The sequence below is a fragment of the Haemaphysalis longicornis genome, unplaced genomic scaffold (assembly GCF_048455015.1).
Source record: "Haemaphysalis longicornis isolate Haplotype H1 unplaced genomic scaffold, Haemaphysalis longicornis Haplotype H1 scaffold_1, whole genome shotgun sequence".
NCBI classification, from domain to species: Eukaryota; Metazoa; Arthropoda; class Arachnida; order Ixodida; family Ixodidae; genus Haemaphysalis; species Haemaphysalis longicornis.
The window spans coordinates 346,602,382-346,653,957 of NW_027526203.1; the positions used below are offsets into that span (position 1 = coordinate 346,602,382).

At 45.2% G+C, this 51,576-nt stretch overlaps 1 protein-coding gene across 2 annotated transcripts; it reads left to right on the forward strand.

The window, feature by feature from the left end:
* Nucleotides 1-881: 881 nt before the first annotated feature.
* Nucleotides 882-28,273, forward strand: LOC144153603 (S-adenosylmethionine synthase-like; the record flags this gene model as incomplete). Of its 2 annotated transcripts, XM_077685251.1 has the most annotated exon segments (9): nt 882-1,143; nt 3,548-3,625; nt 7,016-7,138; nt 10,819-10,931; nt 12,715-12,858; nt 20,010-20,228; nt 22,439-22,621; nt 25,431-25,564; nt 27,961-28,273. In XM_077685251.1, coding segments are annotated over 9 exon segments (1,239 nt in total). In that variant the 3' UTR covers nt 28,064-28,273.
* Nucleotides 28,274-51,576: the final 23,303 nt, after the last annotated feature.

The window sequence follows — 51,576 nt, forward strand, 5'->3', positions numbered from 1 at the left end:
TTCAACTGCTAGGCGCTTTTGGTCTAAGCATTTCAGGCCTAAATTCTTTGTGTAGGCATTTTTGACGTAAATGCTAAAGAATTTCATATCCCCAGCCCCCCCCCCCCCCCCCCCCCTTCCGCATCTGAGGTGGAGCTTGTAAACAGTTTCACAATTAAATAAGTGAAGAGGGCTAACTGGTTGTTCGAATGGGTAATAAATGGCATAAAATTGGAACATTTTTATTTCTTCATTTTTCCTAGGACAATACTCACCACCTCGTCGACACCCCACGTACTGTTTGTATCCCCCGTCCAGGGGAAGATATGTGCGTACGCTAATGCATCTGGTGTAAAAGCGACTACATCAATTGCTGGCTCCGCTTTTTAATTTAAAAATAAGCGCCGGTCAATTAGGGCTGGGAAGCAATTGCGCTACAAGTGTGGTCCAAGGTATCACGACCGTGTATCTTTTATTTATAACTGACTGTGGCGAGAGAACCTTGAGAGGCGAAAAGCAGAACCTCTGAAATAGAACAAAGATTGGTGCAAGTTTAAGCGCTAAATATAAATTGCAACCGATACGTGGCTTATTAGCTGCTTGCTGAACTGAGTCTGACAGGGCTTCGTCGAGTTCTTCAAAAATTTCTCTTCTCTTCACAGTGCATGTGGCAGCATTACACAATTAACTAATCTTCGGCAAAGAATAAAAAAGAAACCGCTGTAGTGTCGTGCTAAATAAAACTATCGAGGGTTCAAAAACAGGTTCCACATTGGTAAACGTTCTAAAATATGTCTACCTTCTCGCAAACAGCCTTCTACTGCGTCGATCTCAACAATGAAAGACTACAGCCATGTAGCTTCCACCCGGCAGCTGTTGAAGATGGCGCCATTACCGTGTAGGCGGGGCTTGTTCACGTGACCTTCAGCGTCGGTATATATAAGCAGGCGCAGCCATCGCAGCCGCCTCTATTAGTGCCGCACGTCGGGGTTCGCTGGAGGGAATTAGACTTGGGTGTAACAATGGCATTGAACAATCACATTGGAAACCACGTAATTACAAATGGACAAGCGCTGCACGACGTACACGACAATGAAGAACTTGATGATGATTCGCTGGAAACGTTCCTCTTCAGTTCAGAATCTGTCGGCGAGGGGCATACCGGTGAGTGAGATTCACACATTGTTTACTTCGTTGCTCTCTAAAAAAAATAATAATAAACAGTTGCTGTCATTAAGTAAGGTACGGTTCTGTTCTAACCAAAATTCCCGCTCGCTCTCGCATTGCTGTTAAGCGATCTAATTTAGCGGTGGGACCGCAGTTCTCGGGTATTTGCGAGTAGAAAGCTCGTATTCGTGTGCATATAAGCGCATATTGGCGCGGAAGTAAACACTGGGGCTGTGGTTTTAGGTCCAGCTCTAGTGCGGCTTTCCCCCAACTTGCACACCATCCCACTTGTGCGCGACTAGTTGCACGTTTTGTTATGCTGTGAGGTGAACACGTTTGTGTTAGGGTTAGCCAGTCTTGCTGGAAATGCACATTTGCCGCGATTCTGGTCTCTTTTTCCGGTACCGAGTTAGCTAGCTGAAATTCGTGCGGAGACAAAAATTCCAACCTAGCATTAAATACACGCGAGCCAGGTATTCAGCGCCAAGCGCGCCACGCACAGTTACCAATCACGTGTTCTTGGACCATTATCCACTGCTCTTTCCGCGCGCACTTCGCCGGTGTCGTCATCTGCGCGGTTCTCCGCGATTGAGCGCGCGCTACGCGTCCCGTCGGTACTCTTTCCCCCTCGCATGCCGCCGGGATGCTACATCGAAGTGTAACCGCTGACTGAAGCGGTATGCGGTGCCGTTCTCTGTTAAGATGTAGATAAAGTCCCGCGACTACTCGAGGGCAAGGAAAGCCGGTCGCAATTTCTTGTCCGTATTTTTTTAGCGCATGAAGGTGTGCGATCGCGCACATCCTCTACCGAATTTACATTTATTGGAGAGAGGATGTCCGCGGTCGCGCATCTTTATGCGCTAAAAGAAGAAAAAAAACGAAGAATTATGACCGGCTCTGCCAATTCAAACAGTCCCAACGTGCCCTTTTTGTAATGGGTCCTTGGAATGTGAGGGGATACATACACACTTCCATGCGTTTTTGTTTTTTCAAAATTTGGCGATTATTGAAATTGCCTCAAATTTTATTTGAAACCACTGTTGCAAGAGAGGAGTGTACTGCATCTCCCTGAGATGCAGTACACTCCTCTCATCACTTTTTACACAGCTCGAAACTGGTACGGAAGACCGTTTGCTAAGTGATAGCAAGTGAACAAGCCTTTTACATCAAGAGTGAAGGGCAACAGTATTTTCACATTTGGTTTGGCTTGTCTTGCCTTCTTCCTGGTCTCCAAGTCATATCTGTAATGTCACAGTTTGGCTACTGCAGTAATTCTGGACAGCGTCTTGACCATTTGTGAACTCTCCCTCAGTTCACAGTGCATGTCCAAGCAGTTTTATATTAAACGCTACATTAAAAGTCAATTTTGCACTGATGCACTTTTATCTGAAGTTTAGTCAGGAACTAGTCACATGACCTCCGAGAAACTATCTTGAGGGGCAGCGCAGAAGACAAATACACCAGGAAGGAAGTAGACAAGACCCACACATGAATGCACGCGTTCCTCGTGTATTCTGTCCTGCCCCTCAAGATGTTCAACCAATACCAACTCACCCAAAATCAATTCTTTTGAGAAACTAGTCGCTGCTCCCAACTTGTCAATTTTTTGGTGAAGATTAAACATTGTTCTAACTGTTAAGGACTCTGGAAGCACATGCTGGACACTGCTGCTTTTCATCAGAGAAGCCGACGTTGAGGACTGCTTCTAGCTGTTTTTCTTTCCCTTTTCTCCCCACTCCTTACTTCCTGTCCCATTTCCGACTCTTGACCGAGGGCTCCGGTCATGTCAAGGGGACCTCTCTCCCTCTGCTTTTTTTTCTTTCAATAAATGTGTGTTCAATCAATCCTAATTGGCCGCTTGTCTTCAAGCAACTTGTCGCCACGTTTGAATGGGTGGGGAACGTGAATAGGCTTCTGGTGCTGCTGATGAGTGAACGAATAAAACTAAGCCACCTTTTTTGAAATCCTTTTCAAACATTGTAAAAGTTTCCACTGCTGTTTCCTACAAGTTGAAATTTGCACGCGTTCTTTAAATTTCACTGTCGTGAAATTCGTGAAAATGTTGATTTAGGCTCGAGGGAAACAGCGCAGTTACCTTACGAGCCTGTCCCCAACAGTACCATTTTGCTAACTGATACGGGATTCTGTGAAATACATGCGCCTAGCCAGATATGTTTACTCATGCCCCGCCCACCTGTGTAAAAAAAATTTTTTTTTTAAGTTGTGTTTTCAATGCTGCTGTAACAGAAGAAACAGTGTTTAAGCTTCTTGCAACCAGTTTCGTGAAATGATTGCACTTTAATTTTGGAAAGCTATTCAGTACAGCTGTGCTAATTTTACTGTGACATGTTTTCTAAACATAGTCCAAGGTGATGCTCTCACTTTCTTTTTTTCTCTCCAGATAAAATGTGTGACCAAATCAGTGATGCAATACTCGATGCCCATCTAAAACAAGACCCTAATGCCAAAGTAGCGTGTGGTAAGAATGTCTGAGCGTCTTGTTTCTTCTTTTTTGAGTCACTTGTTTTCTTTTCTTATTATGCTTGTCATGCAATTGCTGAAAATTTGCAGTTCAGATAACTGGATGCTCTGTCAAATGGCCTCGTGTACTAGTATTGTGCAGTGCTATATGATGCTAGTTCATTAGGCCATGGTAGGCGGCCTTCTGAGTAGTGGTTGCAAGCATCCTGTGCCTTGTAAGCAGAGAAATGAGGCTGGGAACTAATTGACTAGCACAGTATTGTGAGGGAAAGACTGTTCTGGCGAGGAGCATTTTTATGGTGTTTGGATGCGCAGTCTTTTAGTGCTCCCAAGTGTGCTGCTGCAAGATATTTTGAGATATTTGTTCCTATGGGGTGTAGCGAAAGACTACTAAAAAAAAAAACTTTGTAGGTCTACCTCCCCATAACACACCTGAATGAAATAATAGTGAGTCTCAGTGTCCGATACATCTCTGGAAATGGGGTTGGCACTGTGTAATGACATAATGCGAGCATGGTTTTCGCAGTGCACATCATATTTTTTCGTCAAATAGTTTGCCAAGCCTTGTTAGCCGTCAGATCTGCTACCTTGGACACACCTGTGGGCCATTCCTGTAAGGCATTGTGCCAAAGCAGGCCCACGGAATTTTTTTCTCGGGGCATGGTTGCCAACTGGTAGCTTGTGGTGTGGAGGACTACCAAAGTTGGAACACGAATTTGCATGCTTGCAGATTTAAAATTAGTAATTATACTTGTTAGCATGATTGCTTTGACTGCTTCACAGATGACAAGCACACAAGTATTGACGGTCGCAGTCTCTGATTCGTGCTCTTTGAACTAGCTGGGGTTAGCTTTTTCCTGTTGTCTTCAATGCATTCTTAAACACCCAGTTTAGGAGGATGTATGGTACGGAGAGTTGTAAGGTCACCCAAATTAACAGATTAAAAACAAGTACTGTATTTGCACGATTCTGACGCGGCCACTGATTGTAACGCGCAGGTAAGATTACTTTCTCATCAAAATTTGAAAAAATGACCTAATATAAACAATAATTTTGAATAAATATGTGCAACCGCTGGTTAAGGTATGCCCATCAAGTAAGGGGTACACCAGAATTTATGTTGACGGATTGTTTGGATTGGATTTTGGGAGGAGTTTCCGCTTATGGCGGTGCCACTCTGTGCTTTGAAGCCAATTTCGGTTTCGCACCCGATTGTAACACACACACACAAATTTGAAGGCTGCTTTTAGAGAAAAAAAGGTGCACATTAAAATCGTGCAAATACGGTAGTTTTGATAGCTGGGAAGACTGCGTGCCTGTCCCATAGCATGAACTCAACTGACTGCACCTCATAAGTTGTTCTGCAGTGAAAACAGTGGGCAGTCATGTTGACTACCATGTTGCCCACATTCAGCCACCTTCAAAAACGCTACATGTGTGTTTTCAGACCCCTGCAACGCTCCTTTTCTTTTTTTCTTTTTTTTTAAGTTGTTTTCCGGTCAGCGTGTCTGTCCTTTGTGTCATGCAAAAATAGATGCAGAAAAGGAGGGATATAAATGGATTTAGAAATTTAAGGTTATTTGATTTTTAACTTCAAAAATACGAGTCAATGAAGTGCTGCTCTACCTGAAAATTGAATATCCACTTCTCACTTTGGTGCATGATACGGTAGGACCAGTGGAAACTGCTCAAAAGGTGCTGTTTTGGAAGTGCACAGTGGCCTGGCTTGGGAAGCCCCTTACCGCTCTTTGTGATGGCATCATTGCCATGGTTATGCTACGACGACTCATGAGCATGTAAAGAACATATCAAGTACATCTGGTGACGGACGAATACGTGTGCAAAAAGGAATGTTTACAGCAGTGCATTGTAATATGCCGTGTGGAAAGAATAAGCAGGCAGCACACACTAGCACTCGAAATGGGGCTGTAGTGTCTGCCTATATTATTATTTCTATTTTATTTTGTTTTTAACTTTATAGTAAAGTTCTTATGCTTGCTTAAAAAAAATCAATAAAGCATTACTTCGGCTTGTTTGGTCTACGCAGTAGCACATACCAAATATTGCAAGCCCAGCCAGTTGCGCGACACCATGCTATGTTATATCTTGAGGTCTCGCCTGGGACGTAACCGGTGCTGCATTGCTTGTATATTTCGATTATAAACTGAATAGCTTTTCTATTTCAGCACCGACCTTGATCATTATTTTCGTGTCTATCTCTGCATGACAAGAAAAGCAGATGTGGTGCCTGAAAAGGAGAAAAGCGTTGCGGGGGTCCTTTAGCACTGAAAAGGAGAGGAGGGGGGGGGGGTAAATTTATTTTAAATTATTTTCATACAGCCATTTCTTTCAGCAATGCCTAGATGCTTGAGGGTGTTGTACACAAATGAGTGGTTGTTTTACCAGAGCAAACACTTCTGGCTGTCTTTACATCTGGCAGATATACACAAGAGAACCTATTCCAGTTTGCTGTGATTACCAAGAGCTGTTTGCTGCCACGAATAGTGATAAGTAGAAGTGTGAAAACAAATTGTGCCACTACAGTGCTACAGATTAGTTCACTTAGTGCACCCTTTTGATGCCTTGTTTCAAGTATTGTATTGTTATGATAATTACTCGCTGGTTGTTATTTGTCACCATCAGTTTCCTCTGCACTAGGCCTGGGGTTTTCAATAATGTTTGCCCAAAATGACCCTAGATGTGACCCTAAATGTGTACATCGCTGTCAAAGAAACCCCCTTCCCACCTGATTGTGTGCGATTGTTGACCAGGCTAATGCGTAATAAACTGATGGCACTAGAACTTACTTTGCTTGGAAAAAGGTCTATTGCACAGTTACTAAACGGGATGGGTGAACTTTTTTTGCAGCTCTAAGTTAATGCATGGCACTGCCTGGCTTAGGGCCAGTCTCAGATCTACTGCTGGGTGTATGTGTATACTTCGCTGAGTTTTCTGTATTAGGTATGTGGCACTCTTCTGTAACTACATAAAGACCCTGCTTAAAAAAAGTGAAACGGAAGAGATGGATGCATTGACAGAGGCATTTGGAAAACCTCGAAATGGCATGAAGAGCCCACTTCAAGAACCCCTGTGCTAGGCTAATAAACAATTTGGAGAACTTGCTTCCATTTTTGCCTGCTCAGGAAGTCAGTCCCAATTCCTGGCAGTACTGACTGCTTGTTTTTTGGTTTTTTGGTGTTGGTGTTTGTGCGACATGCGCATTAGTGTTTTTGTAGTCATGCATGTTTGTATCGGGTTTCTATCAACTTTTGACTGTTATTCCCTTTTCCGGAGTGCTGTTCTGATGCCTTCAACATGTTTTCTTGCATAAACCTGTGCAGCATTTTCTCACATATTCAGTTCTTTTTTTTTTTTTTTTTCTTTGTAGAGACCGCCACTAAAACAGGAATGATCATGGTTTTTGGGGAAATCACATCGGATGCCGTCGTAGACTACCAACATATTGTGAGAGAAACTGTGAAGAAAATAGGCTACGACTGCAGTACGAAAGGTAATTTCGCTGAGCAGTTATGAAAGCACTGTTGCTGAATGTTAGTGTTTGTTTGCAGTTTTGAAATGCCGAGCCCACTGCCTGAACTGTCGGTGCTTTTTATTGGGCTGGTTGATAACTCATCTGCATGTGAACACTGCAGACAAGAATGAAGAGAAGTCATGCAGATATTCTCTTGTGTTTGTCTTGGTTTGTCCATGCTTTTTGGTTCAAAATCATACTGCACGCTACATTGTGCAAAAGGAAAGTTGCCGAAGTGCTGCTTGATTTTGAAACACATTAAAGGGGTCCCGATGCAACCTAAGCCTATAGAGTATATAATGCTTTGGAGTATATAGGGTCCTTGCGACACCCAAAGAATGTGCGCACATCCGCCATGGCAGCACCACCATCGGGCGTGCTGTTGCCTTGTTGCAGGGGAGGTGCGCCGCAACTGCCTACCAGACAGGCATTTGGTATGGTGAACAGTGGTACGAGATTTTGGCTCATGTTAAAGATCCCCAGGTGGTCAAAATTAATCCGGAGCCCTCCACTACGGCACACGTCTCATCGCCTGCATTACGTCGGCGCGTTAAACCTTACAAATCCAGTGAGCTGCATTTTGCGCTATTCACAGTTTTGGATTTTTCATTGGTGCTAATGGGGAAAGGACACGAAAATTTTCAAGAGCAGGCATGTTTTAGACGTGTCTGAGGAATGTGGCGATGCGCAGAACAGCAGTGCCAAAGGTCGCTGCATCTGTCAAGAAAATGTCAACAAGGAGTCTTACGTAGTTGCAGTTCAGGCTTTTAACCATTTTTATTTCACTTAAGGGTTGTCCGCTTATAAATGTTAGTGCCACTGCTTAAAGCAAGAGCCCGTCTGGCCGTAAAAACTGGCCAAATAGGAATCATTGACGCACATTGGTTCGTTCTTGTAGCTTCGTTCTTATGAACCAGCACAGCACAGATTTACTTCTGGAAGAATGTGCTTGTGTTTTGGTGAAACTGGCTGAACAAATTGAGAGTTCAGATGAACGAGATTCTCGCTGAGAAAGGTGTTACTATGCGCGGAAGTAAATTTGAAACAGGTAGCTGCTGTATTTTTTTGTGCTACTGTATCCGCCACGTGCACACAGCACTAAAAACAAAATCAGTGCTTCTTTATCACCGTTACTGTATTTGTTCAGGTGTGTCCTCAAGAGCCATGTTTGCTCTTTTGCTTCGTGCACTGCACAGTGGCAAAACAAAATACAATCAGTGAATGTCAGGACAGGGGACAGGTGCTGTGTTTGAACACGCTTTTCCTCTTTTACATAAGTCATTGGCAGCGGTGACCTCCTATAAGCTGTCAATATTGTTGATCAAGTAGTTTGCACCCAACTAATAAGTTCTGTAGCCACAGCAAGTGATAGAGAAAATCAGTGGGTTGAAAATATCTGCGGTGATGATCCAGTGCAGTTATAATTAGAGCACAAAAATAAAGGAAACAGTAGTTAGCAGTTTGCAATTGTTCACAAAATACACGCTCATCAACAGGTACAACAGGTGAGGGATAGAAAACTGCGGTGGCTCGAAAAAATAAAATCCCTGTGGTGCTGACCGAGCAGGAGAAAAGAAGGTAACATTGATGCTTGTAGTGGTCAACCAAATGCTCACTCATTACCCCTGCTCGGAAGGGTGCACAAGATCCCGAGGCGCAAAAGGGATTACCTGATAAACAGCAGGTACAGGAAACAGACTGGTAGCTTATAGTGGGACTCCCTGGCTGCAGTTATTGCAGGCATTTCACGGCAGGTTGGTGGCGAAATTGTAGGTCCATATAATGGAGATCTTGGATCTGTTGAAGGTTTACCACCAACGAAGTGAGCACTGCATATCCTTGTCCACTTCACCAGCTGCCATCTGATTCCATCAGCACTGTGTTAAAACCAAGGTACACTTGCCTTCTGCACGCTGGAGTATTTGAACAATTACTTACCCCCTGTGATGCATGCTGCATATCCATCCATTGAACTCGCTGTTCGTTAAAGGATGGCTGCGTGGAAAATTGAAAGAACTTCGAGAAAAACGAAAAAAAGAAATAATGCTAATGCTCGGAGCTAGCATTTTCTGTTTTATAGTGGACAGATTAAATACAATACATGTCAGCGTTCTGTTAGTATTGGATGAAGTATTCTACTTAAGTTTTTCACTTAGTGAGGATCACAGATTCTGCGATTAAACATTTGGGCCTATAGCTGTCTCCCCTTACTAATTTTCCCATTTTTGCTGTCCCTCTATGGTGAAATTGCCTTTTTAAATGCTGGGGGAAATGTCAAAGGGAACTAAAAAGAAAATCTTTAAAAAATTGTTTTGTAACAGAAAAAAACTGTGTTCAATTTATTCAGTTCATAAAACAAAACTGGATGCAAAATTTTAATCAAAGGGATCAGGTGTACTAAAAGGGACCTGAAGTACCCTCCTCCGACACTGTACTGGGGTACCCATCTCCCTCATATCATAGCCGTAGTGATCTCCTGCCGCAAGAATCCTTGGAATGAGATTAGTATTAGTGGAGTTGTCATATATCAAAAACACGCACTTCTATCCTTTCTCGTGTCATTGGTAATGCTGTGAGTTCTTTTTGCGCTTTTTTGGGGTAATGGCTAGCCTAGCAATCGTAGCCAGCACGCCTCAAAGTTGTTTTATGGCTACCCATTTATGCTTCCGTTTCACAGGATGGCAAAGACAAGTTGCATGCACAGTAAAGCTCTTCTCCTGAAATTACGGTGGCTGGTTGCTTGTGGTCGTGTATGTGTTGGTGTTTAAATATTTTGGCCTGTCACACGGGCACTTTCAATCGCGATTGAAGTGAATCGCGATCGAGTTTTCGAGCGCGCTCAACGTACTGCCGCTGCTACACGGCCCGTTTCAATCGCGATCAAGAAGTTGCACCGGTAACACTTGTTTACGCCAGATGGCGCTAACAATGTACTTGCGGCCGGCGTCTGGCAACTTCTCGCGGTCGTGCGTATACGCAACTATGGAAATGTTACCGCACACTTGTTTGGGTCAAGTTATTTGACACAATTTGTGGCATTAGTTGAAGTTTTCACCTTCTGTGTCATTACTGAGCGGGGACGAGAGTATCGCCGCTTTCGTTTGATCGCGCTTGGGAGTTTCAATCGCGCTTGAAAAACCAGGATTGAGTTCGAGCGGGATCGAGCTCGATCGCGATTGAAACTGCCGTGTAGAATGCGCACGATCCGGATTGACTCAATCGCGATTGAAAGTGCCCGTGTGACAGGGGGTTACCTGGAAAAAAAAAAGCAAAAATGTGCTCGGCTGAGCACTGGGGCTGAATTTAATCTGTCTTTAGCTTCATTCAGGGGTGTTTGCATGCCTGTAGCATTCAGTGCATCCTTCAGTAGAACAAATGTTTTGAATTTCTGTAATTCGTTGCATGTACGCTGAGGAAAAGTGGAGGCAGGTGCCAGTTCATGTTTTTTGCATCCATAATTAAGTTCTTTTGCACTCTTGGGGAATTAGGGAAAAGCCACACTTCAGTGCAGACACTTCTTGCTGAGATGTTTTCCCACAAGCAGCTGCAATCCGCTGGGTAGCTGCACAGTTTACAATTTCTTTCCACAGAGTCTGTGAAACAACCTTTCATTGTTATTATATTTTTTTCTTTCTAATTCCGGCTGCATTTTTTTGCAGGCTTTGACTACAGGACATGCAACGTGCTGGTGGCTATTGAACAGCAGAGCCCAGAGATAGCAGCTGGTGTCCACCAGCAGAGAAAAGATGAAGATATTGGGGCCGGTGATCAGGTGTGCGCTTTGTTCTATAGTTAAAGATAGGAGAGTGGCAGATGTTTAAGGGGAGAGTTCTGCGTTTGAATATCTTTTCATTTCCTTTTTTCCTTTGTCCCCCCCCCCCTCTTTTTCCAAGTTTTTTTTTTTTTTTTTTTTTTTTTTGTGCAAAGTTTGGCATGTTTTAGGTGCATGCCTACATGGGGCACCTTTAGCAAATCTTGGTGCCGGTGAGTGGTGACACTGCAAACCCTGAGCCCCCATACTTGAGCTGTGCAGCCGTGCAAGTTTTAAGCTGGAAGGATAGGAACAATGAAATAGAACGGACAAATGGGCTAGTTGGTAGCTGTTCATCTTGAAGGTTGAAGCACTCACAAAACGGACAAAAGTAGCGCCGTGTCGTCTTTGTTCTTTCTACTTTCGTCCCTGTTTTGTGAGCGCTTCAACCTTCAATAGGAACAATGAGCAGTGTTTGTCGGAGTTTTGGTGAACCTCCGGACTGTTTACCAGGCAGGGAGCTCCGGGACCTTACTGGTCGTGAAGGTGTTGCTGGGTGTCAGGACACAGCAGCATTTTGGGAAATTAAATGGATGACCAGAATGCCCACTCTCTGCTATGGTTTTGGCTTACCAGAGGTTCGTTCCCTACCAAGACGGGAAGTCGCGTGTTCGAAGGGAGCTTTGGAAATGCTGGCAGCAACAAGGATTTAGGACTTGCCTTTGGGGAAGTTGGTAAAACTAAAGTAAGGTAAAGCAAAAAGCCAGTAAACTGCGCATAGTACTGACACCACACAGAAAGCAAAACACAAGGACTGCACCTGTCTTTGTGTTTTGCTCTCTGTGTGGTGTCAGTAGTTCGATCATTTTACTGTTTTTTTGTTAGCAACAATAGATGCGCACAGATAACAAAGTGCATATTTGTTTCTTTATTTACGATACTGCTAGCCCTTGCGGGCTGAAGCAGGGGTGGGAGATAAAGAATACGCCGTGTCAGTACAAATAACATATCCAGCCGTCCTTAAAAGTCCTTTGAGGATTGGCGGTTTGTGAACCTCTCAAGAAGCAGTGCATTCCGATTGACAATGGATCATTCAAGAACTAAAAATTTAAATACTACCACTTACAGTGCATATGATTTAAACAACATTGGTGGTTAGTCCTAGCCGGCAGTCGTCCTGAGGGGGGAAGGGGGGCACAAGTGTAATCCAGGATCCTGTGTGTAGTTTTTACCACAATAAGTAAATACAGCACACAAAAAAAACGAACAGGTTTACTGAAATATCTATGTGCAGACTCAAGGTAGGTCACACACGCTATATTTATCTTTTAAATGGGATACCACCACCCATTTGTGAGAATTGCAGACAACTTTCAGTTCTCTGTGTTTTAATGAATATTTGGCTTGCGATGGTCCAAGGCAGCAGCACTTCTTCGAACTTTACACCTATGCAATACCTTTACATCCTTTCTTGTTTTTATCTGACAAACCCATGATCACACGTTGGTCGGTGACATCAGATTTTTAGCATTCATTTCGTACCACGTGCAACCTCAGAGCCCCCCTGGGCTAATGAGTGTGGTTCTTAGGTTCCCTCCTATGCACCGGGGGCTTCACTGCCTTCGCTAAAGTTCAGGGCAGGTTCGGGGCCTGGCACCTTTACGTCTAACCGTTGTCGCCGTGATCTGCCCTGATAACCATCTTTACGTTTTTGATTAAACACCCTCTACACCTTAATATCCACAGAACACACATGTGTGCATGCTAATGGGTTTGTGAAACTGCGGTTCCCTTGCTTTTGCAGGGCCTCATGTTCGGCTATGCCACCGATGAGACGGAGGAGTGCATGCCACTCACTGTGGTGTTGGCACACAAGCTGAACCAGCGGTTGGCGGAGCTTCGCCGGGACGGCACCTTCCCTTGGGCAGGACCCGACTCCAAGACTCAGGTACGCTTGCTTCCTGGTCTCGTTGCAGCTGTTGTCGAATGTCCCTGAGCTGGGCAACCCATCCAAACATGAGTGCCCATAATCTGTGACTTTACATTTTTGGTGCCCTTTATTGCCAACGACTTGTTTGCCCATTCTTCGACCTTTTGAATTGTAATACTGTTTGTTTGGAGCATAAATGTTAGAAATAGTAAGGCTCCAAATATGCCATCATCATCATAGCCAGCGTATATAATGCTTATGTGTCATTTGTGGCTAACTTTTCTTTCCGTTTGTGTTTTTCTGTTTCAAAATAAATTTGCAAAGGTGACCCTTGGCTGAATGTGTAGTATTAAATGTTTTGATGCCGGTGTTTCATTGCTTATCTTTAAAAACATGCCTGGTGTTATTTCCTAGATGCAGCAGTTTTAATTTTCCTTTTATTGTGATCTCAAAGAAGTGTGAGACACCTGCACACAGAAGAGAAATCGCTGCGGTTTTTAGTGCATCATTTTCTATATCCAGGTGTCGATGGCATATATGTACCTTAGTTGCTAGCTGCACTGTTGCTCAAAGTGCCGTTGTCAAGCTACTACTATGGATAGCACTCACAATTCCAAATACCATTTTTTTCTAGTGTGAAATATATATTCTCCTCTCTTTTCTTTTTGCCAGAATATTTTGTTGGTGTGTCTTATACAACGCTGTTATTTATATTTATAGGTAATTTATATGAGGATTTCAATTTTTTTTTTTCATGGGCAGACGTTGGCACGAGGTAATAATCACTGCCACATTTACGGCGATTGAAGGGGAAAGGTGATCATAACACCTTTATGGGGGGACACTGCATTTTACTGCATTCATTTCCCCATTTTTAATGTCAGCGGAAAATAGTGCCGCTAAATTAAGGCTCGGGCAAAACAGGGGCGTTTGCTATCTGCAAGAAAAAAAAGTGCTTTCAGTTGGTACAGAAAGCACTTTATCAGCACCGCGGCGCCCTTCACGCAGGCTACCGTAAAAACCCGCCGCGTATAGTTCGAACCTGCATATAGTCCGAGGTGTAATTCGGGGATAGCAAACGCGAGAAAAAACGTTTTCATGCTAATATAGTTCGAGGAAAACAGAAAAATGCATTTATTTACACACTTGATTATTCGTCGTCCTCCTCTGACGCACTCTTTTCCGAAGCTCCCTTGTCGAAAATGTCCTCCTACAGCACCTCATCCTTCGTGCCATCAAGCGCGTTTGAGATGGAGGCCACAAAAAGGCCTGAAAGGCCACAAGCAGCTCTTCGTAGCTTTTTGGCAGCTTCTGCGAGACCGACGTACGCCGACGTAGGGAGAACCCATTGCTGCGCGTGAAGCAAGACACCCAATGCTTGCTTGCCTTGAAGTCCGCCCGCTGAATGCCTTTGTCTCAAGCGATCTCCCTTGTCTTTGCTTGCAGCAGCTCGATGTTCACATCGAGATGTGCAGCTCGTTGCTCCCGAACAAAGTCCGTCAGTTCTCGTTCCACGTCGGGAAACGCTCCATTTTTAGATGCAAAGCATCTCTTGCTCGGGGCTATGTCCGTCGGCGTCCGTCCGTACCTCTCCCCCTCTCCCCACCAGCTGTGCGATAACGACACTCTCCTCCTCTCCCTCTCTCCACGCCAGCTGTGCGATAGCGTGCGCGCTGCTCCTCCTCTCCCCCTCTCCCCACCAGCTGTGCGATAGCGCGCGTGCTGCTCCTCCTCTCCGCGCGCCGCTCCCTCAGTTGCTGCTTGTCCGATGAACTGAATGGACGCCAACAATTCTGTCATTGAACTGGCTGGCACACCTTCAACTAGCGCCAGCAGCTCACTCCCAGAACCGCGAGCACCTCTGAAGACAAGGCTGCGCAGAGGAGAGCTCGAGATGCAGAACGCAAACGTCGACGCCCAGCAGCGGATCCAGATGGCGTTCGGCAACGCGACGCCGCTTCAAAACGCCAGCGTCGAGCAGCGGATCCCACACTGCGAGAAAGCGAAGCCGCTTCGGCACGCCAACGTCGCTAAGCGGATCTGGATGCCGCTCGTGGACGCATGCTTTGCATCACCACATAGTTCCCTTCGGGCAGATGGTGTAATTTTTTTGGTCCCCGGAAACTTTTTCTCTGGCCGCTGCATGCATAAAGGGCTTCCTTCTGCTTCCTTTAACCGTGAATGCGCCGCTCGTTCATGCCGAACTGCTGCTCCGCAGCACAGTTGCCAATGGTTTCGGCAGCAGAAGTAACTTTTCTTTTAAAGGCAGCCGAGTACTGCCTGCGCGGTCCTGACATGGCGTAAAATCACAGAAGTAAAATCGTGGCCGTCGTGATGTGCGCCAAGTGATTGCAATGGCCACTGTTGCACGCCTGTACCTGTAGGTCTCTAGGACTAACGCCACCAACGCTACTAATGCTACCTAACGCAGAAGCGCGTAGACACTTGATGATGATGATAGCACCACTCAATGCCGAAACCGAAACCAAAACTGTAAATTTGGGCCGAAAATTTTTGGGATCCGCATTAGTACAGGGCTGAAATTTCGCATCCTAAAATTTAGAAAGAAACTCCGGGCTATATGCGGGTTTTTACGGTGCATGTGAATTTTGCACCTTGCCGATAACCCGAAAGTTAATAACTCCCCTGTGCATATATTTTTTAGGTGCAGAGTACCTTAGGACCGCACAATGTCCGTCCGCGTCCGTACACATAGCATTTACAATTGCAAAAAAAATCACACAGGCACCGGCAGGATTTGAGCCTGTGTCAGGTAGACCAGACAGAGTTAGTGTCAGTCGTCTTACCCATTGGGCTACGACCGCGAGTTAATACCCGAGAGTCAAACGGCTTACTCCTTCGCCTGTAACAGTGCGGAGTACCTTAGGACCTCCCAATGTCCGTCCGCGTCCATCCGTGCGCACACAAACATCAAGCGAAAATCAAGCGAAATTCGATTTGAGCCGTGAGTTGCAGTTTCATTTAGGGAATAATCAAGGTGCAACTCGCGGCTCAAATCGAATGACGGTCGGGGTGCAACTTGGATGTCATTTCGAGTCCCCGTGCTCCGCACCCTCGCCATCATCTACTGCTTCTACTGGTTTCTGGGGATGTGGAACTTAATCCAGGCCCTCTTACAAAAGACGAATTGGCCTTACTGAAAAGCCTCCAGGATGGCCAAGCAGAAATAATTAACAAGTTGAAATCTATCGATGCGAGCTGTGCAAAGCATGAAGCAATGATAACGGAAATCAATGAAAAGCTAGGCAAAACTAAACAAGAGATTGAAGGGCTAAACAAATCAGCATCGGAGCAGGCGAATACGATCACTAGTTTGACACAGCGAGTTAAAGACTTGCAAAGTAGAAATAACAAATTAGAAAATCGCAGCCGACAGCAAAATCTTGTGTTTTACGGTGTCGATGACAACAATCGAGCCGAGACTTGGGACCAGTCGGAAAACTTGATCACAACTATTTGTAAAGAAGAACTTCAGATCGATTTGCACTCCATACAGAAGGCCCACCGCGTAGGCCGGTACACTGAAAGTGGGAAAAGACCTATTGTTGTCAATTTCTCCTCGTACAAAGAAAAACAAAGCGTACTAACTAATGCAAAAAAGTTTAAGGGCTCGCCTTACAGTGTCGATCAAGATTATTCTCCCGAGACCCGTGACATACGTAAGCGATTGTGGGAATACGCGAAAGCGAAACGGACCGATAAAGACGAAGTAAAGCTTAAGGGTGACCGGATTGTCATCAACGGCCAAGCATTCGTTTGGGATAAGGAAGAAGAAGTTGTGCAAGTGCGCAAACGATGACAAGTTCTTGTCAAAAGTGGTGCCCGTCGCGACCTTGTCGCAGTTGTAATCAATTGTAGAAGCCTGGTAAATAAAGTCGAAGAATTTGCCGGTTTAATTCATTCTTTCAAAGCTGACATCGTATTTGGCACAGAGTCTTGGTTGAACCCGTCTATTCGCGATAGTGAAGTCTTCCCAGATGATTTTATAGCTTATCGGAAGGACAGGCCTAGCTTAGGCGGGGGAGTCTTTGTACTCGTTCACTGCTCACTTCGTTCATCGGCGCTTGATATTGGGCATGAGAAATTGGAATCAGTTTGGTGCTCCATCAGATTAGAAGATAATTCTTCTTTTGCCGTCTGGGCGTTTTATCGACCACCTGCCTCCGACATTAGTTCATTACAACTTTTACATGAAACTATTTCCGAGATTTCTGGGGAAATCTTTCTTCTTGCTGGAGACTTTAACCTACCAGATATGCTTTGGGATGACGGTGCATGCACGTGCAAAACTGGTAGCCGTATTAACAGCGAGATGAAGAACATCGTTAATGCTTTTGGGCTCTACCAGTATGTGCATCAGCCAACCCGAAATGGCAACATTCTAGACTTGGATGTTTTGTAATGTCCCCACTATTGTAACTTCTGTGGATAACGTTCCGGGTATAAGTGATCACACCGCTGTCGTCGCGAGTATCAAGTTTGAAAAGAACAAGGCAAAGAAGAAACCTACAAGGAAGGTATTTCTTTTTGGTAAATGACTACTCAGCGATGTCACAGGCGCTTTCAAATCATCTGCCTGTTTTCGAATGCCTTGCCGAATATTCTACCACACAAGAATTGTGGTGTGCTTTTAAAAGTAAAGTAATGGAACTTGTAGATATTTACATACCAAGTGTGCATTCTCATGGGATGAAAAGCCGCAAGAAGCCTTGGGTTACCTCACAGTTATTAAAAATAATTAAAAACAGGCAGCGAGTATACCGTAGCTTCAAAAGAACGAAAACGAAAAAACACTTCGACAGGTTAAGCGCCCTAACGCGTGAATACAAAGTTATGGCAAAAAACGCGAAGGCGGGCTACTTAAATAGGCTAAACGAAGAAATGAAAACAAATCCCAAAATGTTTTGGCGGTACTTAAACGTTGCGGGTCGGATGCTACCGGTATTAACGAAATCCAATATAATAATCAAGTGTTCTCGGAAGATATAGACAAGGCGAACTGCCTTAATAAATATTTTCGTTCTGTATTTTCGCCAAAGACTGATGAATACTGTGATATCCCATGTGTATATCCCGTACCCTTAATGCAGCCTATTGGGCTTAGCGTGAACGGCATTCAAGCCTTTCTAAGTAATCTCGATGAAACAAAAGCGAATGGTCCTGACTGCGTGTTTACAAACATTGTGCTTCTCCTGTTTCCATGTATCTTTACTTAATTTACTCGAAGTCTTTATCTACTGGTGTCTTACCAGATGACTGGAAGATGGCACACGTATCGATCCACAAAGGTGGACCCAAAAAGGAAGCTGTCAACTATAGACCGATTTCATTAACATCAATTGCCTGCAAAGTACTTGAGCACATCTTGTACAAGGAAATAATGCGACATATAACACAACAAAAATTGTTAATAGAAAATCAGCACGGATTCCGTAAAGGGCTATCTTGTACCACGCAGCTCGTTGAATTTTATCACGATTTATCATCCAGTATTGACGAAAGTGGGCAGATTGACTGTATTTTTCTTGATTTCCAAAAAGCTTTTGATTCGGTTTCGCATGCTCTCCTTTTGCAAAAACTTAAGTCATTTAATTTAGACCTAAATGTGATAATTTGGATAGAAAATTATTTAAAGCATCGTCGCCAATGTGTTGTTTTGAATGGAAAAGCATCCAGTTATGTTGACGTGACATCAGGTGTGCCACAGGGCTCTGTTTTAGGTCCTTTGTTGTTTTTAATTTATATCAATGATATTTCGGTTGGTATCTCATCGTCTATCCGGCTTTTTGCTGACGATTGTATAGTCTACCGGAAAATTAAGAGTGAGCAGGATGCCTCCCAACTTCAAAACGATTTGGTGCATATTCATGACTGGTGTACAACGTGGAAAATGTCTTTGAATTTTAACAAGTGCGTTAATCTTTGTTTTTAAAAGAAGAAAAAGAAGATCGAATATAAATACTGTATAAATGGTGTGCCAGTTACCACGAAGACAACTTACAAATGCCTGGGTGTTTTCTTTTCTTCTGACTGTTCATGGAATGTACATGTGGATTATGTTGTCGCGAAAGCTGCGAGAGTGCTAAATTTTATTCAGCATAACTTAAGATGTTCGCATCAGCGACTTAAAGAATGTGCGTATTTGACGTGTGTACGAGCAGTCTTAGAGTACGCCTGCGCTGTCTGGGATCCGGCGCTGGTATCTCTCAGTGATAAGATAGAAAAAATACAGAACAGGGTGGCAAGGTTCGTCCTGGGACGGTATCAATGGCGGGAAAGCTGTACCGCTATGAAACAAGAATTGAATTGGGAGCTGCTTTCATCACGTAGAAGAAAATTGCGATTAAAACTTTTATATTTAATATTTAATAATAAAACTGGAATCAACAAGGATTTGTATTTACAGATGCCATATTATTTGTCAAATCGAATTGATCATTCCTTTAAACTGAGGGAATACCGTCCCAGGACTGGAATTTTTGCAAATTCATTTTTTGTCAAAACGATACATGAGTGGAATGGGCTCTCAAATGTACAAGTGTCTGCTGTGAATGAAAACTTGTTTTTTTCGAACCTGTAACCCCCTGCTATAACGCCTTCGGGCGCTGCAGGTATATGTTGAATAAAGAATAAAGAATCAACCACGGAGTGGAGATGCTGCCATTTTTGTTCCTGCTGTTGTTTTGTGTATATTGGTGTTGCTGTAATGTGAAATGCCAAGCAGTAGACGCCTTTGTTCTGCCGGGAAAGGTGAACTTCGTGCGCATTTTGTACTTTTGGCATTGTCGTGAGCTGGGCAGTCTGTGGCACTTTGTGGCGCAAACTTGCGACTGTGCTTTTTCTGCTGTGTCAGCAGTGATAAGAAATCACTAGTGTGGTTTTGACCGGGGCTCCATTCTAACGCACGTGCAATTTTTGGATGCATTTTTAAGGGAAAAGGTGTGTGTGTTGCAATTGAGTGGTTACGGTAGGTGCGACTTATGCAACCAGTTTTTTGTCCAGAGGGAGGACCACGGGGGTGTTGCATCTTATGCACAGAAAAATGTGGTACGGATCATGTCAGTTGTATGGAAGGGGGGCAGAAGAAGTGGGTACACACATGCTCTGCGTCACTAACTCCCATGATTGGACCCTAATTCACTTCACAGGTGACATGCGAGTACTATTTTGACCATGGCAGAGCTGTGCCCATCCGAGTGCATACCGTGGTGGTATCAACACAACATTCAGAAGAAATATCCCTCGACGAACTTCGGAAGGAAGTGATGGAGCATGTCATCAAGTTTGTGATTCCACCGAAGTACTTGGACCGACGTACCGTTTACCACATTAATCCTTGTGGGAAATTTGTACAGGCTGGCCCCATGGTAAGTACCATAAACGGAGAGCATGGCTGGAGGGACTGCTCTGCGAAGATGAGTGTGCATGCTTCAGCACAGTTTCTCGTGGTGGTTCCAAACAAATCGGTATGCGCAAGCTCACCTGCCTTATGGCTCAGATGCTCAGGCAGGCTGCCCAGTACAAGGCCGCGTTTTCGAAGTTTGGTTGCGGTGGCTGCGATTCTGAAGCAGATAGAAAGCAAGGTGATGCTTGTGCAAGGTGGTTTGCAACTGAAAATTTCAGGGAAGCTTTATTCGGCGCAGCTTAAATTTGATTTGCTGCAAACATTTACCACTCTTAAGTATTTGATATCTTTAGATATTAGAAAATTTCAATAAAGAAATAAAGTAAAAGTTGACTGTGAGCAGACATACGCATCCTTCTAACTTTGCTTAACAGCACATGCCCATGGGTTTGCTTTTCCACAGAACACTGAAGCTGCGCAGAAAAAGCCTTGGGTGCATGGTGGAATTGAGAATTATAGTTTTTGCTAAGATTCCACTTACATTTGATTGAAATTAACAATTAAACAGTGACCCTGATCTGGACCGTGCGAAACGTCATATAATCAATGTAACATAACCCAAGCTAGTTATACCTTTCAGTGATACACACACACACCTCATAAAATGGATTAGCTAAACATGTTTAGATATTGACTCGCATAACTTCTATTTTTGCATGTTTTTCAAACCAAGGGCTTAAGCTCTAAATTTTTAAAAGAAAAACTAAATATTTCTTATATTTTTTGCATGCCACGCTGTTGTGTGCCGGCCTGGCAGCCGTTTGTTAGCGTGAGAGGGATACGAATTTAAGAGGCTGACACAGCGAAGCAAAGTGAGATTGCCCAGGCTGCAAGATATTGTCACTGAATGGCATTCCTTTTCGCGACATTGTGAAACGGACTTGTTAGCAAGTTGCTCAGGGGCCGAAACACTTTTGAGTGTGCGGCATTTATTTTAATTTTTATCAAGCATGGAAAACACAAAACTCAAACTTGGTACCCTAGTGTCCGGTAGCAACTGTAAAAAAGAACAAGTGCAGGCAGGTCTGAAATAACCGGAGGAAGAAAAAGCTGGAGAGGGCAAGAAGGTGAACCCCACTGGTGGTGAAAGGAGAACAAAATGAATGATGGTACAAAACAGCAAAGTCTGGAAAGAAGCAAGCAATGGGACAAGACCGCTGAAAAAGATGGTGAAGATAGTGGCGGGAATGGTGGGAAGAGGTGGTTGGGCAGCATCAAAGATGATTAAGAAAGCATCACCGGTCTCTTGCAACCACCGTGGGTATCCTGGCCTCGCATAAGCTGTTGTATTAAATGGATGGCGTGTGCTCTTGTGTCATGTAATGGAGCTATTGGATGCATTGTTTTTATAGCAACTTTTCGAGAACCACAGCAATCCATAACGAGAAGTTGGTCATTGCATAATCAGAACCCTGCTGTAGTTAAATCATTTTTTCTTGTTCCAGCTACAAAGGAGCATGAAAAAATTGGGGCACATATTTTGCGATTGATCAGTTGATGTATTACACCACTTCTGCACTGCTTAGGGAATTTTAGGTAAAAGTGGTAGCCAAAAACCGGAAAAAGTCAGGAAATTAGAAAGAGTTGTTGCTGGACGTCCGAGTGTAAAGTGACATCAGTGTTGCTGTCAGCACGTTACTACTCATGCACCATCACAAGATTTCAGAATCAAACAGTAATTGTTCATTTTTATTGATTTAGTTCTTATTCTTTGACGACATAGCCTCGCCATTGCCCTAATCTCTCAATCGGCCTTTGCATTTTGGAGTAAATACCATGCGACGGACGGCTTTTTGGTTGGGTCGAACACACTTGAGTCTTGTGCCCATGTTCAAACGAAGCTACCATCGCGGGTTTGAAGATAGTGCAGTGGGACGTGGCCACTTTGTAGGTGTGGAGGGTTAAAAATATTTTGTGGGGTTTCATGCAACAAAACGCAGCCTGAAATGAGTGCCAAGAATTTCTGTTCACATGGTAAACTAAGCTATGCTTACAGTTAAGAATAATTGGAATCCTCCTTTTTGCTTTTAATGATAATACTTAACACACAAGTGTGGTGAAGGTTTTAACTTGTGATGGTGCTGTGGTGTAACTTATTTTCACCTTTATCGCTGCTGTCAGAGCTGTGAGGAGCAATGTTCATGCTGCGTTCTTTTGTTTGTGAACTCGCAGGGTGATGCCGGGTTGACAGGCCGCAAGATCATAGTGGACACCTATGGTGGGTGGGGTGCGCATGGTGGTGGAGCCTTCTCTGGCAAGGATCCAACCAAGGTGGACCGGTCGGCTGCTTATGCTGCTCGCTGGGTAGCCAAATCCCTTGTCAAGGGGGGTATTTGCAAGCGCTGCTTGGTGCAGGTGAGTGCTTATTGATGGGCAGTCAAGCTTATTAGGCCAGGCTGGTTAAGTTTATCTGGGAACAGCCGCTAATGTACAAAAATCTTATCTTTGTCGGGGCACAGTAGAGTCACTTAAAAGACACTACTTCACTCTTTTGACATTGATTAAGGCCTGGGCAAGGCAGGGCCACTTGCTATCAGGAGTTCCCTCTCCCACCATCCTCTCTCTCCCTGTAGTAGTAGTACACGAGTATTTGTGTCAGTAGGCATCTTTGCCGTGCGTGAAAAAATCAACCTCAAGAGCTTTCTTTTTTTTTTTTTTGCGTTTGCATTGTCACAGATCTGGCAATCTTTGATGTATTGCACATTTGGAAAGCATCTGTTAGAATCAAGTAATTACAGTAATCACTTTGTGTAAACTGCTCTTGTCTGTTGTTTTTTTCCCCACAGAAGTGTGGATAAGTAATTGACATCAGTTTCACAGCATCTTTAAAGGGTTGGCAGTCAGTGATCAGCTGCTTAACAGCGTCTTATGAAGCAGACTGGCACTAAGGTCACTGTGACCTGGGGCTGAGCCACAGTTTTATGTCAATATGGCTTGGCTGTGTCTCAGCGGGAGCTCCTTTACAACTGGAAAACAGCGCAAACGGGCGAGTACACAAGAGTAAGACAAAAATGGCGCGGACTATCAACAAATTGTTTATTGTTTCACACACACAGTATAAATACACATGTTATGAACAACTAGGGAAAGATTAAAGCAATACAAAAAAAAAAAAGGCTATACTGCCCAGTGGTGCTGTATGTTTCATCGTCATCATGGTGCGCAAATGCTACTCATTTTCTTTGCAACCCTGGGATCTCAAGGGATCAAGGCCACTGTGACCACGGTAAAACATGTCCTGGATTTGAACACATCGTGCAGATTTCGGGTGTGTTGGTGCAGCCTCAAACACCACACCATCCGCACAATGCACAGCGTGGCGGTGACATGCCTTGTGGTGGGTGTGTGCAAGGCAAAACAGCACATATCGCTGAGGCTTTATTTCAGAGCAGCTGAAATGTATGCAGTCTAGTCCCTTTATAACAATATCCAAATGCCGAGGAAAACCCATAATTATGAGCGATAATTGTTCGTGCAAAAGACAAAACAGAGCTTAAACCATTTTATTCGCATGCAAGCAAGGTCGTACTACTACTGATCTGCAGAAAAGATACCACAGTCTGTGGGCTTTGTGTGCTGCACGCGAAGCTGGCACACATTTTTCGTAAGAGCATCTATAGGTGCTTCACCTAGCTAGACAAAAGAACCTTGGCAGAAACGAAGTCCCTGAGGAGCTGTGTTGGGCCTCGTGAGAAGTCGCTACCTGAGTAGGCTGCTCAACTGCTGTCGGCAGCGCGTATCCGCGCAACGATCGCCTCTTCGATAAGGCACTCGGACGTTTCCAAAGCATCGGCCCTGCGTCCCTTCCGCAGAATAACGGAGGCTGTTGAAGAGGCAAACAGTCAAATTCAAAGCGGTGCACACAACAGGTGAATGCAAGAGAACGTGCGAGCGAGTGGTGCTGGCGGCAGCGGCACGAGTTCGCGAGCGGGTGCGGGGACGATACCAAAGCAGCAGCACCGGAAGGAGAGTTAGGAAGGAAAACACCTCTCATCCTCCTCTCGCTTCCTCGTAAATGGCACAGTCGACTCGTTTTCTGAGGGGCAGATGGGATGCGCCGGCTCTCCGTCGGCGCGGAGAGCTGGCAGCAGCTCAAATTTTCGGTGCGCGCTGTAACCGGATTTAATCATTATATCCGATATCACAGCCCTGGAGCATTGTAATAAGTGGTTTATTTTACCGTAGAAAGCGTACGAAAGTGGACGATGCTGTAGTTGTTCATCATTATATCTGATATTTTGTTGCACATGGTATCGTTATAAGTGGGCTGAACTGTAGGCCAATACGGCTAGACGCACAGATATGAACACAAAAATTCAGCTTGTAAAGCAAGCATGAGGCAGCTTTTTATGCTTTCCGGGATTTACAGATGTGAGGCGGATCACAGATATGATTTTTCTTTTTTCTTTGTCTGTTAACAGAATATTGTTAATGTAAGGGCCTCAAGGTTTTCGCGGGTCAGTGCTTTGCTGTTTTTGTGTGTGACTGCTATGTCAAACAGACCAACGTCACACTTGCATGGCTTGTGATGAAAAATCATGCTTTGGGTCTCGTTTACTCTACTGGGCTGTAATTTATTTGATCACGTCATAATTTGCCTTGTGCTTGCGCACATATTGCCTCACCTCATGGTGCGGCAATATGCTGTCATAAGGGGCTGATCGGCTTTTTGGTTGATGCTCCCGTTATATTGTTAAAAGCTTGGAAGAGTTCTGCATCATTTAAGGGAGGGCACTGGTCTTAAAACAGCTTCTTCTAATTCTCAAGTAAACTTTGTGAAACTCAATCTTGCTGCTTTTCCCTTTCTGATTTCGAAGATGCTATTATTTTTTCAGTTGGTCAATTAGTTCCCAAGATAATTCGAGATGATTTGCCATTTTTGGAGGAACAATGTACAAAACAGTGTTGGTCATAAAATTTAGGCTGTTTAGGCGCATGTGTCTCCATTCTTCTGCCTTTTAGTGCATTTTGCATGTGATGCACGTTTAACTTTGTTTTGTTTTGGCTATCTACCGAAAGTTGAATTCATGGTACATTTGTGTCTACTATTATTGTCAAGGCAGTGCTCAGTATTTACTGGCATGATGAGGAAATCACACGTTGTGCTAAGAGTTACATGGACGGCTACCCTAACTCCACTTGATCTTTTTCTTCAAATGTGCAGGTGTCCTATGCAATTGGCATTGCTGAACCGCTTTCAATCACTGTGCTGCCATACGGTACATCAAAGTACTCCCAGAAAGAGCTATTGAACATTGTGAACAACAATTTCGATCTGCGGCCTGGTGTTATCATTCGGTAAGTTTAACAGTGGCTACAAGAAATTATGCCCAAAGCACTTTGGTAGTGTCGCAGAAATGTGTGCAAGGCATCATGCACAAGTCCAGTTGTCAGCCTGAAGCCTTTTTTGCTGTCATCTAAAGATGCGTGTGCCTGGTTGTGGTTTTGGCTGAAACTCGTTTAATGATACCTGAGTGCACTTGTGGAGTAGCATATTTCTTTACCATGAACTTTGTTTACGAAGTTATAGTTGCGTTGGAGCCTTGTTTACTGACCAAGCAGCTCTGGCTTTTGTCCCTTTTAAAGAGAAACTTTCTTGTGAGCAGTTATGTTTAGCAAGAGTCCTCTGTGTATATGCCACATCTGATTTCACTGCTTCTAACTTGGTGGTAGCTGTATTATTATTAGGCTCTGTAATTTTTTCTTTCTTTTTAAATGTGTGAAGCCTTCTCCAAACTCCCGCGCACTGTCCCTTGTGCAATTAGGATTCCAAATTCTTTATTCTTTTCCCTCAATCTTTTTTCTTGGGCACAATAGTGCTGCGGGCGCTGGGCAAGCCAACCATGCCTTCAATTCGTGATGCCAGCTCTTGTATGCTGGCTTTAACAGACTGCAACCATTTCAGCGCAATGAAGTCGTATGCTTCGTATGGGATGCATTGAATACATGCACTGAGGCCAAAATGACAACAATGAGAACAGCAAGAATTGTATTGCCCAGGTTTTTAACCTAGTTGAAACGACACTGCTGCAAGGCGCAGGAGAATTGGCAGTGCCGGAAAGCTGCAGAAGAAATGCATAAATACAGCTAGGGAGGGATGCTTGTGGCCGGAATGCACTCGTGGATTTTTTTGTGCTTGAAAAGTGGCAGGCCTGGCTCTTGGTGGTGTCCATGCATGGTATGGTGCTGCTTGGTATGTCGATGTCGACGGCTTTATAGTGAAGGCATGCGAATGGCCTGTTTTCATCAATTAATTGGTAGGCAGAGTTGACCACCAACTAATGTGCTCAGTGGTGAGATAATCAAATTTTTTCAGGAAAGGGGATTGCATCAATGGGTGCAGATTATCAACACAAGCTGCCTGAAATGTCTCGTCATAAACACACTTTTTCTTGTCAGTTGTTGTTCGGCTTGCTGAACAAAGTATTATCTGCTTGGGTTCAGTTCTGGTTCAACACTTTGACTGCGTAGACTTTTTAGCTTACATCAGCCAGATAGCTTTAGTGAAATTTCACAATATCTCTAGTCTTCTTTGGAAAACTGCAGCTGTATTGTGCTTGCAGCAGTTAAAAGAGTTACCATATTTTCACGAATGTAGCGCGAATTTTTTCCCGAGATTTTTGCCTCCAAAACGCTCCTCATGTTATATTCGGCCTCTGACATAGCGCGAGCTTTTCTTCTCACCGTTCTTTTTTCAAATACCTTCGTCCTTGGCACGCGCCTCGTACTATTATGCTTGGAACGTGAGCCCCAAACCCGCTGCTTTACCCTCGGATTTGTGCTGCCGAGAGCTCGCTGCTCTCGGTATTAACTTTGGCGCCGGCTTCTCCCAATAACACCATTGGCTACATTGGTAGTGGTCACATGACCAGGTGGTCTGGTCCGGAGATGAGAGCTAATGCGTGCACAGCGCAGCAATGACTACTCATTGGGCTTTGTTTTGTTCGTACTTGCTTCTGCCTTCTGAGCCGCTGCAATGAACAGGCGAAATCACTACACCGCCAAATTTAAGAAACAAGTGAGCCTGCTGCCCAAAGAGCAGGGAAATTCAAGTGCGACGCGGCATCTTGGACAGAGCGAGTCAACCATTCGGGGTTGAAGGAAGTGTCATGATCGCATAATTCAAGCAGCACCGACTTGTAAAGCGTTCCATGGACCCAAGAATGGCCGTTACCGTAAGCCCGAGAATGACCTGGGAGAATTTGTCTGCAAATGTTTCGGCCAGTTTTTGCCTGTAAACGCTGAGCTTGCGCTACTCAAAGAGAGCTGGCACGTGATGCCAGTGGGCCTCATGACAACTTCCTATTACTTCACGTTATAATCGTAATATATATATATATATATATATATATATATATATATATATCTTATTTTCGGAAGGACCAAAAGTGCCCCCTCGCATTATATTCGAAGTCGCGTTATTTACGTGCAAATGCGGTATGTGCACAAAGCACGTAACTCTTGTAGGGCTTGTCGCTTATTGCTTGTAGCTTACTGTTTATTGCTTTTAGGGCTTGTAGCTTACTGCTAGGTGACAGGCTTGGCACTGTAATGAGTTATTCACTTTGCTGTGCACTCTTTTCCGTAAACTGGACGTGAACTGCTGTTTGAATGCTTGAAAATTTCTCATTATTGGAAACAAGACAGGCTCGGTTGTGTGCCATCTTCTAACCGTGTGTGCTGTCACGTTGCAGGGACCTCCAGCTGAAGAACCCCATCTACCAGAGCACCAGTGCCTATGGACATTTTGGTCGCAAAGAATTTCCGTGGGAGATTCCCAAGCAGCTTGTTCTTTAACGCATGCAGCAACAAACATTTTTTCATATTGGGGGTGGGCTCTGCCATGTGCGACATCTAGGCCTTGCATTCACTGCACTTGCTTTAAGATGAGATACTTTGCCATTACCCCACTGCCCTTCCCTGTATTTCTTTGTTTCTAGTGCCATTGGTAGCCAGCAGGTTGTTGTGTGAAGGTAGTGTGTGTGTAGTGAGATGGGACATGAATCATTGCCTGTGTGCAGACATTTTTTTTAAATCGAATCCCGCCGTTTTACTTTCGCCTGGCCATCGTTTGAGTAAACTGAACTCGGTTATTTTTTATGCATTTTGCTGCTGCATGTTTTGTTGTCACATTTGTAGCATATGATTTGACAGTACTCATTTTTTGTGTGGCCACTTTGTTATAATTTTTTGTATTTTATTTTGACTGTTGACCTTTCGTCATTAAATTTACCAACTTTTGTTGTATATTCTAGTATTGTTTTGCATGTAGCTGAAAATATACATTTGTGCATGCAGGCAAGGTTCTAGGTAGAGTTTATGTTGCCAGGCCATATTAGTTCATTTCATGTAGGCATTTTACATGGGCATTCTGGGACTTTTTTTTTTTTTTTTTTTCCTCTGCACAGACGTGGTTATGAGGCTAAATGTAATATTAGTCTTGCTTATTGGAAGTGCGTGGCTTGCCCAAATTGATTTCCTGTTAGATAATTTGAATGTTCTTCATTGGGCAGTGGTTCTGTTGTCAATAAATTTTACTGATAAAAGGTGCTCCTTCTGTGTGCCTGTCTTCCCACTTTGAATGAAGCCTGGTATGATTGTTCAAAAAAAATTTGGTGTTGTGCTTGAATGGTGCCACTCTTGTTGGTGTAGTGAACGGTATTACACGACCTTTAAATGGTTAAGGGGGGACATGAAACAAAACAATTTCTTTTAGTTTTTAAGTAGACTCTATGAAACTTGTCCGTCTTGCTGCTTTTTTTTTTTTTTAACTGATTTCAAATATGCCATTTTTTCAGTCAGACAATTAGTTCCCAAGATAATATACATAATTAGCCATTTTCGGAGGAACAGTAGACAAGCCAGTGTTAGTCTTGCGTCATAAAGCTGTAATCTTCATATTTTATAGTGCTATGAACACTGGTGAATGCACTATAGGAAGCAATTTTTTGGTGCATCGCCTGGAACTAATTTTATAGCTCATTAAACTTTGCGGCTTGAAATTAGCATTCAAAATGGTTCCTTGGCACTGGTGCCACCAAGTTTAAAGGGACACTGAAGTGATTTGTAAACATTGTGGGATTACTAACGCAAAAATTGCAGTCTGGAGTTCTAGGCCACATTTCATCCACTCGCTGCATTTACGCAACTTTATTCAGTAGAAAAATCAATTTGAAAATGCTGTCCTCTCTGCATCCTCCTTGCTGATTTCCTAAGACGTTTCGTGTGACGTCAAAACAAAATAGCTTGGCTTGACTGCGCTACTGCACGGCTCGCCGACCCTGCAACAATAGTCTGCCGACTGCCAGCGGGTCGTCGCAGTTCGTTTGCTAACTTGCAACTAAGTCATGACACGTTTGTGCCTGGAAGAATGTGCCTTTAGTTTGGTAGTTTGTACACTGCATCAAGCTCTAAGTCCAAGTCGCTCCACACAAGTGCGCATGCGACACTTCACTGACTGGTGTGCTAGTAGAAAAATCTAAGGCCAATTTAAGGTGGGAGAAGAGTCGGCAAAATACCTGTTTTAGTACATGTGCAAGGCGACCGCTCATTACACTTTATTCAAATAAACTTTTTCTCACCTCTATTCCTCCCTGTTTTGGTGCGCTCATTTTTAGTTACCAACCTACTGCATGCTTTAGGCAAAAAATACGACGACGCGATGGAATATCTGTGGCACAAGTTCGCCACCCAGACGGGCAAGATATGTTATCTGTCGTAATGGGGCGGGGTGAGCAACGCACACTTCACTTTTCGCCACCGAACCGTGTGCGATCGAGGCATGTTAGCAGGGACAGTGACCCCCTATCGCCAAACGCTGAACGTGATCAGCTTTGCCGCTTGAAGTGAAGAAAAACACAGGATAATGAGCGTGGTTGGATGCGCACGCGCACTTCGATGTCTCAACACCAAAAGTGCAACATCAGATGGCGTGGTGATGCATTTTTCTACACGCTCACGTGCCCCGGCTTATTTTGCCGCCAGGTGCCCAACTGGTAGTTATGCTAAATATTGAAGTTCTTTTCAAATCATTCCTGTAATGGCAGGTGTATCCATAACCGTGTGAGCACATGCACAATCGCACACCTCGGTCTCCTCGCCAATGCAGGAGTGGATGACGTGGCATTGTCCCTCTCATTTTTCTCAAGCAGAACAACAGTGTTGTGTTTTACTCTACCATCAACATATCCATCAATGTCTCACGTTAGATTGTGCCTCTTCTCCTCGTACCCCCCCACACACACACGCACACACCCACGACAAGAAGTAAGGTGACTGTCACTGTCTCAAGGAGGATCTTGACCCTGCCCCCCTGCCTTCGTCCCATCTTTATGCTTGAAAATAGCAGGGCAACATCCCTCTGTTAGTAAGGCAGACGTAATAATGAAGGTGATGATGTGCATATGTATGAGAAGTTTTCTGGGGAGCCAGGCAAGACCTCCTGAAGAATGTGTATAGCTGGTGTCAAAAGCAAGATTCATAAGAAACCTTGACCAACTTTTAGTGCTTTTTGACCAGATTGGCCCACTATCGATCACCTATGGGACAGCACTGGACTCGCCACTGCGGGCCAGAGGCGTTTACCTCGTCACGTTGCTGCCCTACGAAAATAAATCACCCCTACTGGTGACGTGCAACCCCATCCTACAGACCTTTTGGAAATTTGCCTTCTGAAATTGTGAAACTGACTGAACTTAGTGGTCTGTGTGCGGGGCGGACATGCGTCACAAGACCTTTCCTTTCAGCCTCAACTTCCCCAACACATGCCATCAACTGTAGTCTAAATATATGCATTCATTGCGCACCAATATCACTACTGGGGTATACTGAGCGATAAATTTATAGTTTAGAGTCTGTGATGTCTATAAACCGAATTTTTTTTTTGCTGGGGCTAGGCGTAGACGTCACATTGTGTAATAAAATGGCCGTACAAGGTAAGAAAACACGATAGCAAAAATTCAACCTACAATGTTTCCTTACGTTTCCACTAGAGCCGCGTGTGAAGGCGGGTTCAAACAACACAGTGGGGAGTTGGTAATGTCATGCTCTGTAGGCTTGGTAGGGCTAGTTTCTCCCCGTCACCTTTCGGCCTTTCCTTGGATATGCCACTCAATTCTCAACTTCCTCTTCCATCGTGAGCGCACAGCTGGGTGTTGTGGCAACAATAAATGGGCAACTTTTTTCAAAAGTTTTGACAGTTCATTCGCACTGGAATTTCGGACAAAAGTCACGAATATCATAGTCCACGGTACATTTTGACACAAAAAATTGGGGAGTAGTAATTGAACGATATCAGAATTAGAAATCAAACAAAAACATTTTCTTCAATGCAAATACTGGTCACAATGAGGTTAAAGGGGCCATGAAGACAAAATACAAGTTTGGTTTATTCGAAAGATTTGGTATTATATAGTGCCCCCGGGGCTTGTCCGACAGCAAACGATGCTTTATTCACTGAGAAATTAAGCATTTAAGGCAAACTTAATTCTACCGCTAAATCGTGTGTTTGTGACATGAGCAATGACGCATCCAGGGCAGGTACTTGAAATAATTGTTATTACGGTGAAAAGGGCTGCAGCGAACGGCCAGACGTGTTTTATTGCCTCGTTTACTATTCATCCTCTCAGATGGTGCCACGATACTACTCAGGACTAGATCAGGGCCGCTGTTCGCACTCGCTTTGTTTTTGACTGGATGTGTACCTGGCTAATTTTTGTAACGGTTGATAGTAATCGTGTCGTCAAACATTGGGTATGTATGGTCTACAAACAGAGTCACAGAAGACTGTCGCTTATGCCAGTTGGCCAGCGCAAGCTCAACAAGCCGGACGGGTGTCACAGTATGCACTGGTGCTTCTATGTTTGCGTGTGCATTTGTAACTTCCATTGTTTACCCCAGCATTCTTACTGCCATAAAAATTACGCCCACCTCCCCTCGCGGGAACCCTGGTGTGATGCAACGCTGAGGGGGGTTCAAGCGCAAGCGGAGAGCAACCATCGATCGAAAGGCCGCCGGAGAGCGGCACACCGGTAATATGCGCAACGCGCCCGAAGGAGAGGAGATCGTGGAGAGAGAGTACTGCACATGCGCAGCACCGCGCGCAGCGCCGCCCACCGGCGGAGTGAGAGTGCGCTGGGCCGCACACCCGCAGATGTTGAGAGAGAGTGTTCGCTCTCACCTGGGCACGCGCCGGCGCCAGTGCGTCTGCCGCGGCTATGACGCAACACAATCCACTTTAATCCAAGCCAATCCAATCGAATCCAATCCAATGCCCCTCGCGAGAGAGTGTTCGCTATCGGAGAGGAGAGGGGGTGAGCGGAGGAGAGTGCAGACGACGACGCTGACGACGGACGCACGCAGGAAGGACAGGGCCGCCGACAAGAGATGCTCTCAGCGTCGCATCTAAAAGAATATGCACTACATTTAAGCGCAAATAGCTCCTTCTGCAAGCTTGTAAGCCCTGCTTAACTTGTGCTTGCTTTTGATGGCCTCAGTGAATCGCACAGCTGCCCATAATATGTCATAGCTCTAGTGCGGGAAATGAGCTAGTGGGCCGCATGGCCATTCTTTTTTTTTTCCCTATTATAAAGCTTATCTAAGTGAAGTTTGCATTAAAAATGGCATGTGTTATTCTAGCGAGGCAATCTTTGGAATGAACTAAACTTGCATTTTGTTTTCATGGCTCCTTTAATATAAACACCGTGGAATAGCGCGCCTGTCCCATGTTGAAAAGGATGCAAAAGGAAACATTTTCAGGGGGCAAAGCGTCTTGCTTTAGCATTGAAAAATGGCATCGCCGTTCCATGGTGTTAAATTTTTTCATCATGGTGGCCAGTGCTCCCATAGGTTCGTTTTTATTCAGTTTATAGATAACCTGATCAAAGATATCTAGACCAAAAAATGGTACAAAGTTCGTGCCTGATTTGAGTGCAAACGAATGAGCTGTTTGCTTGAGAAATTGGAAGGGGGCCAATAGAATTTGTGTGACAGTATCGCATCGGCTTTAGTTCCCCCCGTTTGCACCTTTTTTGCACCTCCCAGTTTTGCGCGGAATGATCATATAGATGCTGATTAAATGTTTGAAAGAAATCTTTGTGTAAAAAGACATTGCCTTTGCTTGTCTGTTTCGGCTAGCATGTCCTCCTCGCATGTTTTTTGCATTCTTCAGCCGATGCTTTTGTACAGGACCGCTCATACTACTGGTAGAAGGTTCAGCGACCATCATTACTTTTACATGTGCAGCCACTGCCGCGAAATTTAAATAGTGTGATCGTGTCTGGACTAGCCCGAGATCATTGTGCTGACGGCCTCGCTAGCCCGGTGCCAACTCTTCGGGGCTGTTTCTCCACATTTTTCTGCTTTCCCGCTCCCCCCTGGCGCACGATCCACCACTGTCCTCCTCCTCCTCTTGGATTACATTATCCTCTCCAGGTTGTGACATTCAAACATTGATGTCGGCAGCCGACGACGTGCACCGAATCCCAGAAGAGCCGACGCGCATCCCACCCCATGTATGCGCACAGAGCATGCAACGACCGGCCAGCCGCCAGTTCCCTGAACCAGCACCCAGCTCTTCCTTCCCTCCACGCAGCGGTGGAGGGCATAAGAAGAACCGCACGCCCCTCGCCTCGCCACTCGCCGCCGTCGGAGAGCTGCCGTAGGAAACATCCGAGAGTGCGGAATTCCCGCATCCCAACCGTGATCGAGACAATGGTATCGCTGTCTCCCTCATACACACCTACGCAAACCAGCAAGCCCACAGCAGCACCATGAGTTCGCCCCCACGGCCCTGCAGCTTGCGTGGACACCACCGCGCCCCAGAACGAGAGCCCTGACCTTCTTGGGACAACGGAGCAAGCGCACTCTGTGCACCGCGGCCCCAGGACGAGAGGCCCCGTCCTTGAGGTCCAGCGCCAGCCGCCTTCCTGACACGCTCCTACAAGTCACAGTATCTCGCCGGGTGAGCGCGTCAGCACCAGCCCAACTTCACTGCTTATTAAACTGTTTCTTTAGCCAAACCCATGTTGCCTCTTTTCCCCTCAACTCCGTGTGGACCCACTTATTTTGTAGCGTTATGCTATCCCCCCATCGGGGGCGTCGCATGGTCTGTTTACATATGGACACCAATGGCGGTTCTCACTCCTCATCGCCACACACGGCGCCTCTCTCCCTGACATTGCACAATGCTGCACGCTCTTCAGCAGCCACGTGTGCAGCGCAGCAAGATTCCGTTCCCTGTGGGCAAAAGCCCGGAATTTTCTGCACACACCCAGTGCCATCTAGCTGCTTTGCTTGGAGCACTCCTTTATTAAACAGCTATAAAAGAGTCCCGCTGTCCTGCCTCAGTAGTGTATAGGGGTAGAATCGTGGGCTTTGGACATACTCCTCGGGTTGGAGCCACAGCAATGTAAATATTTATTTCCAAGGCCGATGTGATTTGTTTTTATTCTAAAGTATGTTCTCTTAGGTCAATCCTGCACATTCTTTTCGTAAATAAAAGTGGTTTGCAATCTTCTACGTTGCTTGGGGCCCGGCACATCAACACGTTTAATTAACGTTTGGCATCGCACCTGAAGTGCCGGCAATGCAGGTCTTCATCTTGGAATTGAACATTGCTGCAGTGCTTTAGAGCCTGCGCTGTGATTGGCGTAGCAGCGCTATAATAGAACCAGGGGTGAGACAGCTGCGCATATTGCGCAGTTTTGATACAAAGTTGTTTTCCTGCGCCAGGCTGCTCCAAAAGCTTGAAAATCGGAAAAATTGCGCCAAACTGCTCCAAAGCAGTATGAGAGCCAAGGATTTGAATGCTCCCGTCAGTTTCAGTGGGCGAAAATGCTTTCTGACGGCATAATTTTTCAGCACCCCTGTCGGGCGCTTCGACGCACCAACTGGAGCGGGCCGGGGGACGAGCAGCGCGGAAATGGAAAGCACGTGTTGCGCGGCGCTTTCCGCCTGCTCGCACCGGATGTCCTAACCGCCACCACATGGGACGGCCGTGCACCGACGAAGAGCAATGGAAATGAAGACAGAGAGACGCGGCCCGGGCGCAGGAGAGCTCGGTCCGTTGTCTTCGGTCTCCGCGCGAGTCCTGTTTTTTAGTCGCCCGCCGGGCTGTAAATAAATCTACAGTTTTGTATCGGAGGCTGAGTTTGTCGGTTGAGGATACCCGGGGTCAGATCCTCAGCACTGCTGCGGCTTGGAGGAGAAGCCCCGGGGAAAAGAACATCACGAAGATAACTACCCCTAAGGTGATGGTGTTTGTAAAAGTTTAATTTATTGATCAATCAATAAAAAACGCATAAAATTGTCCCAGAAAGTTTTTTCGAAAGAGACAATGTCGTGGTGCACATGTTATATTCTGTACATTTTTAAAGCTTTTCCATCGAAAACCATCGCAAAGTCCTATATAAAAATACTAATGTTTACTGAGGCGACGAAACTTGTTCAAGCTGATGAAAAAACGACAATTTTTGGAGCGCCATATCTCCGGAACGACATCACTGGGCGCCGCATTGGAAAACATGATCAGCGGGCGAAGCAGTTACTCGTGGTTCAGGCTAGTTCACTCTAGGTCAGGCAGAGTGCTATTATTTCTACCGTGGTTTCAGTTATTGGGGTGGGTACATTTAGTTGTTTGATCTGTTACGGGAAGTTGCGCCGCTCGGAAGACTGAGTTCATCAAAAACAACGCGGTGCCCGCGAATTTGCCATGTTTCGGCCTTGAGTGTGAGGCGCGGTGCGTGCCTGAAGTGAAATTTCGGACTTATTGCGGTGTTATGAAACGCTGTTATCGCTGCCTTTGACAGCGAGCTTCCTCTGGTACAAGAAATACAAGGACTCTGGTAGAACATAGTAGGTACTTTATCGAAAGGCTATTTCAGTGTTATTTACGTTCAAAACCGATGAAAAAGTGCACTCCCCCCCCCCCCCCCCCCCCCCTCGATTTGCCAAAAATTTGATTTTTTAGGCACATAAGCTGACATAATAAATGTTGTTCACTGCTCCAAATCAAGGTTCTTCTGCTCCAAAATCGAGATTTCGCTGCTCCAAAAACTGCTCCCAAATCGGATTCAGCTGTCTCACCCCTGTAGAACGTTGTCTCCCATCAATCGATCATGTGAGTCCTTAGTCTGTGACTTATAGATCCAGCCACTGTCCTTATAATTCAGTATAGCAAATCCCCAATATAGCTTAAGTGACCAGACGTCCCGATTTAGGCAGGACATGTCCCGATTATGTGGCTGTGGTCCCGCTGTCCCGGCAGCCTGCTTGTGGGATGGCGTTTGTCTTGCCTTCGGCTAAAAGTATGAAGACGGGTGTCAAGCCCTGTGTCACGAATGAAAAGCTGGAGGAATGGAAGAGCCAAAAGAAACCGTTTCAACAACTTCAACAAAACAGTGCAGACAACGGGGCTATATAAGCAAGAAACACACAGCACAGCACCTGAGTTGTGTGTTTTTTTTTTTTAGTCCCAACGGCTGCGCTGTTTTTCAAGTTACAATGTACCAACAAGCCGTTCAGCATACCCTTTTGCGTTTGAAGAACGGTACGTGGGTCGAAGTGCTTGCGTGGCACAAATGCAACAGTGGAGAGGGTGTTTTCCTTGATGGATATGTGGACTGTAGAGAAGACGCAACTTTATTAGCAACGAAAATCTGCGCATGACGTGCAAGCACACATCATACATCATGCATACAGACACATCAGCAAAAATGAAGAACTGTTGAGAGGGCAATTCATTCAAGCAAAAAGTATCAGTTACTGGCCAGGAAAAAAAAAAAAGGTTAAGTCTCCTGCCACGCGCGTGGCACGAGCTGCGCCCCCCTGGCAACAGCTGCTGCCACGCAGAAGTGACGTCAAGCTAAAGTAATCACGTGACTTCCTGTGCCGTCACAAAACAAACGTCATATTTACGTCATTTGATCATGCCACTTTTTTGTGTTGACGACGGCAGCCGGGTGTTCGCGTCTTGTGTCCCGATGTTCTCCGCCCGTGGTTCGAATGGCAGGCCTGACGCATCGTTACGTCCTTATCTCCCTGTACAGCAGCTGCCTCGCGGCGCTTTTTTCTTGTTGGGAGGTGTGCTTGTAATTATTTAGATTGGGTATTTTTTTGTGAACTTGCTGTTGCACGTCTTGGTAAGCCTAACGCATTGTTTTCTGCACGCTGCTTCGCCCCGCTTTTTACATGCTCCTAGAACTGTACTGTTGTCGTTTAATATTTTGTAAGCTTCACGTTGTTTTGCAGTTCGCGTGCTATTTGCTTTACGCGCCTGCATTTGTTGTCTACTTGTGCCTCGCTTCTTCCATGCCAAGCCTTGTGTTCTGATTCTGGAGTTAAAACGTAGGGATCAGTATTTTCCATCGCGTCGCGCCGTAGCGAGCGACGTAGTGTCAGCGTGTGCACGAATCGAGTGTCGTCAGGTAGCGCACGGCATCATCGAACGCAATCCGATCTCGCATGTAGCTTCTGCAATTTTTCCCCCGGGGCAGTAGTACTGTCGCCGAGAAATGTATCCTGACTATTCCACAGAAACGATCTGTGCACGTAGCGCTGCAGAATCCGTGCAGGGAGCGCAGTTGCACTTCCGTGGGTGGAGCCCAACTGCCCGTCCAAAGATATATCTATTCAAGATACCACTGAAACCATTCGCTGACTGGCTGGCTTCTTGTGCAAGGAGGCTCAAGCTCCAACTGTGCAAGCATGGGAGAAGTGCAGCCGATAAGATCGCCGTGTGAGCCAAGTTTGGAACTTCTGCTAATAGTCCTTTAAAAGTCTGGTGTGCATAAGGTTAACAAGTGACAATTCAGTTATTGTTCATCTATGCTCAGATTTGTTGCTTAGTACCATTGTGCTTTCAACTTAGGAAGTCTTAATGAAATGATAGGCAAGGCTTAAAATTACTGCTTGGCTTTTATTTCCCTTTCCTTCGCTCCAGTACCTTTCGCCTCCTCTAACCTGGTTAGGCAACAGAACTTCCTCCTGCGTCTGCTTTGAGTATGTATTTTGATAGGCTCGTTCCTTCTTTACTCTTGTGTTTGGCTTGGTTGGAATTGAACATAACCAGGCACAATACTTTCATTCACTCTCAGCAGGATGGGCTAATGATGATGAGAGCTTATCTCGGAGGCTTGCAGTCTTTGCACAAATTCCAAGTGGCTGTGACATCTATATGCCCGTCCCAAGCACTCTGCGGAGTTCAACTTGACACTAATGCTTGTATTCGCAACTGGTGAAGTGTGCTTAAGCGTCTACTGTCAAAGCCTTTGGGGTAGTGAACAGGAAGAGTTTCCAATTGTGAGGGGACGTTTCACATTCTATTGCTTTTTAACTCCGCACTGTGTAAACTGTTTTGGAAAATTGCTCAAGTGAATTTACTTAGTGGTAAGGGGCTTTATAAAATGTCCCAACAATGATGCAAGTCTCGTCAGAAGCCAGCTGCTAGAAAACACATTCACGGGTTGTGTGTTGTGTGCCCATTAGCTGTTTCTTTTTCTTCCACAAAACGGGCACTTAAACAATCCTTTAAGCCAACAGGCGTAAAAAATAGTTCATCAAGTACAACTTCGGGGTAATGGTTGGTGTCGAGCGTGACATTGCCCACTCCCAAGAGTACTTCTTAATTCCTTGTGCAAGAACTGGAGCCAAGGCCACGTGCGTAGATGTGAATGTCTGTCGGTGTTTGTGAAAGTTGCAGTACAGCTGGAAGGTGTATGGATCATGGGTGGCTTTAACAATAAAATGACTGCTGAACGTACTTTTGCTCTGGTATCAATGAGCAGCATGTGAGCATTGATAAGTGCTTCACTGTTGACATTTTTGTTACACAAAAGCAGGCCATGTTAAGGCCCCCTGGCAAATATTCATGAAAAACACTGGACCAAAAAGCTGCCAACACATGGAAACCATGTTGATCACGGCACCTTTCCTAGTACTTCAGTACCGTTTATCAGTGCTGTGTTTTTTCCCCCCAGCTAGTAAACTATCCCAGCGTTGCACCTTAAGCCAGAAATCAAACACTTGCTTGCCAATGACAAGTGATCTGCCAAACTTCCGTGTCTATGCAAAAAGTGAGTAGCTCTACTTTCTCTGCACTGTTTGTGCTGTGAAGTTCCATTTCTAAACAAAATGCCAGGGTTCTTCTGGAAGATGCACAGCATTAAAACCCCAACAAAAAAGGAATAAGCACGCGATACTTTCTTGCACTACACTAGAGCCCTGCGGGAAAGCCAAACCAGCAAGTGATCTTTTTCTACAAAGCGCTGCAGAGGAGCCAAGAAATGAATGAATGAATGACATTTATTAAGATGGGGGAGGCCACATGGCCGTAGTTGGGGAAGAAGGGAGGAGGGGGAGGTGATCACTTAATCGTTAGAGATGACTTGTTGGAGATCGATGATCAGTGATTTCTTTGTGAGGGGGATTGTAGACCCCATCTCACACTACCCTTGCCAGGCCACTCTTAATAGAAAACACACCTAGAGCATGAAAAAGATTCCTTTTTGCGGACACCAAAGCTACGCTGGAAAGCCAAAATGTGTGGTGTCTGTTAATGCAGATTAGCTGCAAGACGGGCATGTTCACGCAAAGATTTATGAACCAGGCTGGCGGGGTAACAAAATCATTGAATGAGGTTACAACAAAATGTGTTATGAAAAATGATATAATACTGTTTGCTATAAATAGCAATTAAAGGTATAAAATGGTTCTGACACCAATTAAATGGCCTGTTGGAAATCATTGGCAAAACCTAGAGAGCAACATTTCATACAGCTGCAATTGAGAAATAGTAAAGCGTGGTTGGGGCCTGAATTCAGCAGGCATGCTCCAGCTGAGAATGTATAATTGCAGAGCAAAACAATTATAAAGGCCTAGGGAAAAGGTGAGCTTAGTTGAGTTTACCACCAAGGTATTTGGTAGAGAGAATAGTTACAAAAATAAAGAAGCAACATGGGAAGCTTTATTTTCCCTGATTTAAGTTTATCAGCACTGAGCTTCATGTTCTGCATGTCCCATTGAAGAATGTTACACCTGCATGCACTCGGCACATCACATTTTACGGTATAACACAGTTTACTTCGAACATAGGTAAATAAGAGAATATTGCATAAGCAGTTCATTTATACGTGAAATAGAAACAGCAGGGTTTTTAAAACGAAGCCCGGAAGTGTGCTGAATGAAAGGGACCAATGATGAGTTTATGTTGTTACTAATAACAAATTTCAACGACCTTGTCAGAAACAAACCCCTTCCATGAAGGGACTGTGTGTAATCAAGATTTTTTTGATAAAAGGTTGTAAATGCCCTGTAAATGTATGTCAAAAGGTATTTTAACGCCCTAGTCGTGGCCTGTGAGTCATCGGCGCTTTTTTCTGGTGTTTAGATGATCAAGGGCTGTTGTACGGGATCCACCTTCTCTTCTCACTTTGGTCACCATCTTTCTTAGTCACTGCATTCATGTGCTTGGTCAGGGAGCTAGCAAGCGAGGACGACAGTCGGCACCAACTATCAGCCGAGTTCCTTCAGGCTGGGACAATTGCTGGAGAGGCTAAACAATGTTTTTAAAATCCCTGAGAGCTTTCACTTTTTGTTTTGTTAAAGAACATTTAGGCAACCCTTCAACTGTCCGAAATAACAAAAATGACTATTGTGCCCGTTAAATAGTTAATCTACGCACAGTGAACGATGGCACAAAATCTATCAATGTGAACCTACCCTTTGAACCTGCTTAATATTTAGCAGAGACTCGCTCCATTCATTAGCTGTTTTATGGCGCTGTGGGTGGGCTACTGGTTTCCACCTATGGAGCCTGTGGGCCGCACTAGTTTCCAGTCGTCCTGGCAAATGTTTTTGGAGACTAGCACTACCCTGCAGTGTACGAGCCATGGATTCCTTGGGTTGGCCATGTGAAATTCTAGTGAATCGTTACAAGCCACAAAAGAAAGTGAGCATGTTTATCGACCACTGTTTTGTGGCCATGAAAAGTTTTGTTCAATAATTAAAAAGACTAACAAATGAGATCAATTTTATTGCAAACTTCAAACAAATAACTGGTATTACAGAAAATGTGTAAAGCAGCTGGAGCTCCATAGCCACTTTCCAGCTATTTCTCCATGCCATCAGAGAATCTTGTTTGTGCGACTAACAGATACCGACCTATTCCACTGCAGAGAAACATAACTCGGCGATTGTAGTGGGGCCTCTAGTTCCGTTTGATCATATCACTTGAGTGTTTACGTACAGTTAACATACTGATGACTGTGTTTATAGTGCATGCACATATAACATCAATGTAGTTTGAAATTGGGATCTTTTTCACCATTTATTTTTGTTAAATTCGCCCCATGACAGCCTTGACGTTTGCCTATCAATTACATTTGCAGCATGCTCACTGCTTATACCTGTTTACAGAAACAATCCGTAGATGCTTTCACGTTCCAGGCACATCTTAAGATTAGATTCTCTTTGACGTTGCTTATTGAGCCTGTGCAGAACCAATAGGTTTTCATATGCTGGAGTGCATGTAGGTGTATTAGTCATGATGGCCGGCCAAGCGTACACCCTTCCTATTACCGTCTGTACAGCCTCTTCTCTGACCCTATTGTCTGGGTGTCCTGAATTAACTTCCTTTGCATGAGGGACTCAGTCAAGTCTGGCCAACATAGCGTACACCACGGTACAGTGAGACGTGAAAGTTATACCAGTGCAGTGGCTATGAGATGAAGCGTCTAGCTAGTCTACCTTTTGAAGGTCGCAGGTCCTAAACTGTTGTAGAATCATGTATCCTACTACGAAATATTTGGTTTCTACTAGGAAATCTTTTTAAGCGCTGAATATCACGCAATTATGATCCTTGTGGCGCATGCTCACAAGACTTTTCTGCTCATAAAACGTATCGTGGGTGTAAAACAAATTTTAAGCTACAATTTCGCCCACTAGAAAATAAGAACTTCCCGATTTTCGAGTTTTCCTTGCTAATATTTCAGAAGAGGAGATCTACTGTAGTGGTACGTACGTGGTACATGTGTGGGGACACCAAAGATTACCTTTCCTATTCTCGGCGCAATTGTCTGTAATTGTAATGCGCACATGTGCCTAGTAAAAAACGGTTGCCGCCACTACCCTTCGTCCTCGGCACTGTAAATTCTGATTATCTTTTGGCGCTGCTAAGTTGTCTTCATTTCGAAAACACACACCGCGATTTCAGGTCGCCCATTTAAGCATTCTGGACTTGCCGTGGTACAAACGGTTGATAGCAGATGCCGCCGCGCCGACATGCGTCGGAAGGTTCACAGAATTACGCTCGGACGGTGTCTTTTCTTGTGTGGAACGTAGCTTGTTCGAACGAGGCCAGTCGGCTGTGCGATGTCGTCTCACGTACGCTGAAACTGTACGCAGGTACCATCGGCGTACACCAAGCATAACCAAGCGGTCACAGGTCAACATTACTCGAGAGTGGCTATTTTGCTGCGGTCTGGAAAGGCTGGCTGGGTCCCCACGCAATACATAATCACAAGCAACTTTCTCACGTTTTCAGATAGTGCTTCTAACAATATGAACTCCGGTTTATCTACGTTGTCGGCCCGAGAAAATCGGAGCTTCGTCACGCTTTCGGATGGCTGCGTCTGCTGCAACCCGGGGCTTCCGAGCCGATTCCCCCCGAACTGGCTGCTGCGCCCCACGGAAGTGACGTACGTCAACAAAAAAATTGCGTAACTGCATTACATTGCAATTACTTCAATAGTATTGCATATATTTTTCGAAGTGACACACTAATATTACAATATCAAGATTTATTTTTAGCCTGAGTTTATTGCCTTTTAATATGACGTCACCTAGTCACCCTGACGTCATGGACATGCTTTGTAGATGTTTGCATTATATTTTTCTCTGCGAAACTCGAGTTTGTTATTGTTTTTGACACTCGCGTAGAAGAAGTTGTGTAAACAAAGCACTTTTTATAGAATTACCACGGGTTTTACGGATGACCTACGGATGAGCGGCATGGAGAAGAGGCCGAATTCCATCGAAGAGCGAATTTTGGCATACGTACGGGTAGAGTTCACTCTAGTACGGGCTTGTCTGTTCCGAGTTTGTTCCGTTGGCCTATTTCAAATATTCCGGCTTCGCGCGGTGCCGAAGCAAGCAAGAATGTTACGAGCGTCGGCGTTGTGTGGAGTCGCTCACGAGTGGTGCGGTGCTGCGCTGTGTTTTCGTTTCATATGAGGTGTTCAGCTCCAAGTCTGTGGCACCGCGCTTGTATCTTCCACAGTCTTCAAAGTCCGATGACTATTCGTGGCAGCAACGCGAAGTGGTGGTCAGCGCTTGCGCAGAGCGCAATGTTTTCATATCAAATACGTACGTATCAGAACGAAATGTTGCCCCAAAATGTGCAGTAAAGTACGAAGCACCGTGTTGCCTTCAAAACGTGACCGATGTGTGTGGTGCGTCATAGTTTTCCAGAGGTTTGTTTGTGTGAAGCTGCTGGCGCCGCAGTCATCGATGCTATCATCACAGTCATCGTTATACACGGTGTTGTGTCGGTATCACAACGCGAGGCAAATACTTTGATACTGCTCCGTACTCGACTTGCAAGTGTCCAGATTCGTGTCGCTGCAGGAGTGGATACGTGAATAATCTAGAGCCCCATCAGTTAGCAATGGTGCGTCGCAGTGACAGCGAGTTTTCGTTCGTTCGCTTCAACTTGCCGTGATCCCTGTCGTTACAAGCGTGGCCAAAAAATGTGCCGGATATCTGTCGTGAGTTACTGTGGCATTTTCCGTGTGTGTTGTGTTCGTGCGCTCCAAAATTTACGATGTCGCCAAACGTACGTGATCGTGCCCATTTATGACAGGCTAGGTGATGCGTCAGTGGCTTCAGCAATAACAGATGCTACGTGCTGTGTTGAACTGTTATATCTACATTCTAAGCATACCATCTAGGTGACTCTGCGTAGTTGTTGTTTCTATTTGCTCTAACCTCAGTTGCCTTGTTCATCTTTTTTGCAGGGTATTTTTATTTACGTGTGCACGCAGCATATTAGCACTAAATCAACCTTACACACTTACCTGTACATGCCATAACCCTCTTTGTAATCACGTGTGCACGTGCTACTGTTACCCTGCAGTATTTCGTCAGCTACTGTGCATGCTAGCAAAGATTGTTTGCATGTCGTTCTGAACCATTGCTAATAGCCTGAATTTCCTTTAGTATTACTAGCATACCTTTTTCTTTCTTACCTGCTGGCTTCGTGTTGCTTTTAAAAGGAATGAATGATTTAACGCTTATGTCGGACAAACTTGTAAAAAACGATACAAGGGATATACCTGCTAAATTTCTCACTGGCACAAAGCACGTACACTGATCGCACAGGCTAAAAGTATGTCTGACGTGCTCCACACTCTTCGTCTGCCCCTCAACGCAGTCATGCTTGATTTTTACCCAACCGGCAAAACCACTTCTGCTCACTGACGAGCCAGGGTCACTGTCACGCCCACTTCACAACATATGGTGAAAGCAGTCTGTTCTGATTTTTACCCAACAAGCCAAACCACTTCCACTCACTGACTAGCCATGTAGAGTCACTGTTAATAATTAATCGTTACTAATAATTCAAAAAATCCAGATGTAACTGTAGCGATGGTGAAGTCGGTAGTGAAAGTGCGGGGTGGGCGACTTGAAGGCGCTTGTGGGTTTCAGTGCATTTGGACCAAGAACGGCTCTCACAGGGTGGAAGCCCTAACATCCTTCTGCTTGCAAATCCATGAAATATTTCTCTGTCTCGTTGTTTAATGCAATCGAAAGTTGAGGCCATTGAAAAGCACCATCAGAGAAACATGAGAAAGCGTTGCTTTTGCCTCTGTGGAATGAACCAAGGTGGACCCGCTAGGTATATCTGCATCTAAGCATATATTGGGTGCTACTGCGCAGCCGACTGGTACCCATTGGCAAACCTGCTTCCCACACATCAACACAAACACATGCCTGTTGCATGCGGCCTGTGCGCATTTTGTTTGTCTGCGTGGAATGGAATGGCTGTGCCAGCAGAAAATAATTCATGAAGCACTGCAGGGCAGTGCAACAGTCGCCAGAAAAAATTTCCATCGGCAGACTCGCATACTCGAATGGCAACGGGCAGGCTCCATGGTTCAACACAGTGGTAATTCCAGTGTGCCACCAATGCAACAAGTCTCCCCATAGTATCAGGAGATTCGAATATAGGTTAACAAGGGCGGTGTGACAACTGTCGCCGTGCTGAAAAATGCCACAACAGGGCTGTATTGTGCACAGATTTTTGTTGCCACTCCCATCCCACCTAGTTGTGCCAGCTTCCAAGTTTACCCCGTATCATTTGAAATTAACTGACGTTTACTGGTGTTTGATTGATAGATGCAAGCACCAGTAAAGTGTGTCTGTCATCTTTAGCACTAAAATCATGTTCTCAAGGGGAAACCGAGTTTAACGAGGTTGCGGACATGAAAGCTGGCAGTGCTCATGGGGGTCGTAGCAGAAAAGTTGCAGCATGGTGTTGTGCTGTTTTTGCTATGTTGATGTTATAAAGCGCATGGTATTTATATGGGTCATACGTTTCAAACAAGGCACTAGCTGGAAGTCGTTGCTGTCCCTTCCCTTTGTTACACTTTTTAGTCGTGCTCTTTGTTTGAAAAAATTATCAGTAACTAGCTAGTGTAATTACAATTATAGAACTAATTTTCTGTGAAGGAAATGCTGCCTTGTGCCGGCTAAAGGATATACACTGTTTTGGCTACACACATCATAAGACAAGATAGCAATGCAATACTCTACAGAGCCCGTGCACAAGCTGCTGCCTTGCATTGGTCTGACCCACAGAATGGACAGGAACAGCTCCCCAGGACTGATCCCGAGCAAAGGTTCTGGCTCGCTCATGCCCCTCAACTTCACAGAAGTCAATGAAACCTTGTTACACAGGCTGCGGCTTAAAGTAGCATTGACCTGAAAGTATCTGCACACAATCGGACGCGAGGACAGCCCAGACTGCCTTCTGTGTAAGGCTGTACAGAAACAATTGATCATTTGCATAGTTTTTGACCAAGGTATACTAGTGGGTGAAAAGACCTTGAAGCAGCCTTACTACGCTTGAATGCTTACCCTCTGTCTGAACAAAAGATTTTGGGCACGTGGGCTGACACGAAGAAGCAAGATCGAGCTGTCAAATCGATGCTTGTCCTGTCAGGACTCTTGGGTCTATGTGGTGAAATTTCACAAACTGCGGAACTTTTTTTTATGGTTGGTAAATAAGTTATGCGAATTATGCAGTGATTAGTCTGTTTCTGCGCCCCATACATGCTTGAAGTGTACAAAGTTCATTGGTTGATTTCACTGTCATTTCTCATACCCTCAGTATTCAGTACCTTCCTTGCCCCAGTGGGATTTAAGTAGCAGGCCCAAGTTCAGTTTCTCAGGCTGGCCTCTTCTCCTTTCAAAAATCTTTTACTATCTCTACCTCTCTCTTGCCAGCATGCCAGGTGCTTGTAACGGTTTACTAGGATTCGCAACGGTCACCATACGATAAAAATTTCTTATGACTACTTTCATTGCTGAAGTTCACTGCACTCAGTGTACTAGGGTGTTTGGCGCACAATAGTAATTATGACTGCAGACAGCCTACAGTTCCTAAAGCCCACATCGAAATCCTGCCGCGGACTCATTCTTGCCTTCACTTCGATAAGGCTGTCACAAATGGGTTGATCAGCCGAACATGCTGGAAGGGATGTTTTTCTACACTCTGAATTAATGTTTGATCATTGTGCATACATTAAATACATTAAAGCATTTTTGCTGGTTCTTCCTTTTTATCTCTTGACACCCAGTGCAACCAATGGGCTGGTAAAAGCTGTGGCTTGTCATATGTGTTTCCAGTTCATAATGGTGCATTCTGCTTGTTGCCAAAGCCAACTGCAGAAAAGTTCTTCAGCCATAATGCAGTGCTGGCAATGGTCTTTTGTGGGCTATAAAAGCAAAATGTACTGGTTGTTGGTCAAATAAAGTGAGCCAATTTTAAATGTTTCTTCCCAATGCCGGATGTGTTTTCTTGGAGTTTGTGTGTTTGCTTAGTCCTTTTGGGAACAGTTAAGCATGTATGGCTCATGTGTTGGTCATGAGATTAATCAGCATTTGAAGGTTCATGGGGCAGGTACAACTTGTACAGCTGGTGAGCGAAGGGATAAAACTATTACATTTCCGATTTTCTTGCAACATGTCACTAGCATACAACAATTAGGATTTATAATTTAGCTGCAGTTCTTTTTTACGACAATACTGCTATTGTGCTCATTATAAAATTAATAGTAGTTAATGGTAATTAAAATTAATAGTAATTAATAGCCGCCATACGTTGCTGGCCGTAATGTGTGCGGCGTCATCAGAAAACACCATGTCATAGTTACTCCCGCCGTTTACCGCGCACGTGTGCACGCGTTTTGCGATGAGCGTGCGGCATCAACCTGGCTTTCCCGCGGTGCTCGGAAAAAATACCAGGAAAACAGTCACGTACGTCTGCGCCACAAGGATGAGCACAAGACACCTCGCAGACGCCCAGCTCGAGCGCGAAGCCGGTTCTACCGCGTGCCGACGCATTTCACTTTAGGAGGAATGGGAAAGCCTGCGGACAAAGCAATCCGGGTCAGCCAGTCATGCATGCGGAAGATGACGATAGTTTTAGGGACCTTATATGACGATGACTACTACTGCCACAGTGAGAAGCGACGACTGAACACGTAAATAAACAAATTTCGCAATACGTGGTGGTGTGTCATTCAGTGCTTCAGGAGGATCTAAAAAGAAATCCTCCAGCTCGCCTTACGTCACTTAGTGCAAGTTTCGCCAGTTTTAAAGACGAAGGTGTAACATCAAACGCGAAAACTGACCGTACATATACGTGGCGTCGGCGGGGCCACCGCTGTATGGACTGGTGTACTTGAACTTATTTCGCCAGAGCAGCAGCCAAGTCCTCTCACTACGGCGCTAAACCGGCACCTTGGCAGAATGGAACCTTGCTGGCGCCACGTGCTGCCAGCTGCAGGTGCACGTGGCAGCACGTATACGCGTAAACGGATGCGCACACACAGCTCTGACTGCTGGGGAACTTCAGCGTGATGAGCATCCAGTCTGCTTGTCAGAAAACGAAGGCCTGTATGCTTCTTTCTTTTTGGACAACAAACGTCAGATGGTTGGCCGGTTCTTCACCACTTGCAGTGGTAGGCTGTTGGGCAGCTGCTGCTACGACCAGAAGCAACATGCGCACTACTTACATGACGTTTGTATACAAATTATGTGCAACAACGCTTTTATCAATTTGGTGTTTACAGGAGCTGTGGGCACAGTTTATGTGGGAGGCTGTATTGGCGCTACATTTGCTGCCCTTACCAGCGTGTGGTACAGCGCTGTGCTCTCGCTGTTTATTAGTTACCAGCACAATTTTTACAACGGTGTGTGAAGTTGGTGAAATGAAGTACAGTGTATCTTCTGGATTGGTCGGTGCTTCCTGCTTCGGCGTGATTCTTTCCAGGCCATCACTAACAAGGGTGGCAAAGTTGTGCTTGTGCCAGAAGCCAAATTTTTTGACACTTTCATTGTGATCAGTATACTTTTAGCACTGCAGTGTACCTTGTAACTTTGGAAGCTCGGAAAAGTTGGTACAACATGACCAAATATACAGAGTTGTAGGCACGACGAAAAGAGGCATATTAACACGCGTTTACTCCAAACATCTTTTTGTCGCATCCAAGAAACTTTAATTCAGGCCTCTTTTGTCCCAGCTGTGCTGATTTCACTCCCCAAAATAACGCACCTGCTGGTATTTTTATGCACAGAAAGTATGGTGACGTTTCAAAACATTTCAGGCTGCTGCGCCAAAACTATACCGACAAAAACGCTGGTGTTCAGCGGCGCGTACTACAGTGCACCAGAGTGGAAGATCAAGTGCACTGGGCACCAGTAATCTAGACCCAAGAGAACTCTTGTCAAATGAGGGCCTTCAAAGGTATTCCTTCGGCCTATTCTTCTCCCCACAAAAGCCACAGATTCTATGATCTAAATAGGAGCGCAAGCAGCCTTCGTGCAACACTATTTAGACCTTTGCCGGCAGAGTTTTCAGCCAGCATGCCCACGTTTGAGGACACAGACCCATTCTTCCCTATGCAGATGAAACCTGATGGCGTGATATGGGGCGCGCACACACCTTCCAAAATAAAAGAAAGAAAGAAGTGCGGTTACAAAAGCCGGCGAATTTAAACGTGCGACACAATCCTCCGAATCCTCCACTCGGAGTGGTTTTGCCTTGCCCGCAGGTGCGCCGTAGATAATACAACACGTACCGAACGACAGCCGATGTACCAAGGAGGAGAGTTATCAGCCTGCGCTTACGGCGCGTACAAAAAGCGCGTGCTTTTCATCGTAAACAATGAAAAGCAAGCCGACCTAAACATGAGTGCCGGCACGGCCGCTTTGCATGGCCGGCATGGTACTTCGTACTAGTTTCGGCGATCAACAACGACGACCAAATTCAAGAAATAATAACAAAAAACAGGTGACGTCACTTCCGTGGGGCGCTCCAGCCAGCCCCGATCGGGCGAGGCTGGAGCACCCCGGGGGAAAGGATCCCCGGGGTGCAGCAGCCTTTGCCCTTTCGGATACGCGACTCCATGTGCGCGATACGGCAGCTGGCAGCAGCAGCAGCAGCATCGCCGGCTGCTCCCGCAAGAACAAAAATTGTTTGTTTAGAAAAGTTTTAGCAGTTTAATGGTGCGTTATTTTGTACTGCAAATAAAAAGAATGTGTATTTCGGACTACACTACACAAAATAATGACAATTATTAATGTTATGACGTCACGCGTGGCAGCAGCCGTTGCCAGGGGGGCGTGGCTGCTGCCACGCGCGTGGCAGGAGACGCTGCCAAAAAAAAATTACACCATCTTCCCGTGGGGAACCCTGATGAGGATGCGAAGCATCATGGGGGTTCAGTGTGGTTCCATTGTGTTGCCATTATGTTGAGTGATCTGGTGTTTAGTAGCGCAAGAGGGAATTCCGCATCCGGGTCCACACCGGTGGCAAAGGCACGCAAGTACTGTTGTGTTACGGTGAGTAGGCGGTGGTTCTCAAGGCGCCGAAACTCGTCCATCATGTTCTTGTCGATGTTGTCGTCTCTGTGGCAGAATCGGTAGTATCCGTCAGCGTTGGTGAGGTAAAGGTTGTTGACGTTGGTGCACCGGCTGAGAGCAACGTACACGCCCTCCTCTTCGCAGCTTTGTCTTCTTCTCCTTCTTCTTCAGCGGTTCCCCTACGGGAAGATGACGACGGTGGTTGAACGCGAAGCTGTCTCGTGATGGATTCTTTGGTTGGCCAATCCCTAGGGGCATCCTGCCACAATCATCATCAGAGGCGCTGCGGACGGGGTACGGACGCGGGACATCCCCCTGTGTAAAAGATGCATCTAAAAAAAACCCGGAGGTCCAGAAAGGGTGCATGCATGGTGAAGGTGTAGTGATACAGAGTGCTATTTGTAATTTAAGCTATGTGCCACGTACGCTCTTGCCTACACCCCCCCCCCTCCCCTGTTTCGCTTTGGGGTCCGACGAATATGGTCACTTTAAATGTAGCTAAACCCCAACATGGCAGTGGATGTACTCAGTGGATGTACCAGCCTAAGGCTCAATAAAGTGATTCCTCCTCGAGCTCCTCCAACATAGCAAATCCAACCGGAGCGCCAGCTCCACTGCAGACTTCCCTCTTCACAGGGTGGAAGTGCTCTGATTTTTCTTTCTAATTCTGCTGCGTTGAAAAATGGTTATAGACGCTCACTTGATGGATTCCCGGACTAGGGAACAACACCCCACTTTAGAAAGCTCGAATAAACGTCTCTCTCTCTCTCTCTCTCTCTCTCTCTCTCTCTCTCTCTCTCTCTCTCTCTCTCTCTCTCTCTCTCTCTCTCTCACAGAGAGCCCTGTCGCCCTGTCTAGTGACACTGTAGGTAAAACCAAGAGACGGAACTCCAGCCCAGTTTCTTCGTTCCTCTATGCTCATGCCTGTGCTCGAGTTCTTGCTTTTACAATGGCGTTTTACACCTGCCCAGCTGTGATTCTAGTTCATATTACCCCAGGGACATGGGAGAGAGTGCGCGAGCGAAGCTTTTTTTGGAAAAGGAAAGCCACTTCGTGTCACTTTATTTCGCCTCGTTTACTGACGGTTTGGTCGGTTTGGTCATCACCGGGGCATGGGTCGTCAGAACCACTTTTGACACCAAATTATCCACGCCTAGGAAATTTTTACG